Source organism: Phyllopteryx taeniolatus, chromosome 2, assembly GCF_024500385.1.
Source record: "Phyllopteryx taeniolatus isolate TA_2022b chromosome 2, UOR_Ptae_1.2, whole genome shotgun sequence".
NCBI lineage: Eukaryota > Metazoa > Chordata > Actinopteri > Syngnathiformes > Syngnathidae > Phyllopteryx > Phyllopteryx taeniolatus.
The window spans coordinates 8,494,850-8,550,268 of record NC_084503.1 but is presented as its reverse complement, the minus strand read 5'-3'; the positions used below and the strand labels follow the sequence as shown (position 1 = coordinate 8,550,268).

Genomic DNA, 55,419 nt, shown 5'->3' with positions numbered 1-55,419 from the left:
TATACCTTGCATAATGCTCAAAGTAAAGGGAATGCTGGACCTAGATCCTGGTGAATATTTGTTGAACATTGTTACACATTTAGTGTCATTGAAATCAACCTTTTGTGGTCAAGACTGCATCAAATGAAAGCATAAAATTCATCACAGTCTAATCTGATTTATGGAAAAACCACTCATTAGTGAAGAGCATAAAGCACCAATGAAGTTACCAATCCTTGTTTTCTGGCAAATGCATACAGGCAGGGGCCTGAAACTCAAGGAGGCCCCCCCTCCAAATGGTCAGTCAAGACCCACAACCACCCACCCGCCTCCCGTTGAGCACCCATGCGTACAGGTATCGGACTGCACTGTTTTGTGGATGTCAGTCCCTTCATAGGTTCAATTTCTGACTGTGAGCAGAAACGTGCACATGTAGGTGGTTATTTTGTAGTGCTCATGGTCCTCCTTGCACAAAGAAGATAGTAGTCCTGCTGGGTGGTTGACTTCCTACGGTCCCTTCCGTGTGTACTGGCCTTTCTCTTGGAATCTCCTACATCACAGGTGCCAAAGCCTGAGGGCCAGATCCGGCCCGCCACATGATTTTATGTGGCCCGCGAAGGCAAATCATGAGTGTCAACTTCTATGATTCTTGATCAAATCTGTAACCAAGATTTCAAATTGTCATATTTTGTAAATAACTGAGATATTGCAAGCATTTTTGTGTTACCAAATATGAACAATAGTTGAAAAACCCATTACCCTTGATTTCTGATTCCAAAACTAGTTTATAAATTTCAGGTATAATAATATGTGATTCGGCTGTTACAGCCGAACAGGACACACACAAAAAAAAAAAAAGGGATTCAAGATTTTTATGGTTTCACAGTCATAACGGCCCTCTGAGGGAAACCGTAACTACAATGTGGCCTGTGCCAAAAATGAGTTTTGACACCCCTGTCCTACATGCTCTTGAAAATTTGCACCACAAATCTTGCCACAACACACTTGGTGTTCCATCCTGGCTGAGTTGCACTACCTGAGCAACTTCTTTTGGTTGCAGACACTGCCTGATGCTACCTCGTGTTTAGGGCACTGGTGACCAAAAATCAACCAGAAAGGACGATGACGGAAATCGTCGATGGCCACCACCTGCAGAACCATTCAGAGGCATTTGTTAAAAGGGATCGTCTTTCTGATTGCCTTTCATTTTTCTTTTCCATTTTATTCCTTACTCACTATAGAGTATAGGGATTGTATAGTGGACTACGATATACAGTTGATACAGAAAGTCTACACACCCCTGTTCAAATGCCAGACTTTTCAAAAAAATGTTCCACCATTAATGTGACCTATAACCCGTACAACTCAAATTTTAAAAACATTTTGAGAAGAAAAAAACAATTAACTGAGATCATGTGGTTGCAGAAGTTTGCTCACCCTCCTATACGTGGGATGGGGCTGTGTTCAGAATGAACCAATCACAAATTTATTTTAAATTGGAGTCAGCACACAGCGGCCACCATATAAAGTACCTCTAATTTAAAATATTCTAATCCAGCATGATGTTCCTGTCGTTTTTGTTGTCGCTTTCTGTCAGAAACCTGAAGGTTTTGTGCCAACACTGAATGTGTTAAGCTCCTCCCAGTATCGCACAAAGCATTATGGGATATGTTTACTGCGAGCGATTATTTGTTTTGTTTTTCTAGCAGTGGCTTTGAGGTGTGTGTGCCTCCCTCTAGTGGTGAGTAGTATACACAACACAGCCTAAGCGTTTTACATGCTACAAAACAGGAACTTCTTCAAAAATAGTCTTTACAATAATAATAATGCTCAGTTTCGATTAACAGTCAGGCTGGTAATCATTTATCAGTTTAAGTTTACTATTGTGTTGCCGTCACAGCACTGCATCATTCCTGAGGTTTTGTTGACATCATTGAGCTACACAAGTCTAAATAATACAAGACCCACAAGGTTTGGCCAGTTAATGTGTATTCCAATCATAAAATCATTTTATGCAGTAATGTATTTTTACACTTGTTCATAAGCCAATATTACATGCACACAAAATAAATACCAGAGACAGGCACACACACAATCCTGAATATCAAGCTACTTCCTATATAAGGCCGTCATCATTTATACGCAAAGGGACGTTAATTCAACACAACTTTATAGAAAGTGTCAAAACAAACCACAGTGAAATTTCATGGCCATTGCAAGGTCAACTCAGTTGAATCTCTCTGGAATTAAAGGATCGGCATATCAAGTGTTTGATCTGCTTCACGCTTCCTCGAGCTCCACTAGTACGCCATCACAGTCTTTGGGATGAAGAAACATCACTGGTTTCCCATGCGCTCCGATTCTCGGCTCTGCTGAAAGAGTTCTGATATTCTTTACTTTCAGGTCTTTGATCGCAGCGTTGATGTCATCAACCTGCAACAGAATATTCCACTAGTGTAAGTGACAATCTCTGGTTGATAAGGGGTTTTCCTAATATTTAATATCTGTAAAAAAGTATTTTATAATGCGCAAAAATAAACAGTGAGTGACGCACATCCTTGCAAGCCTCAAGAACACAAACAATCATATACCATTGCTTTGCACTCTGACATGAAAACAGCTATAACACCCGAAATAATTTTTGGGTGTTCAATAGCTAATATGCTGAAAAATTGCTACTTTATTAGGGTGTCACTAATTAAACTGGTAAACACGGTGGCCGCCGCGGGGTCAGTCTAAATCGCTTAATGGAAGCGTAAAAAAGCTCATCGCTTAATGTAAGAAAATTACGTCTATGGAGAGGAAAACAAAGTCCAAAATATAAAAATATAATATCGGGTCAATTATTCTGATTAGGTGTAAGTGGGCATAAATAGAGATGTCCACATAACTACTGGTGATGATTGACGATAGTTTTCTCATATTTAAGCGACGTTGAGCTATTGGCCGGGACCTCCTCATCAGGTGTCCGCCGTTATGAAAGGCACGTGTGCCCATCAAAGTCCGCCGTCAGCTGAGCCCTGTGACCACACAAAAAAACCTTTAATGTGGCAAAATCAAACGCCTGTTTAACGTCAACGTCCAAAACGATTTTATTCAACTTTTAAGCCTGATGAAATCGTACAAATATGGTGCCGTGATGGCAGTTGCCCGCCGTGACAGCCAGCAGTGCACATCTAAATCTGCCTGTGTCATACAATCCCATCATGCAACCTACAGAAACGCCGGTCAGCCATCAGAACCCTTTTCAGACATCTTCGACACATTTGTGATGCACTCAATACAAAATTGAGCTGATATAGATGCAGAAATGAATCTGCAAGCACTTACCTCATGTGGAATGAATGACATGGCTGTCTTCTTTCCTCAAGGAGGCATTTCAACGATCAATGTTGACAAAAAACAAGCCTATTAAAATGTTTCACCTTCACTATTTTCACTGATTGTCTTAAAAAAATAATAATAATAATAATGAAATAAAAAAAATAAAAAAAAACTTTCATGATAGGCAAACATTACACGGCAAAATATGTGGTAGCTCAATGAGAAGGAGGAAGTGGGCAGGCCATAATCTGGCTGAAAATGAAACATTTAATCAGAAAACAAGCCTAAAATTAATACGGAGTGTATATTTTGGAGGGTGGCGTGGGGTTTCTGCAGATATCATTTCTAAATCCACAACTATGGAATAAGTGCCAATGTTCACAGAATCAGACATGGCTTTAATTTGGCCTTTTCTAAACATTTGTACAACGGTTTAAATTTTCAGTACTTTTTGAACAACTTGCTGTTCTATACCAAGGAGGTCAATGGCAAAATTCACAACAGGTGTTTGAACCATGAATTGACCAATAACTTTCCTGGCTCAGTGAGAATAAAATGTTATACTGCATTTTAGGATCATCCTAAAATTTCACCCAAAAGCCGAATATCCCTGACTTGTTCTGAGTAGTGTATATTGTGAACATCATCATAGCACATCTAACTTGAGTAATAAATACAACAGTGTCCTGCTGTGATCACATGCTTTAAGTCTCAAAGAAAGTATGACAAAATACCCTCGTTCTTGTGCTCACCTCAATACAAATATGGTGCATTCCGCCAGCCTTGTTCTTCTGCAAGAATCCAGAAATGGGGCTCTTCTCCCCAAGAGGATGGAGAAGCTCCAGCTTTGTGTTGGCCAGCTCCACAAACACCGTGTAGACACCGTGCTCTGGTAGAGGTAATTTTTCACTCACTGTGGCCCCAAGGACATCTCGATACAGGGCTGTGGCCTTGTCCATGTCTGGGACAGCAATGGCAATATGGTTCAGCTTGCCTAGGTTCCACAGTGACCCAGGGATGCCCCGATGAAGGGATGCTGTTGTCGAATGGGCTCTCAGGAGTGTGAGACGACAACATCTTGAAAGACCGGAAACTTAAAGAACACCAGAATAGAAAGGCTGAGGTTAATACAATATTGGTTTGTCTATTGAAGTTAAAATATGGTCTGGGATATCAGTAAACATTTAGTCATGGGGGGGGAAATATATTATATATAATATACACACACACGACAATTGTTTCTTCATTTTTTTTCATTTTAATGACTGGTACCACTAAAGGTATATTACCTAAAGAAAACAATGAACATGACAAAAATGGAGCGGATTCCTTTGTCGTACTTGACATGGTAAAGCTTCACTGCAGGAACCTTGTTGACGTCCCTTTGCAACAGCTTCATTAGTTAGCAAGTTAGCAGCAAGCAAATTACGATTATTGATTGACTGATTATTGATTTGCTGAAAACGTTGAATAGCAAGGTGGAAACTAGTTAAATGTTTCTTTTTTGTGTGTCTGACAGTGAAAAACTTAATATTTATAATATTCCCAATATGCGTCATTGTTTAGCTCGCAAACTAGGTTATTCGATTTTGTTCAAACCAATTTGAGGCATACCATATAGCGCAGACATCCGTTCAATTGTGATATAAGAAAACATTGCTTATAGGTTTAATGTTAGCTGTAAATACCAACCTGCAACCTTGAGAAAAGTGGAGGCCATGTTTGAACGCCAATGCCGGAAAGAAAATAAACCGAAATGTTTCTCACAGAGCCTATTTATGTGCAACACAGAGATTCTGAGATTCTCCATGTGTCAGAAACGATGGATAAAACAGACGAAAGGATCACATTGGAAGAATGTTTAATCAAACTTACCGTCAACACTCAGCATCCAGATAATTTTCTGAGGCAAGTGTTATTTTTTTACGCGTTGTGCTTTCATTGGAAAACGTTTATCAACGTTGCATGGTTGTGGTCTAGCGACCTGGCTAACTCTGTTCGACTAAGCTAACTATCATGCAAATAGCTTTACAGTGACTCTTGTGCTGTATTGATTCAACAATACATTAATATTGTCGAATAAATAATACTGATACGTGTATTTATATTGTCACAAAATATAAATGTAATCATGCAATACCAATCAGATATCATGTAACGTAATAAATACCTTTCACGTATTGCTAAGCTAATAAGGTGTGTTCTTGAATCACTGAGATCACTAATAAGACGTGGTCTCTACTGGGTAACGTGATAATTTGCATGGAAGTATAAGGTTAATTATTTAAGAAATTCAAAACCTGTAACTGTAGAGTGAAAATCACCAGCTTTAGCCACAGCAAAAAAAAAAAAAAAGGCTTTTTGTGTTCTGGTGCAGTGCAAAAGTAATTGGTTATTTGTGTGAATTTGAATTTCAGTTAGTGTGACGATTAACAAAACAACATCCGACGCTAGTAACATGCTCTGTGTTTTTATTGTTGCAGCCTTCAAGATGCCGTGGCAACAGATTTTACATCTCTCACCAAAAACCTTTATGACCTCCACAAAGCTCAGGAGCCAACAGAATATAATGGCAGCCCGTTGGTTCAGCTGATTGTGGAAAACTTTGATGAAGAGCAAATCTGGCAGGAGCTGGAGCTGCAGAACTCTGCTGTACTAAAACACTTTGCAAATGCAGTTGATGAGGCTTTGTCTGATGAGACGTTAGCAGTACTAGAGGAGGAAGAAGAGATGGTTGAAGGTACTGGGGATGAGGAAGAAGGAGAGCCCGATGAAAAGAAAGAGGAAGATGCCGAAGAGAAGCCACGAGGTAGGTTTAAGAAAATGGCTGACCATGGAGCAGAAGATTACACAGAAGAGGACTCTGATTTCGATTTTGATGTGGATGCTCTGGAGAAGCGAGAGAAACAGAAGAGGAAGCCCACAGAGAAACTTTCCAAAATGAAGGGCCTTCCCTCGGAGGTTGATGATAAGTTCTTTAAGTTGTCAGAAATGGAGTCATTTCTTGATGACATGGACAAGCAAGACGGGAAGGAGGATGAGGATGAATCCGATGTCGATTACTTTCAGGACCTGCCCTCTGATGAGGATGCCAATTTTGACCTTGAAATGATTTCAAGGAAAAAGCCAAAGAAAAACACCGTAGGTGTTGTCGCATGTGTGCATTACGATTTGGGTCTCATGAAATATTATTTTCTGAAATGATCATTTATCTTAACAGGAGAAGAGCTCCAGAGATCTTAAGTACAACGACTACTTTAGTGCTGTGGAAGGGGCTGATGCAGACGAGCAGTTGGATAGTGAGGATGACTGCGTGGATGAGGAGGAAGATGGAGAGGAAGAAGTAGATAATGATGATGATTTTGGAGAGGACTTTGACAATGAGTAAGAGTGATGTGTTTTTTTTCCTTCTGGACATTTAAAATTTAAAGTGTCAAAACAGTCACAATATATTTGTTATGTTCCGTATACAAGGAGCAGAGATGTGAGCCAGGCAAAAGCCTCTCAAAAAAAGGTGACATTTAACCTTTCTGGAGATGAAGACAGTGAAGGGGAGGACCTTGAGGACATTTTTGGAGGAAAAACCCCAAGCTCAAAAAAATCTCAAACCAAGTCATCATATGAAAAAAATCAAGAAAAGGTAAAGTAGTTTTAAAAAAATATCTTAATTTTGCGCGGCAAAAAGTTAAAAACACTCTGCAAGTGTCCCAATTGTGGGACAAGATCAAGAATTAAGTGTTTGAATAAACAGAACAGAATATATTTATTTGGTAATTGGTATTACATAAGGGCGGCACGGTGGACGACTGGTTAGAGCGGCTGCCTCACAGTTCTGAGGAACGGGGGTTCAATCCCCGGCCCCGCCTGTGTGGAGTTTGCATGTTCTCCCCGTGCCTGCGTGGGTTTTCTCCGGGCACTCCGGTTACCACGCGCCTCCCAAAAACATGGATGGTAGGTTAATTGACAACTCTAAATTGCCCGTAGGTGTGAATGTGAGTGCAAATGGTTGTTTGTTTATATGTGCTCTGCGATTGGCTGGCAACCAGTTCAGGGTGTACCCCGCCTCCTGCCCGATAGCTGGGATAGGCTCCAGCACGCCCACAACCCTAGCGAGGAGAATGAATGCTTGTCAAAATTATTATACATATTACTATCCTTGTCTGATTGGGTGGGTTTAAATCAGGGGATGTCGTCAATCTTTGGAAACTGTGGGCCTCCGAATCCCTTTGAGACTCTTTTGTGATTAAGGGCTATCCAAATAAGCATGATTATACAATTTAGCAACATTTTTCAAATTTCTAAATCAGTAGATAGCAGCTTGGAATCTGTAAGTATTTGGTGGCCCCGGCCCAAATTGCTTTATCATCATCCAGCCATCATCAATTCCAGTGTTTACCAACCTCAGTTGAACCAAGGCACATACTGTATTTTTCATTATAAAAATGTAAAGGCACACCACCCAACACAAAGTATTTAAACAGAAATAAAGTGATCTTCTCTTAATTTACAATTTATTCATTGTGAAATCTGGGGCCATTTAGTTGAACACAACTATTAACCTGTTGCATGATGCGCAAATGGTGGACACAGGTTAATTGTACCTTCTGCCATCTGGTGCAATAGCATTTAATTGCTCTGCCTGTCACTATGTTCCAGCATATATAGATGAGCAACGATACATTATTTGTAGTAAATAAATAAAAATGTTTTGACCACTTAAGTGAAAGTGGGTAATTTCTCTGGGCACGATGGTTGGGAATCACTAATCTATTACACACGATCCATCACCTTACAGTGGTCAACAGACAGAGTCAGGCAATATCGCTAACCACTCATCACAGTGCTGCCTTTAGTTTGTATCAATTGATATAATTTTCCACTTGTTGTGTGCAGATGTCAGAGAAGATCATGGAATTGGAGAAAGCCTCCCTTGCTTCAAAGTCATGGCAGCTGTCTGGAGAGGTGACAGCGCAAACCCGCCCAGAAAACAGCATGCTTGAAGAAGATTTGGACTTTGAGCAGGCGTCTAGGAAGGGTAGGTAGCTCCCCAGGACATTGGTGTGTAGGTGGAACAGTGATAACTGCATCAACTATGTTAATAGGGATATGATATCAACATAACGCAGAGTAACCTGCTAATGAAAGCAACAAAAAAGGAGGAAAACGGCACTGTAAACATATGGGCATCTTAAAGGTCCCATATTTTAGCTATTTAGACCTCCATAGAGTGACTCTCTAGCATGGACTTCGTATTAAAGTCAGTCATTTAAAAAAAACACCTTGATTTTGTCATACGTGTCTCCAGAAAAGGCCCCCCTGACAGCTACTTCTGTTTGACCCAGTTTTGTATCTGCTTTGTCCATATTTGGCCTTTCCTCTGATTGGTTGCCTCCGTGTAGGAGACCCACTTGTGAGAGCACACGTGTTTGTTATGTTGATAGCGCTGGCTTGGGAGAGGAGAGGTAGGCTGAAATCTTCACTAGTGACGCAGATAAGCCAGAGAAATTCGAATGACGTGATTTCAGGCCTCTCAGCAGAAAAACGCCTGGAACTCAGGAATGCGTGGATGATTTTAATTCATATTTAATGTTTACTGAGTCAACATAGAGCCAATATATATATATATACGCTATCGATGTCTTGGCATAATGCTGGAGGATCTCCAATGCCTTGTTACAGACAAACCTTCAAAATATATTTGCAAAATCTGCACAGCAACTCTAGACTAAACTAATCATGAAATTTCTTGTGATTCCACTTACAAGAAGGTTTTCTGTTATGAAGCAGCACCAGAACAAAGTTCTCCTGTTGATTCGGGCTCCGTCTCCCCATTTTGACACTTCGGACGCAACCCTAAAGAGGGTTGTGATTGCGGCTACAAAGGCAGCTACAAATACTGTAATGGATTTTCTTCACAAACATCTGGAGAAATAAAAACGGACAGACAACTTGGTCATTATTGGCTTACCGGACCGTGAACCAACGGATGACCCAGCGTAAAAAGGACAGAAAAAAAATTTGATATTGCCAGAAGTTGGACATTCCGATGGATGCTATCCTGTCCACATTTCATGAAGGCAGAAGTGCTAAATCCGTCGTCAAGGTCTGCTTCAAGACAAAGTTTGTAACGGAACAGTATCTATTCCTGTTGAAGGGCTCCCATCTTTTGAGGGGTGATCTTGACTGCTCAAATGTACCATTTAAGCCTTTCTTCAGACCAAATCTTACAGCTAAGGAACACGAGTGGGCTAGAGTTCTATGTCAGAAGCTGAAGAAGCGGCGTGGTGAAGGTGAGACGGATTTGGTTAGTCGCAAGGGGAAGATCATTTCCTGTCGCTCAATGGCCCCTGTCACTGGAAACAGACCTTAGCCAGGCAACGCTTGATGATCCCATTCCTTCTATTCAATGGCCGGAGCGTCAGAACCAAGGAATTAATTGCTGAACTAACATTTCTGTGTTCACATAACTGATTAATTGTTTTGTATAACCAAAACATTTTTGTCTGTGGAAAAGAATGATAGTATTTTGGGGGTTATTCTAAAATCGCACAAGCCTATTAGGTCTGATCGGGATAGTTGGACACCGCAATTCTGCCTTCCTCCCTTTCCACCTTGCCGTTTACAGTACAAGTCCGCCAAAACAGGACTCAGAAATCACTCCGCCAGCCACTCCAATTAGAGGAGCTTTCTGCTGTCGCTGCTACGCACACAGCAAACACAGAAACTCATTGTTCGCTTTGTGAGTCTCGGTCTTTTGAAATCACAACATCGTCTACTTACGCAATCGTTTTGATTATGCCTCTGAAAAAGAGAGAGCGTGATAGAAATCAACATACAGTCGAACACTTTTTTTGGGGAACGCATAGTAAGAAAGTGAGATAAGTCATGATGAAGAGGAAACGGGAAGTAACACTGCATCGGAAAATAAGCTGCCACGGAAAATACGCACATTTCAGACGCAGTGGCTGCAACTGCACGTGGTTACGATACGAAGCTCGAGGAATTGGTGACAATTTTATGTACTGTTTACCGTACACGACGAACAATATGAAAACTGGAATGAACAGAAATGAGCATAATAGGAATTTCCAGCATACCACGCTCAAACGTCATGCTAAGTTGCCTGCACACCAACATGCTCTTCAAATACCAAAACTTTGAAGAAGTGTGATAGTTCAGTCCAGGGAAAAATAGATATGGCCATAACAGCTCTCTTGAAAATAATACACTGGATGGCGATAGAGGAAGTCCCACTGAACAAATTAAAAACCTGCCTTGGACTTGTGGGTGTTACTGGTCGGGATTTTTTTTTACAAAAGTTAGATAGCGTTTCATACGATTCCTACTTCTCAGCCCAAGAACTACAAGAAAGTCTCTGAATATTCCGAACAACAGGTTCAACAGAGAGTGCAAGAATCTCCTGTAGTGACTAGGGTTGGGCATCAAGAATCGATTGGAACCGGGACAAACATTCCGGTTCTCCCGGAATCGTTCAAATAAAAGAAAATTCGGTTACCAAATTCGATGCTTAGATTGCGCCAACCCCGAAGAAGAAGTGGCGAAAACCAACGAAGAAGAACGCGCACAAAGACGTACTTGTGCCCAACAGTAGCGGCGAATAAAAGTGTGTCTTAATTATGTTAAAATAAATGACCAGTCACCTCAGTGCAACACTTGGATTAAGATTATATTTTGCAAAGGAGGCTTTCAGGATGTGTAGAAGTCTGACGCGCTCCCTCCCGCTCCGAGCCTCAGCCTACACCGCGCGGAACTTCAGTCAAGTAAATTGTGTGAGTGAAACAAAATACGTCTATGCCAACATTGAGGCACTTAACAAGTTGAACAGTGGGTTGCACTCTTGGCCTAATTGTTTTTAGCGTTTATTTTAGTCATCAAACTAGACTTTACACCGATCTGATCGGTATCGGACGATAATTATCATTTTATGCTGATCGACTTTGTCGTCATTCGCCGATCAATGACGTCAATGATAGGCTCCGCAAAAGACATTTACTCCGCGTCTTAAGTATATTTGAATCCAAAAGCTAGTTTATTTTTGGCCATGTCTTGTGTCTTTTGACGTCATTTACGATCACTGGGGTTTGTCAAATCAAACGCGACTGGATACACTCATTACCATAGCTACGGCAACAATAATGGATCGTGCGTGTATTGTGTTGGTAAAAAAAGAACGAAATGGGGAGAAACGTGTGGTGGTGGTGGTGGTCACCGGTGCTCGGGAAAAGACATTCGTTCAAGGATTGCTTGAGGTATGTTCACGTGCTTTTAATGCGATACGGGTTGCAAGCAGGCAATAAAATGTTACGTAGCCTAGCAAGCTAGTGCTAGCACCAACGGTTGTACCGTATTTTCACGACCACAAGGCGCACCGTATTAAAAGGCGCAGTCTCAGTTACGGGGTCGATTTCTGTATTTAACACATACATAGGGCGCACCGTATTATTGGGCGCAGGCATGGTAAAACATACGCTAGCTTAAAACATACGGTAGCATGCATGCACGGTAAAACAATGTTTTTAAAAAGGTAGCAGGAGCTACTTTAAGTATTTAACAATGTACTCGCGTTATTTTTTTGGTCAATCCTCAGCCACAAATCCATCAAAGTCCTCATCTTCTGTATCCGAAATGAACAGCTGGGCAAGTTCTCAATCAAACACGGCAGGTTCGACTCAGTCTCGTTGCCGTGCGGCTCCTCAGAAATGATGCCGGCTTTTACGAAAGCTCGAACAACAGTGCAAGCAGACACGTTAGCCCAAGCATCCACAATCCATTCACATATGGTGGCGTAACTCGCCCGGCGCTGCCTCCTAGTCTTAGTAAAGCTATGTTCACCATCTGTCATCCATTGCTTCCACGCCGCTCGCAACTTCACTTTGAACGCCCTGTTTACACCGATGTCCAGCGGTTGGAGTTCCTTTCTTCAAGCCTCCCGGAATGATGGCAAGCTCCGAGTTATTGCACTCAGTCGAATGGTGACTGTAGAGACGCTTCTCCTGCCTATTCTTTGATCATTAATCCATTGCTTGAGTTGGTCTTCCAACTCGGGCCACCTCGCCTTGTTTCCGCGGAAACTCAGCTTAGTATTCTTGACCTGGCAAAGTTTGTTTTCCTGCTTCCTCCACTTGCGAACCATGGATTCGTTGATCTTGAATTCTCTCGCGGCTGCTCGATTCCCATGTTCCTCCGCGTAACTGATAACTTGCAGTTTAAACTGTGCTTCGTAAGCGTGTCTCTTCGTAGGTGCCATTTTCGGGGGTCCTTAGCCAAGCCGAAGTTGTTTTGCACAATGCACATCGCGGCGCTATATACCTACCGGGGGCGTGCCTTTAGCGTCCTCTGTCACGCGCACCCTTCCCCCTTTAACGTCCGCATGCTGTCCTCAGTAATGTCCGCCTTTCCTCTAGATAAGCAGCGTGTCGGCAGGAAATGCTCATCAAAGTCACACAACAAGATTTACAGATTTTGGAACTCGGTGCACACATAAGGCGCGCTGCATTATAAGGCCATTTTGGAGAAAATTTAAGACTTTTAAGTGCGCCGTGAAAATACGGTAGGTAAACATGCCGGCATTCTGTTGAATTCTGCGCTAAAGTTTCGGTATCCATCCATCCATTTTCTGAGCCGCTTCTCCTCACTAGGGTCGCGGGCGTGCTGGAGCCTATCCCAGCTGTCATCGGGCAGGAGGCGGGGTACACCCTGAACCGGTTGCCAGCCAATCGCAGGGCACATTGAAACAAACAACCATTCGCACTCACAGTCATGCCTACGGGCAATTTAGAGTCTCCAATTAATGCATGTTTTTGGGATGTGGGAGGAAACCGGAGTGCCCGGAGAAAACCCACGCAGGCACGGGGAGAACATGCAAACTCCACACAGGCGGGGCCGGGGATTGAACCCGGGTCCTCAGAACTGTGAGGCTGACGCTCTAACCAGTCGGCCACCGTGCCACCCAAGTTTCGGTATGTGTGAAATAATTTAATTACAGTAAGTTAGCACCCAGCGGCACAGTGGTCGACTGGTTAGAGCGCCAGCCTCACAGTTCTGAGGAGCGGGGTTCAATCTCCGGTCCCGCCTGTGTGGAGTTTGCATGTTCTCCCCGTGCCTGCGTGGGTTTTCTCCGGGCACTCCGGTTTCCTCCCACATCCCAAAAAACATGCATTAATTGGAGACTCTAAATTGCCCGTAGGTGTGAATGTGAATGTGAATTTCTATGTGCCCTGCGATTGGCTGGCGACCGGCGACCCCGCCTGCCGCCCGAAGATTGCTGGGATAGGCTCCAGCAGCCCGTGACCCTAGAGAGGATAAGCAGTAAAGAAGATGGATGGATGGATGAATACTTTCCACACCCACTGTATGTTAAGAATCAATAACATACACCGTCACAATGATCGACATGACGCTCGCTACTTTCATTTATCCGTTATAGCGTGTGTGATCTATTTTTAGACTTCATCTTCGACTTCCGCAGAGGGCGCCGTTGCGCCAATCCAATGCGATCACTCGTGTCATCAAATAACTCTATTCACCAAACAGTGTCTTCATTCAGGCATTTCAGTGACTAAAGCAAATAATCTTTCTGTAGGGCCCAGGCCCAATGCATGTGTTGTTGGATTCAGGACACTTCAAAATTTAAATGGTGGCAAATATTTTTTATTTGTATTTTATTTGATGGTCATGCTCTGATTAAAAAAATAAATAAAAATAAATAAAATAATAATAATAATAAAAATAATCAGAAGTTACAATTTACTCTTGCACTGAGTACTTTCTTACTCAAGTAAACATTTGAAAGACTACTTGTTACTTGAGTCATTATTATTCTAAAGTAACAGTACTCTTTAGCTACTCCACCCACCTCTCACACATCACTTGAACGTGGCACGATTAGAAGTATATTGTTATTATTATAAACAGTTGTAATATAAGATAACCTTTATTACTCCCACAATGGGGTAATTCATATTGTTTCAGCAGCAATTGTGGATATAGGAAATATAAATATGTAATATAAATAGCATGCAAGAGAAGATGTACAAGAAGTACATCACACAAAATGGAAACCAAAGCTATTGTCCATACATAAACTATGCAATCCAATCTATCAGCAATTTTGTTTGTTTGCAAAATAGAGTGCTGAATTTAAATTTTCATGTTTGTTATCTGATTAATGTGATTTAATAGACTTATTTTTTTATTATTATTATTTTTCCCTAGGGTTGAATACAGAATTGGCAAAGGCGAATTAATCCAAAGAGACAGATATTTTTGATGATGGCATGTCGAAATCTCATATACCGATACTTTGATTCAGGCTACAACTGTGTCTGCCATTACAAGGTTGCTGTAATAAAAAAATAAAATGACAAATATTGAAGCCATAATTTATTAATGATTGTGACTGTCTCACAGTAATGTTCTTGACAAAATTTTGATATGAAAATTCTGACAAATTTGGACAAATTGTTCCGGAAGTGAATTTTTATAAGTTTGCAGCTCTGCGAAAGTAGTACCTGTTCACAAAAAAAGGTCTACAAGTGAAAATTTTAAATGATCATCCTGTGAGTTTACTTTGTGCAGCAAGTTTTGGAATCTATTTTTGCTAATGCCCTTGAAACTTTGAGAATAATCAGTTATTAGCAAATAGTCAGCACAGATTCTGCAAATGTAGATCAGTTGTTTCTCAGCTTTTAGACACACTGAATGACTGGAGCAATGCTATTGATGGTGGTGCATGTGTTGATGCATTCCACTTGGATATTCGTAAAGCATTTGACAGTGTGTCTCTTGTTAAACTTCTGCATATGCTTTAATCATAAGGTATTGGTGGTAAACTCCTTGAATGTTTCAGGCATATTTGTTTGGGCGGAAACAGTTTGTGACAATTAGAAAATGGTAAATGGACTGCACTTATATAGCGGTTTATCTACACCATCACCGTGCCCAAAGCGCTTTACAAAGCCTCACATTCACCCATTCACACACCAATGAGCAGCTGCAGCCACGCAAGGCGCTGCCAGGCCCACTGGGAGCAAATTAGGGTTCAGTGTCTGCCCAAAGGACGCTTCGACATGCACACAGTTGGAGCCGGGATTCAAACTAGCGACCCTTCGGTCACTGGACAACCTGCTCTACCAACTGAGGCAAAATTCTGAACTTAAGGTCACATCTGTAGTACCTCAGGGGTCCGTACTTGGCCCTAAACTCTCACCTATATCAATGATTTAAGAGTCAGTACTACTGTTTATTTGTGTTAAGATCTTTGCAGATGATGGCAAAATTTGGTTATTTTAGTTGTTTCTGATGTCTGGGGTTTGATTTAGTCTGATTTTAAATAGTTTACCAGGGGTCTAGAAATAAGCAGTTGGAAATAGCAGCCAAATTTTTGTTTTGTTTTGCATTACTGTTATGCAACACCAAAGAGGGATTTTCTAGTAGGCGGCATTATAGTCACTTGTAGTGATATAGTTTGTGACTTTGGAATAGATTTTTCCGAAAATGTAAAATTTTCCCATCACAGTTCGACAGTTTGCAAAGTTTTTTTTTTTATTTATTTATTTTTTAAATTTTTTTTTTATAAAGGTTCTTATTTTTGCCATTTTTTGTAAAGTTATATAAAGTTTTTGTCAGATCTCGATTGGAATACACGAGTGAGGTATGGTCTCCTTTTGTAAAATGTGGTATAGAATTAATAGAGTGCGCAACATTTATTTAGAAGTAGATTGCTAGGCTTTTCTAGTTACTCGTATAATGAACGTTTAGTAAAACTTAGCCTTCTTTCCCTAACTCATCGTCGGAATGTATTTGATCTTATGGTGTACAAAATTATTAATGGCCTAGTGGATATGAACTTTCAGTTATTCTTTGAATGTGCATTGTTGGATTGAACGAGCGGTCACAATTTAAAACTCCAGATTCAACGTACTAATTTGGACAACAGTACATAATTAGGATTATTATTATTTTTTTTGGTAACATGTTAGTGCCATTATGGAATACTTTTAGTTGTGATATTGTTAACTCTCCCACACTAGCAATTTTACAAAGAGGATGTGGCTCAAATATCTTTTGATTAATTGTGGAATTGGGGGTAAGAGACCAGATAACGGCCCACCTCAGTCCCTGTTGGTCAATTCACTTTGCCTGGGTTAGTCCGTCTAAATGCGTTTTTATTTAAATGTACTGTGTGAATGTGTTGTTCGTTTGTTATTGTGTCATTGTATGCAATGTTTACTGTTGTTGACTGGCTAACAATAAACTCAAACCTCAGTGGTATGGTATGTAGTCTCTTCTGATAAAGTACCTCACACCCTGATGCAAAAAAAAAAAAAAAAAAAAAAGTGAAATAATTTTAATGCCTCTGATCATAAAATGTATCTGTTATCTGTCAGCTCCTGCTATCACAGAGGAAACCACACTACATCTTGAGGACATAATTAAACAAAGAATTAAAGACCAGGTTTGTGTGCACATCACAATAATTTTTTTTACCATTTTAAATTACTTGCCTGCTTATATATAACGCAGTACTTTTTGACTTCGGTCTCGCAAGGCATTTGATGACGTGGTACGCAAGGAGAAGCCCAAAGAGGAGGTGTTTGAGTACAAGAAGAGATTAACGTTAGACCACGAGAAGAGCAAGCAGAGTCTAGCAGAAATTTATGAGCAGGAATACGTCAAGCAGACACAGGTTCAATTTTTGTCTCGTTTTCACACTTTTGTAAATACATGTTTGTCATTTTTTATATTTTTGATGTCTTCATAATAATTTCAGCAAAAGACAGAAGAGAAGGAGAACCCAGCCCATGTAGAAATACAAAAACTGATGGACGCACTCTTCTTAAAGCTGGATGCCCTCTCCAACTTCCACTTTACACCTAAACCAGTAAGTTTTTTTTTTTTAAAGACCATATACAAAATTGAAGGCATTTTGTGATGCCTTACCAATTAGTTAAGGCATGGGTTTTAGAATGTGATGTCCGAAACCAGTTAGCGATGTAAAAATATTAAAATGGGAAGATTTTGAAAAGGATTCAAATATCCACAATTGTAGTTTCAATTTAGAACATAAAACAACAGAAATGGGCATATAGCTCTTAGGCCCGCTGCACACATAGTGCCGCAGCAAAACGTGACTCAAGTGGGCCATCATGAAAAAATTACAGTTTGTGATTCTTCGCTGCTCACCAAGGCCCGGCATTTCAAAACCTTTACCCTAATCTCAAAATTGAGTATTACAAACGAGGGTACGTGATCATACCTGACCATGGTAAAATTGGGATGTGGATTAGGTAATCCGACCCTACCTAGAATCCCGATCAAATGCTGTTCTTGGGTATTTCACAATTCCAAATTGGAGATTAGGATAGTTTTGATGCTAAAGTTCAGGATTACTTTGTCCTGCTGAAAGGGTGGTTTCAGCAAGGATTCAAGGTGGCTATTGAGAGGTGATGCGACACATTAATACATTGTATGGTCGGTCCACTAACAGTGACCGTCAGGCTAGAAGGAAGGATATTTAACTCAAAATCATCTCACAAAATATTATTGTTAAGGTAACCTTAAACATCCCCATCCTTGACAATAGGCTATGTAAGTCATTATTTTCTTTAATATTTGGATAAACCCAAGTCAGTCAGAGTGTAAACATTTTCACCAGAAATTTTAATTGAAGCGAATGTCAAGCTCCTCAAAATTTACCATGCAATATCCCGACTTGAAAGGGATGGAATCTTCTACCCAGAGGTTCTCCTTGGAATTCACTCCAATGACCAGGCAGCTTTCCTTTTCTTCCTTTTATTTGTGTGCAGTTTTAGAACATCTCAACAAGCCATTAATTAGCCTTTTTATTGGTAAGAATTTAATGAAGTGAAATGTGTACACAAATTATGACTTGTGAATATTCAAAAATACTACATTTGCATTGTTATGAAATGTTATGTTATATATTTTTACATTGGTTAATTTACCCTGTGATTACACAATAAATATTAATTTCATAATTTCTAAAAAGACAACGCAAACTAAAAACGTCACAGATGTGCTCAACATACAAGGACAATCTAATCACATATTTTACATATAATAATTTCACCACATTTCAATAAATCAGGAACGTTAACAAACAATTAGCACACATGGGAACTCAATGGTTAACAACCCACGCATAACTAGGCAACTATCTCGTTGCTACGGTAGCGCTCACACAAGTAACAATTTAACTGATAGTCTCTGATCACAGTTTCTTACCGGCTGCCTCTCTGGCATTAGTTTTGCATGGGTTTCAGTATTCAGACTTCTTTCTGCCCGTCACTGTCTTTACCTTTACATATGAAATGATAAAGTATTGTTGTAAATACAATATATACACTGTATACTGTATTTGAGTGATGATGCACTGGCTGCAGGATGGCTTGTTCTCACTTAAACTTAAAACTTTTTTTTTTTTTTGGGTGAAATCTCGTGCATTTTTGATTGGCTTTTATATCTGTGACGGGGCGAAGCCGTTAACCAGCAATTGGTATTTTGATTCACAGCAAAACCAGTGGCAGACCGTCGGCCACTCTTGAAAACTAGCTGCTGAATGCTGCGCGAGAGTTCAGTCGGTTTCAGTCACGTCGCTCAGTGTGTGGTGGTCCTTAAATTTTGCTGCTTGACCACTTGCTCATCGTTCCTTTGTGTTTCTAGTCTGCGCCTGAGGTGCAGGTGGTTTCTAACCTGCCGTCTATCACAATGGAAGAAGTGGCTCCAGTCACTGCCAGTGATGCTACACTGCTTGCTCCAGAGGAAATCAAGGTTTGAAATAGATTTTTTTGCGTAAACTATGGAACAAAATGTCTAAAATTTCTTCCCTCCATTCAAAGGAGAAAACCAAAGCCGGTGATATTGTGGGTGACGGGGAAAAGACATCAACAGACAAGAAGCGGGAGCGACGACATAAGAAGAAGGTGAAACATTTCAAAATCAAGGAGAAAGAAAAGAAACAGAAGCTCAGAGAAGCAAGTAAAGCTGGAGAGAACAAAAGGCCGTCAAAGGCTCAAGCCACAGAAGACCTGAGGAAACTCGCTAAAGGAGGCAAAACTACTATACTCAAGGTGAGTGCCCTTTGGACTACTTGTCAGTAATGCAATTAAAAAGTGCCACAAAGGGACATAATCTGATACAAAAAAATGACAATTCTCAGGGCATTGAATCGATTGCAACTGGACTGTTCTGTTTGTCTTAGAAGACGTTTGGCCTCTCATCTGAGCAGGCTTCATCAGTTCATGCAACAAGGCTTAGTTAAAATGCACTAGCCAGTCTTTGTGTGGAAGACTCAACTATTTATGCTCCAACTTAGCGGCATGCCCCACACCACGTATGGAATGGTTCTTTTGGAATGCGAAAAAGGGGAGAGCCATTAAGCTGCCTGGCCAACAGGCCATTGTCAGTCCACCAGAGTCGGGTGAAAACTCCCTCACTGATATTCCATTCAGTTTTAAAGTGGTTGTGGAGTTACCTAACGTTCAAGGAGGCCATGCTGTTTGTTGGAGGCAGAATTATTGTTTCTTTGGAATGGACGAAAGGACGGCATTGTAAGTAGGAGATAGGTGATGTCGTAAGCCCACTCCTTTGTCAAGTGATGGTTTTTCCACCTTTGTGTATATGGCCTCTCTCACCGCTCTTTTAAACCATCTATCTTCCATGTCCAGAATATACACATTTTTGTCTTCAAAAAAGTGCTGTTTCTCTTGAAGGCGCAGGTAGACAGGTGAGTCTTGAGCTGAAAAATCTGCCCCCCTGTGTCGTGCCGTCCGTCTGCTCAGTGGTTGCTTGGTTTCCCCAATGTACAATGAACAAAAATATAAACACTTTTGTTTTTGCTCTCATTTTTCATGAGCTGGAATCCAAGATCGAAAACTTTTTCTACATACAAAAAAAGGCCATTTCCTTCAAATATTATTCACAAATCTGTCTAAATCTGTGTTAGTGAGCATTATTGCACAGGTGTGCTATAGGCCGGCCACAAATGCCACTCTGAAATGTGCAGTTTTATCAGACAGCTCAATGCCACAGATGTCGCAAGTTCTGAGGGAGCGTGCAATTGGCATGCTGACTGCAAGAATGTCTACCAGAGCTGTTGCCCGTGAATTGAATGTTCATTTCTCTGCCATAAGCCGTCTCCAAAGGCGTTTCAGACAGTTTGGCAGTAATCCAACCGGCCTCACAACCGCAGACCACATGTAACCACACCAGCCCAGGACCTCCACGTCCAGGATGTTCACCTCCAAGATCGTCTGAGACCAGCCACCCGGACAGCTGCTGCAACAATCGGTTTGCATAACCAAAGAAATTCTGCACAAACTGTCAGAAACCGTCTCAGAGAAGCTCATCTGCATGCTTGTCGTCCTTATTGGGGTCTCGACCTGACTGCAGTTCGTCGTCGTAACTGACTTGAGTGGGCGAATGCTCACATTCGATGGCGTCTGGCACATTGGAGAGGTGTTCTCTTCACCAGATGCCAGACAGCGTGTGTGACGTCATGTGGGTGAGCGGTTTGCTGATGTCAACGTGGATCAAGTGGCCCATGGTGGCGGTGGGGTTATGGTTTGGGCAGGCGTATGTTATGGGCAACGAACGGAGTGCATTTTATTGATGGCATTTTGAATGCACAGAGATACCGTGGTGGGATCCTGATGCCCATTGTTGTGCCATTCATCCACAACGATCACCTCATGTTGCAGCATAATAATGCTCGGCTCGGCGTTGCAAGGATCTGTGCACAATTCCTGGAAGCTGAAAACATCCCAGTTCTTGCATGGCCAGCATACTCCCCGGACACGTCATCCATTGAGCATGTTTGGGATGCTCTGGATCGGTGTAGACGTCAGCGTGTTCCAGTTCCTGCCAATATCCAGGAACTTCGCACAGCCATTGAAGAGGAGTGGACCAACATTCCACAGGCCACAATCAACAACCTGATCAACTCTATGCTATGCGAAGGACATGTTGTTGCACTGTGCGAGGCAAATGGTGGTCACACCAGATACTGACTGGTTTTCTGACCCCCCCCCCCCACGAGATCCCCACAATAAAGCAAAACTGCACATTTCAGAGTGGCCTTTTATTGTGGCCAGCCTAAGGCACACCTGTGCAATAATCATGCTGTCTAATCAGCATCTTGATATGCCACACCTGTGAGGTGGGATGGATTATCTCGACAAAGGAGAAATGCTAACTAACACAGATTTAGACAGATTTGCGAACAATATTTGAGGGAAATGGCCTTTTGTGTATGTACAAAAAGTTTGAGATCTTTGAGTCCAGCTCATGGAAAATGGGAGCAAAAACAAAAGTGCCCGACGGGGCAGATACAAAGTGGAAAAGTGTTCTGTGGTCTGACGAGTCCACATTTAAAATTGTTTTTGAAAATTGTGGACGTTGTGTCCGGGCCAAAGAGGAAAAGAACCATCCGAACTGTTCTGGACGCAAAGTTCAAAAGCCAGCATCTGTGATGGTATGGGGCTGTGTTAGTGCCAATGCCATGGGTAACTTACACATCTGTGAAGGCACCATTAATGATGAAAGGTACATCCAGGTTTGGATGTACCTTTGGCATGGCTTCGTAGTAAAAGAGTGCGGGTACTAGACTGGCCTGCCTGCAGTCCAGACCTGTCTCCCATTGAAAATGTGTGGCGCATAATGAAGCGTAAAATATGACAACGGAGACCCCGGACTGTTGAACACCTGAAGCTGTACATCAAGCAAGAATGGGAAAGAATTCCACCTACAAAGCTTCAACAATTAGTGTCCTCAGTTCCCAAACGTTTATTGAATGTTGTTAAAAGAAAAGGTGATGGAACACTGTGGTAAACATGACCCTGTCCCAGCTTTTTTGGAATGTGTTGCAGCCATAAAATTCTAAGTTCATGAATATTTGCTAAAAACAATAAAGTCTATCAGTTTGAACATTAAATATCTTGTCTTTATAGTATATTCAATTAAATATAGGTTGAACAAGAGTTGCAAATCATTGTATTCTGTTTTTGTTTAACACAACGTCCCAACTTCATTGGAATTGGGGTTGTACGTTTCATAGGTAAAGTATGATGTCACCATTTATTCATTCATGAGTAACATTTTTTATTTATATATTTTTTAAAGAATGTTCTTGTCGTGCATACAATTAGAAGACTTCCTTGAATATTTGGTAAATGAAGAGTTATCTGAACTTGACTGACTCTTTTAATTCAGAAATGAGTAGCATGATGACAAAAGCGGTTGATTTTTACTCAGATGTTTTTACTCAGTATGTGCCTTTCGTCAATATGAATATCATCATTATCAGCCATTTTCTATCCACTGCAGGATGAAGGCCTCTTCTTCACATCTACTACGGCAGTTTGAAATTTGTTGCCAGTGTATTCCAGTGTGTTTAATAATTTCATCTATCCATCTACTTTTAGGTCTGCGCTGTGGCCGCTTTGTGCCCAGTGGTATGCAGTTGATAGTTTCTGTGGTCCACCTTTTGTCAGCTCTTCGGGCAAGGTGGCCAGCCCATTTCCATTTAAGGCTTTTTATTTTTTGAATGACGTTGGTAACTCGCGTCTGCTGTCTTATCCAAGTGCATCTTTTCTTGTCGCGAATGCTTATTTTCAACATTTGTATAACTTTGGCATTCGTACTCCAAGTTTCACTACCGTGAGGGAGGACTGGTAAATCACATTGATCGAAAAATTTTCTTTTCAAGAAAATGGAAAGATTGTTCTTGAATATAACACTAAGCCTTCCCTAAGCCTGCCAGGCAAGCTTTATGCGCCGTTCAACTTCAGTGCTTGAATTTCCATCCATTGTTTTAAGTTGGCCTAAATAGATGTAGTTGTCGACGGCGTCTAGGACATAGTTGTCCACTTTGACATCTTTTTGTGGATAGGAACAATTGAACATGACGTTCGTTATTTTTTTTTCCATTTTGAAACCTGAGCGACAGCTTTCGAAGTCTAATTCCTGACTACGATGATGTAGTTCAGCATCATAGGAGAATAAAATTATGTTGTCTGCAAAACGAAGATGGCTCAAATAAGCGCCATTAATTTTTAGTCCTTTTTCCCAATTGAGGTTTTTAAATATTTATTCAAGTTAAGCTGTAAATAGCTTTGGAGACGGTGTGTCGCCTTACTTGATGCCTTTTCCTAGACTTATTTGCACTCTTTCATCATCAAGTCATATTGAACCAGAAGGATCGTTGTATATTGAGTGTAGAATGTTGATATAGGTCGGCTCTATCCCTCGATTTACCAGCGCTTGCAGCATCGAAGTGGTCAGACACCTTTTCATCGTTGATGAAGGCTACACACAGAGGCATTTCGTACTCGTGTCATTCGATTATTTGTTGAAATGTCTGTATGTGGTCCAAAGTATTAAAACCGCTACAAAAACCCGTTTGTTCGATCGGGTGTGCTTCCTTGAGTTTGATTCCAATTTGTTTGTCCAATATCTTTGCAAAGACTTCATAAATTGTTGAGAGGAGGCTTCTTGGGCGATCATTTCGTCAGTCCATTTTATCAGAATCAGAATCATCTTTATTTGCCAAGTATCTCCAAAGAACACACAAGGAATTTGTCTCCAGTAGTTGGAGCTTCTCTTGTACGACAACAGACAGTCAAATGACAGAGAACACTTTTGAGACATAAAGACATTGACAAAAAACAGTCACTGAGCAATAAAGGGTTGCTAGTTATCTGGTAATGCAGGTACATGTTTTTATTTCATTTTATTTATTTATTTATTTTTACAATTGTGCAAAAAGATGCAGAGTCCTCTAGCACTTAGAGCAGTTCGAAAGACTAATAGAGCAATCGTCCGGTGCAATGACCATTGTGCAAAGGGCGCCGAAACTTCAAGCGAGTAGTGCGATAATCTGGGACAATGTTGATTGTGCAAATGTTGCAGATACTCCTCAATCAGTGTGCAAATAGAGCAGTTTGCTACTCTGGCATGAGTGGCCAGTGTATGCAAATAGTGCAGCATGGAGAGACAACTACAGTGAGTGCACGAGTAATGTATAATTGGCCCCACAGAAATGTGACGACAAACTCAAGTCAAAAAATTGCCAACTTGTTGTAATGGAATTGTAGGTTAGGTGTTTAAGAAGTTGATTGCAAGAGGGAAGAAGCTGTTGGAATGTCTGCTTGTTCTAGGTTGCATTGATCGGTAGCGCCTACCTGATTGAAGGAGCTGGAAGCTGGTGACCGGGATGTGGAGGGTCCGAGAGGATTTTGCACACACTTGTCTTAGTGCTGGCAGCGTGCAAGTCCTCAAGGGTGGGTAGGGGGGTACCGACAATCCTTTCAGCAGTTTTGATTGTCCGTTGCAGTCGGAGTTTGTCCTTTTATCGCCTGATTTATATAGCAAAAGGATTTCTGCTTCTCTCCATGTTGCCGGTACTTCTTGCAAGTCCAAGCATCATTTAAATAGTTTTACAAGGATCTTAAGTTTGTTGCTTCCTGCTTTAAGCATTTCAACAGAAATTGTATCCAGGCCACAAGCATTCCCGGCTTACCACCTCATCGTCAATGTGGCTGTTGGTCAGCACATAAATTTGTATCAATTGAAGCGAGTAACGCTTTCTAAGCTAAGAAAATTTATTTGTACAGCGCATTTCATACAAAAGGTAACGCAATGTGCTTTACATGATTACAAGTATATAAAAACAAAGAAAAACTTCATGTAAACATTTAAAACAAAGAGGAAAAAAAATCAAAGTACAATTTTAAAAAAGCGTACAGTGAAAGAAATATCATTTAAAAGTGGAAATGCTCTAAAAAGCAAATATAATAATAATAAATAAAAGGAAAATATATTTTTTTTTAACCTGGACTTAAAAACATTCACACTTGGGGCTGACGTCACTTCTGTTGGCAACTTATTCCATTTGTGTGCAGCAAAATAGCTAAATGCTGCCTCACCATGTTTGCTTTGGATTCTGTGCTCCAATATTTGACCTGAGTCTGTCGATCTCAGAGCCCTACTGGTTTTATATTCCATTCGCATTTCTTTTATGTATTAAGGGCCTAAACCTTTAAGTGATTTATAGACCAGTGGCAGAACTTTAAAATCTATTCTAAAGCTGACTGGGAGCCAGTGTAAAGACTTTAGAATTGGAGTAATATGCTCTGACCTCTTTGTTCTGGTCAGAACCAGAGCTGCAGACTTCTGAGTGAGCTGAAGCTGTTTAATGCTCCTTTGAGGGAGTCCAGTCAGAAGACCATCACAATAGTCAAGTCTACTTGAGATAAAAGCATGGATGAGCTTCTCCTGGTCTCCTTGGCACATGCAAGCCTTCACTCTGGATATGTTCTTTAGATGGTAGAAGGCAGTTTTAGGAATTGAGTTGATATGACTGTTGAAAGTCAGGTTGGAATCTATCAGTTCACCAAGGTTTCAGACTTGGGCTTTGCTTTTTAAAGAGAGTGACTCCAGGTATTTACTAACAGCAATCCTCTTTTCTTTATTGCCAAAAACAATTATCTCAGTTTTGTTGTGGTTTAATTGAAGAAAATTTTGGCTCATCTAGTTATAGATGCAAATCAGTCGCCTTTCAGTGAAATTCACCTTTTTTAACTAAAAATATTTACGTGAATCGTGTCGATCCAATGAGTTTTTCCTGGGGTGGGGGTCGCCGTCGCTGACTGAATATTTTAAAGCAATATACATTTGTATGTTTTTCTGCGGGTGGTAAATGGCCAATTTTAAAGCAATTTGACCTCAACATTTAGTATATTTATTTTATTTTATTTTTTTTAAATAATACATCAATTAAAAAAAATACTCAGTAGTTGCAGCCCTATATGAGAGAAACATGACTAAGAGCTGGATGAAGTGGGCTGGGGAGAGGGAAGTCTGGTCATCCCTGCTAAAGCTACTGCCCCCGTGACCCGACCTCGGATAAGCGGTAGAAAATGGATGGATGACTAATGTTTTGGCTTCTTTGTTTCAGGATGACGGAAAGGACAAAGCACTGCGATCTTCTCAATCCTTCTTCTCTCAGCTGCAGGATCAAGTGAAAAGTCAGATCAAAAGTGCCAAAGGGCAGCCTGCAAAAAAGAAGCACAAAGAAGTTTCTGCCAGCAAACTCAAGTTGTAGCGACTGATACAAAGTTGTGGCGGATTATTTTATTGTACAGTCCATTTTATTACCATAACTGATATCTTTGAATTGATGATCTGTTTGATTTTATTAAAACAAAACAATATTCAATTGCTTTATTTTTCATTGGCAAATAATATAGTCTCTACATCTTATATTTATGGAGGGATACAAAAACACAAAGCTTGATATCTGAACTCTGTACAATTGAGTCAGTTAATCTTTGTTAAATTTGAAATACAGTAAGTACATGTAGCACCGCCAAGAGGATTGCGACTTAACAAAGTATGGCATGTGACCTCATTTGTAAATTTCAGTGTCAGGTACAGAAACTAAATTTGGCAGTGTACTTGAAATGCTTGATGGGCTAGTTGAAACCCCCCAAAATGAAGAAAGACCAGTTATTATCGAAGGTCATCTTTTGTTCGCGGTTGAAGAAACGGGGGTAGTGTAAAGGAAACAACGGCATGCTTGTTACTCTGCCATCCTGCTTGAGACTACAATATGCCTACAAATAAAGCAATGGGGGCAAAAGTACTCAAGTCGAAGTACAGATATCCATCCATCCATTTTCTGTACCGCTTATCCTCACGAGGGTCGGGTATTAGTGTTTAAAAAAAAAAAAAAAAAAGAAAGACTGCTAAAAGTTTTGTACTTTTTAAGTACAAAAGTTAAAAAAAATTACTGTGTCCCTCTTTTATTAACTAACATCGACTACATAGTGCTCTTACTGAAAATAAAACAATCCCTGTTCAAATTGTGTTCGCTTTGTTAACATTATTATGAAGTGACCCCCCCCAAAAAATGCCCAACTGAAGAAAACATAGTTACTTATGTATGTGTTATACGGAGCATATATGCCACCGCCTGAGTTTGCGTTCCACGGCCTACACCGCAGAGCCCTCCCCCTAAATCGAAAACCCCCGTGACGTCACATAAGATCATCACGGAAGTGAACGAGGCGACGGAACAGATACACCATTAAGTTGTCGTGTACGTGACTGCTACAGACAGGTACGTTACTGACACCGAATTCTGCGTGGCTAAATGGTCTATGTGTATCTTTTGGACTTATTCCTGTTGTGTAAACCACTATAATGTGTCTCAAACAGTTTGTTGGGTCGTCTTTAGCACGGAGCGAGAGCTTGGCAGCTTGGCTAGCCAAATGTCAGCGAGGAAGACCGCTAACAAACCAATATTTGCTCGTAGCCAGCTTTGGTAGCACGCACAAGTGTTAATAAAAGTAGGGCGTACTTTCAAAATGTGAGCATTATGGTATCGGTTTGGAGACGCACGCCGTTTAGACACCGTGTCGGGCTAATGGTAACGCTGCTAACTGTTTTGTGTACTACCCGACTCGGCTTTTCCTCTCAGTGAGTGTGTGTTTTGCGGTTGTATCTGGAGTTGCCATCGTGCTGCGATGCCTTGGTCACGCTCACATGATTGCGTGGCTCACGTAAGCGGGGGGGGAGGTGGGTAAGGTGGACGGTCAGTTCCGGAGGAAGAGGAGGTCACTCGTCCTTTTAACCACAGATCAGAGATGCTGGGAGGAGGCTTCAAAGCAGAGAGGTTAAGAGTCAACCTCCGGCTTGTCATCAACCGACTCAAACTCCTCGAGAAAAAGAAAAGTGAGTTCTGATATCAACACAAATGTTGATTTTGGTCTTAAGCCTTATGTCACGTCATGCTTGTATTTCCTTCAACGATTTCAAATGAAGCCGAGCTTGCTCAAAAGGCTCGGAAGGAGATCTCAGATTACCTGTCCTCGGGAAAAGATGAGCGGGCGCGCATCCGTGTGGAGCATATCATCAGAGAGGACTACATGGTTGAAGCCATGGAGATCTTGGAGCTTTACTGTGATTTGCTCCTGACACGCTTCGGCCTAATTCAGTCTATGAAGTAAGTCACAACTTTGGCCTTACACATCAAAATCAGTCATGCTTTAACTCATTCACTGCCAGCCTTCCCAGTTAATTTGGATATTTGACTTCTAAAGCCGTCAATGGCAGTGACTGTTGGTGAACTTTTCTGGTAAACGGGTATCTATCGTTTCATGATTTCAGGGAGTTGGATCCAGGATTACAAGAGGCGGTCTCCACTCTTATCTGGGCAGCTCCTCGTCTCCAGTCAGAGGTGACGGAATTAAAACTTGTAAGTACACTTTTAAAAGAACATACAGTTGAAATCAGAAGTTTACATACACTAAGACATTTCTCCTCCTGATATCTTGGAAGATTTTATTTTTTACTTTCCCATGATGTTACACAAAGAAGCAGTGTGTATTTCAGGTGTGCCTTCAAATACATCCACAGATGCGTCACTAATTAACTTAATGTTGTCATTAAACCAATCAAAAACTTGTAAAGACATGGCATCATCGTCTGGATTTTCCTAAATTGTTTAAAGGCAGAGTAATTTCACTGCATGTAAACTTCTGACTTTGAAAGTAATGAAAAATAGGCTGAAAAAAGTCCTCATTATGCTGGGATTTAACAAAAATAATTTTGGTTGTCCTAATTTACCTAAAACAGGAAAAATTTAGTCATGATTTCATGTCATACAGTGAGGGGAAAAAAGAGCATTTCTTTTTATGTTTGTAAACATCTGGTTTCAACTGTGCTGTTTATCAATGTTCTCTAGTTTTATCTACTCATGACATATATACCTCCTAATTCTTACAGGTGTCAGACCAGCTGTGTGCAAAATATAGCAAGGAGTATGGCAAACTATGCAGGACAAACCAGATTGGAACGGTCAATGAAAGGGTTCGCATTTTTCATTATTCTGTGTGACTCTGTTCAACCAAGAAATATTCCAGCAGTTCATCTTCTAAAACGTGTGATATTTTTGCAGCTTATGCACAAACTGAGTGTGGAGGCTCCCCCCAAGATCTTGGTGGAGCGCTACTTGATTGAGATAGCCAAGAACTATAACGTGCCGTATGAACCTGATGCAATGGTCCGGGTAAGCAGAGAAAAATGTGCTAATCAGGATGCTGTCGTGTTGTGTAGTTACTGTCAAAACTTTTTTTTTTTTAAATTTATTTATTTATTTATTTTTATTTTTTTTACCCCTGGCAGCCTGAGGTGAGTCACGGAGAAGCAGACCTGATTGACGTAAACAATGACAAGAAGTCAGGAGGAGGTGGAGGAGGCGGAGGTTTCACTGCTCCTGTCATGCCCATGCCGATGCCGATGCCAATGCCGATGCATATGCCTACACCATTCAACTATCCAGCTCCCAAAGGAGTAAGCTGATTATTTTCAAAACTTTCTTTAGATGCAAGTCATATGCATGAGAGTTGTTAGTTTTGTGAAAAAAATAAATCATTAAATTGACTAAATCAATGGTCACATAAAATATCTACGCAGTCGAATATTCCTTTTTGCTATTTTTTTTGTGCTCCTTTAAACTGCTGCTGTTTGTGTTTGTCTAGCAGGCGAAGCACAACATTAATATTGTTATTTCTCAAGGGACAGTATCAGTACACTAGCAACAAATAATGATACTGTTGCTGGCCAATATCCAAGTATGGCCAGTTACGCACTAAACGACCATTTTGACTTTTTATAATTTAACACTCTCTGTATGCCATGGACTGTCGACATGGTGTATTTAAGCAACTAGTAAGAATATATTTTACTACGTCACACTTAACATTTGGTTGCTCTACTACTCGGAAAGAGTCCTGACACCTCAACAAATTGAGCTGATCAGCGTTAGTTTCATGAACCAAGTGCTGACAACCTTGGATAATGAATGTAATTAGGTTTTTGTCAAGGTGTAATTTCTTATTTTTTTCCAAACTTAGCCTGATTAATGCTCATAAAGTGAAAATCGGGTCGGTAAATGCGCCATTTATCTATGAATTATTTTGGTTTGACTGTAAAAGAATATAGGCAATGCAGTTTTGTTAAAAAAAATCTTTGCTAGCTATTGTCTATTTTTATACATTAAATGCACACATACAAGATGGTGAAGGTTGTACAAATATAGTTCCACGAATGATACTAAATTGTCAATATGTAATCATTACGAATCTAAAAGGTTAAAAAAAATATTGTAAATGTGTCATGATATTGTTATATTTTGGGAAAATCTGCCGGTTACAGGCCACTTTGTGATTCCTACCCCCACTTTGGTGTGCCATGGTTGGAGAGCAAGCATGTTTGATCAGTGCACTCGTGTTCATGTTGTTTCCCTCCAGGAACCGTTCAATCCAGCTATTGGATCTTACAACAGCTTCCCGCACAGCGTAGGCGGAGGGCAGCCCCCTCAGCTGCCCACTTCTCCCCCCACATACGAGTCTGTAAGTGAGCAAACTCCTCCCATCCATGACCCCTCCCTGTTCTCACAGATGGACAGACGGACAGGGCAGGGCATCACTCAGGGAAGAGTTGTTCACTTAGCTTCTGCTATTACCTCTGCATTTCTGCCCTTTTGCCTGAGTAGGCTAAATTTTTTTCTTTCTGTGCACTGTGCTCCAAAGTAGGCAGCACAAATGGCTTGTACATATTGTGAGCACTAACAACTCAGTGGTCCCACTAACAGACCTGGGATTAGATTGGACTGAGAAGAGTGCTGCAGTGCAGAGTCGAGATAAGAAATGATAACCTTTATTAGTCCCACAAATGGGAAATTGAAAGTGAGCCTCAAGTCTGATGCACACTAAAGGTGATGGTTTTCTCATTGAGCCCCACAAGCATTTTGCCTTTCTTTTCTTACTTTAAGCACTAACACAACATAACCTATACTGTACTCTAATATAAGTAGATGCTGTCAAAATCACCCTTTTTCTGTTTCAGATTGATGACCTAAAAAATTCTCTTCCTTCCCAGGCCACAGGTAAGCCCTACCAACTGTTATACACAGTTTAAGTATGGGCTTTGACACTACAGGTGCATCTCTTTTCATTTGAATTTAATGGAAAGCGCAACACCCAAAGTCCGTATCTCATAAAATTTGAATATTGCGAAAAAAATGGTCGAAATTTTAAACTTCTGGTGGCGCATTCTGTCTGATTACTAGAAATACCCGCAAAGGCTTCTTGAGCTAGTCACTGATGGTGTAGTGGTGCATTCACCTGACTTGGGTGCTTGCAGCGTGGTTTCAGTTCCCACTCCGTGACTGTGTGAATGTGAGCGCGAGTGGTTGCCCGATATGTGCCCTGTGACTGACTGCCGACCAGTTCAGGGTGTAGTCCACCTTTCGCCCGAAGTCAGCTGGGATACGTGACCCTGAACAGGATGAGCGGGATTGAGAATGGATGGATGGACTTCTTGAGCCTTTTACTTGTTCTCTAAGTCCTCTTCAGTAGCCTCCACAATTATGAGAAAGACTACTGACTTGATATTGCCCAGAAGACGGTCATTGACATTCTCCACAAGGAAGACAAGCCACAAAAGCTTCAACAAGCAGGCTGGAGTTAGAGTTCTGTATCCAAGCACATTAATGCAAGCTTGAGTGGAAGAAAAAAGTGTGGTAAGAAATTCACAAACAACACGGATAACCGCAGCTTTGAAAGATTTGTGAATAAAAAGCTAATTAAAAAATGTTGTGCGTAAAGTCTAATAATCAAAATCAACAAGTCAAATAATGAAATCTTGCACTCTTGTTTTATGGGTTTTACTTTTTGAGTTGAACTACCAAACTGAAATATGTTTGCCGCGATATTCAAATTTATTAAGATGTACCTGTATATGAAGTCGGCCCTCTGAGGTCGAACAAAGTACAACTTGAAAGGTATTAGCGTCCTTTTACACATTTCTATAGACATAATTTTACAGACCAAAATCAGCAATACCATGGCCATCTGTATTTTGTATTCACAGTGGGTACGGAAAGTATTCAGACCCCCTTAATTTTTTACTCATTATATTGCAGCCATTTGGAGTTGTTTTTTTTTTACCCCCTCATTAATGTACACACAGCACCCCATATTGACAGAAAAAAACCGAATTGTTGATTTTTTTTTTTCCAGATTAAAAAAAAAAAAATCACACACCCATAAGCATTCAGACCCTTTAGTAGAAGCACCCTTTTGAGGTAATACAGCCATGAGTCTTTTTGAGAATGATGCAACAAGTTTTTCACACCTGGAATTGGGGATCCTCTGCCATTCCTCCTGGCAGATCCTCCTCAATTGGGTTTAAGTCAGAGCTCTGGCTAGGCCATTGAAGAACAGTCACGGAGTTGTTCTGAAGCCACTCCTTTGTGATTTTAGGTGTGTGCTTAGAGTCATTGTCTTGTTGGAAGGTGAACCTTCGGCCCAGTCTGAGGTCCTGAACATTCTGGAGAAGGCTTTCGTCCAGGATATCCCTGTACTTGGCCGCATTCATCTTTCCTTCGATTGCAAACAGTTGTCCTGTCCATGCAGCTGAAAAACACCCCACAGCATGATGCTGCTGGAGCTCAGCCACAGTGATCTTTGGGTTCTTCTTTACCTCTCTCACCAATGCTCTTCTCCCCCGATTACTCAGTTTGGCCAGACGGCCAGCTTTAGGAAGGGTTCTGGTCGTCCCAAATGTCTTCCATTAAAGGATTATAGAGGCCACTGTGCTCTTAGGAACCTTAAGTGCAGCAGACATTTTTTTGTAACCTTTGCCAGATCTGTGCTTTGCCACAATTCTGTCTCTGAGCTCTTCAGGCAGTTCCTTTGACCTCATTATTCTCATTTGCTCTGACATGCACTGTGAGCTGTAAGGTCTTATATAGACAGGTGTGTGGCTTTCCTAATCAAGTCCAATCAGTATAATCAAACACAGCTGGACAATAATGAAGGTGTAGAACATCTCAAGGATGATCAGAAGAAATGGACAGCACCCGAGTTAAATGAGCGTCACAGCAAAGGGTCTGAATACTTATGGATGTGTGATATTTCAGTTTTTCTTTTCTAATAAATCTGCAAAAATTTCAACAATTCTGTTTTTTTTCTGTCAATATGGGGTGCCGTGTGTACATTAATGAGGGGAGAAAAATGGCTGCAACATAACAGAGTGAAAAATCTAAGGGGTCTGAATACTTTCCATACCCAATGTAGTCAAGCTGTGCCCCGCCTCGTCCAATGTCAGCGGGGATAGGCTCCAGCACACCCACGAGTCCCAACACAAACAGTATAAAAAATGAACGGATGAGTAATGTTAAACTTGCTGGACCAGTGAAAAAGTGTTGGGCAATGTTGCGACATTTGACTTTTCATGTGTCCCAGATTTAACACCCTAGTGACATGTTTTGTCAGTTTGTTCAAAAATAATATGGAAACATTTTATTCTGCTAATTCTGCTGCAGGCCCCTCATCACAAATATATGACAACAACTCTCTCCCAGAACTTCCTTCGGTTCCAGACACACTCCCGGCAACCTCCTTCGGCGGGAATACCACCACTTCGGAAGACATCGACTTTGACGACTTAACACGTCGCTTTGAGGAGCTGAAGAAGAAGACTTAAGTCTTTGAACAAAGACAGGCTGGCATTGTAGCCTGGGTACAGATGACTACAGAAAATAGAACATCCTCTAGGCTCTGAATTTATATACATATATAAAAGAAAACATTTATTCTTACCTCATATAGTTTGAATATGGGTATCAGTGAGGTTGGGATTGCTCACTCACACTTGAAATCTTGGGTTTTTTTTTTCCCCCTCCCCCTCAAACAGGAAGAGTGTCGGCTAGGGTTTTATAAATGTGATATTCTGAAGCTATATACATAGACATTCTGACTTAATCTTGCTTGGGTTCACTATTTTAACATTTCCATTTTATTGGTATGATATGTTAAAATTGAATATTGTTTTTCTGGAGTATGCCAACTGTTCATGGCATTGTTGGCACATACTGTAATGCTGTAATCTTTGCCACCGACTCGCTTAGTCTCATCTCAGACCAGTCGAACAAGTCAGACTGCCCAGCCCGGCCTGTGTAAAGGATTGTTAGTGTGATGAGGTTTCTTTTCCTGTAATTGTTTTCAAAAAGGTTGCAGGACACTTGGAAGCGTTCTCTCTAGTCTCTGCTTTGTTCTGTTACCCACATTGTGAGTGTGGCAGTTCACATCATACATTCATCATTTGAATGCATGTTTTATACAGTGATGGAGTGTGGTAGATGGCGGCAGTTTGGTTTTTGACAATTCTCTCTATATATCTCCAAATAAAGTACTCCAGGTTTACCAAATATCTCCTGTGTATCAAAGGACAGGGCCACGCAACTTGATTTTACATGTAAATCTTACACCTGTAGGTTGCGTCTTTTACACTGTGTGCGCACTGCTGCATTTGCCTTATTGTCCATGTCTTACACTGTATGTGCACTGCCGCATTTGCCTTATTGTCCATCTCTCACCAGAGGCCTTGCCAGTCTGTACAAGGATCACACATCATGCACTTGCTATCCATTAAGACTGGATATGTCATCTGCATTTCTTTTTGTAGAGGTGTCACGTTACCCATGAAGTATTTGGTTAAAGTTGACGTGTCGATCGCATCATGAGCGTTGTTGTGCGCATACCGTGTGTCCTCCAACCTAATCACACCCACATTTGCTAGCATGGCTAATGGACAACATTCTTAAATGAATGAGTCATTAGTTTCTGGAAAAGATATGTAAAAGCCAAGAAGGCCGTTGAGCTTAATGACCCTACATAACACTTATGATTTCTATGTTGGATGCTTGTGTGTTTTCCCATCGGTATAATAAAATTACAATTTAATGAAAACGAACTGCTAAGGACTTAAATATATTGTTATTTTGCCACTGCATACAACATCCAAAAGGTTCCTCAGTTGGAGGTGGGCTTACTAAGTACGTTCCAACTTTGGCCAGGAATATATGGAACGAATGTTGCAGAGGTGTCAAGTAACTGCGTTACTGAGGTAGATTTCTCAGGTATATTGAGTATTTTTCTTCACTTTAACTGCTTGCTTTCTAGCACAAATATCTGTACTTTCTACTCCTTACACTTTAAAATTTACCTTGCGATTTTTAAAACCCAAGGTTAGCGACAACACGGCGTAAAACACACGGGGTGGTAAAATGCCTGACTTGTTCCAGAGTTTAAAATTATTATTTTTTTAATATACCTTAATTCCAATAAAACACCGTTATATACCATCATCACGACCAATGATCTAGACTTTTTTACTACTAAATAAAAACATTAACAGTAATACCTTTCTAAATAAGGCAACACCAGTAAATTTAGATTTTATGAAAAAGTGTTAGGGAAAAAAAGACGGAGCAATTTCTGAATCATTATTTCACAGTGAAGAATTTTTGCTGGTTGATTTTGTTTTTTTTAGTAAAAGGTGATCCAAAGCTTATTGTTTTAGTAATTTATAGACCTCTAAGGTACAATGGAAACTTTATAGCGGAATTTTAAGAACTGCCGTGAGTGATCTGTACGGATTATTTTGTCATAATGGGAGACTTTAACATTCATGTTGACAATCGCATGGGGGGAAAAAATCCGAAGAACTCTCTGCTCTACTGGGCAGATTTGACCTCTCTCAACATATAAAGAGTCCAACCCACACTCAAGGCAGCAGCTCGTGTCACAAACTCACAGTTGATGAAAATTAACTTCATTCAACAACACTTCAGCCTGGTCAAAGACACCCGTGAGTTCGTCCTAGCCTGCTCCGTCTGTGCCCGAGGAAAAGCCTCACATTAACCCCCAGCTGGTCTGCTGCGCCCTTTACCCATTCCGAGCCGCCCTTGGTCCCACATTTCCCTGGACCGGCCTACCCCCCTCTGAAGGTAACACTGTCATCCTCATCATCATAGATCGTTTCTCCAAGTGTGTCCATTATGTACCCCTTCCCAAGTTGGAAACTGCCAACCTCTTAGTCCTCCAAGTATTCAGACTTCATGGCATTCCAATAGACATCGTCTCAGACCGAGGTCCTCAGTTCTCCTCCCAGGTCTGGAAGGAGTTTTGCAAGGCGGTGGGCGCAGCAGCCAGTCTGTCTTCCAGCTACCACCCCCAATCGAACAGCCGGATGGAGCGGACGAACCAGAGCCTGCTCTTTGCGTGTTGCCGCTCGCAATCCTGCCTCCTGGAGCACCTTCCTTCCATGGGTGGAATATGCCCATAACTCCCTCACCAGCTCCTCCACAGGTATGTCTCCATTTATGGCCCGTTACGGTTTCCAACCTCCATTATTTAAGGAACAGGATCATACGGTGGCTGTTCCCGCGGTGAGGGAACACCTAACCGTATGGAAGGACGTCAGGGCTGCTCATACTCGTTCTGCTGAGAGGAACAAGCGGCTGGCAGATGTCCATCGCTCTCCCACGCCAGAATACAAGGTGGGTCAGATGGTTTGGTTCCCCTCCCGTGACCTCCCTCTTCACACTGAATCCCGTAAGCTCACTGCACGTTTCATTGGTCCCTTCGCTATCACCAAAATCATCAACGCCACCTCTGACAGTTAAAACTTCCCCTATCTCTTAAGATCCACCCGACCTTTCATGTTTCCCTGCTTCAGCCTGTCCCCACCAGTGCCCTTAGCCCTCCGTCTGTACCCCCTCCACTCCTCCGTGTCATCGACGATCACCCTGCCTTTACGGTGTCGCCCATCCGGGGCAGGGGCTTCCAGTTTTTGGTTGCTTGGGAGGGGTATGGCTCAGAATAACATTCCTGGATCTCGTGCAAGCTTATTTTGGATGACTCTCTTATTAGAGACTTTTATGAGACGCAACCTGACAAGCCTGGGACGACGCCGGGAGGCATCCGTTGAGGGCGGTTGTCTCCTGCAGTCCCGGGTGCTCCTTCTGTGCCCCCCGCCTCGTTGTCCGCTCCAGCCACGCCGCCAAGCTATCCAACCTGCTCACGTCCCCGCTTGCTGCTCACTCCTTGTCCCGACGGTCCACTATCTCGCCTTGGATATCCTAACATTGAGCCAACCTTCAATAAACCATTCTAATCAAACTCCCTCCGCTTCATTCTGCTTATGGGCCCAATCTTAAAATGATAAGATTAGTATCATGGCATCTTGTATTTTATCACATTCCTTAGACCATAAAAAGATGGATTAATAGTTAAGGAAGAAGCAGGTCGCTAAAGAGAGAAGGTGTTGGTGAGAATAAAAGCGAAGAGTATGGATATTTGAAAGGAGGCTTGCTGGTTCCATTTACTTGAACACACCCAGTGTGTACGTGCGTTTACATTTTACATTATAAATATAAGAAAACTATTGATATAAAACACAATATGTGATGATTTAAATACTATACTAGTTATATGGCTTGATGCGGCGTGGCTCGCGAAACCTCGTGAGGTGAATTTCCGGGTCAGAGAAAGCGTTCACGTCGAGTGGAAGCAAAGAATACTCCGAGACATAGGCGGTTGGGCTAAATCAGGTTCATCGAACACGCCTTTGTGTCTTAACAGCTGTTTTCATGGTCAGATTCGCTATGAGCCCCCCCCGAAAATCTCAGTCACAAGCTTATCAATTCTCGCATCTGTGGGCGTACTCTTGAGTGCCGCCCTCAAGCCTGATTTGTTCACTGAGGTTTGAATTAAAAGACTACTTCCTCTTACCTATAGTTTGTGACACTTTCGTCCACCAGGTAGCTCTTGTCATTGAATCAACTGTACGCCCTGCAAATTCCATTTGGTGCCTCAACGTTGCCTTTCCAGTATTACATGCCAATTGTTCTCTTTGATAGTACAACGGCGGTCCTTGTTACCCAGAGGCTATATTGCCCTGTAAACCACAGGAGAGATCTGCTCGATGGAGCATTTGGCCCTCTTTGAAATCGATAGTTGAAAGACAAATAGTTGAAGCAGTCACTCTTTTTGCAGGCATTCTACTATACTGTGAAAATGTCTCTCTTCAGGCGCTTTTTAAAAATACACTACATAACCCCCTTTAATGAGCTCTTTATGAGTTAATTACAAAACATTGAGGCGTTAAGTGACAATGGGCAATAAACCTTCGATATCCCAAAGAAAATCTGTAACAACAGCATGTTGTCGCCACAGATTAGCCTAAACTGCCCATTCGCCAACACTGCCAGCATCCACTTTGCACGGATGTTGTTGACGATATTTGTCCAGGAAGTCGATACCCATTGGGCCAAATTCCATCTGGTGTTATTTTTTTGTTTTTTGTATTTTGCTAAAGTGAGCATGGGTGGGATGATGTATCACTTTATCAAAAGGGGGGTGGGGGGTAATATCCGGAGTCGTTTGTTTTTGTTTTCGTCTCTTCTTTTTGTTTTGTTGGTTTTGGCTTGGTCCGGAGTTGTTTGTTTTTATTTTCTTTTTGTTTTGTTGGTTTTGTTTTTAGTTTTGTCTTGTTTTGTGCTCTGGAGTACAAAGGCAGTAGAATGTTTTATTTTTGTGTTGAGCAGCACAAGTCTCATCACACTTTGCATTATTATGTTTGACACATAATTGATTCAGCAGGCTGCAAACAGCACCAATATTGGCATTATCATCATGATACATATGATGATTATTCTACAAACATTTAATGTCGATTATTTTGAACTCATATGGAACATTCACCTATTTGGGTTGACATGTCAAGCGATATAGACTAAATTGTGCACATTTGTCATTAGGTCAACATGGTATGATATAGTGGCTTTCCACATGCGGTATACATATGACAAATTAAACAAATTATAAGACTTGTAGACTATAGGTTGAAAAAGGAACAAAGGGGCCTGACTGAAATTCTTAGCTGATACAGTCAGCAAAGATACATTTTAACAGTCGTCTGAAAAACTACATTTCTAAATTTCAAACCCCCAACCTTCAGACGAAAAATCTAATAATGATACAGATACGTTTTGGGCATGACAAATTATTGTAGGTCGTGGATCAGTAATTATAGATAATTGACTGTGTCATTGGCATCCCTTGGACAAAAAATGCTGAGGCAGATCACAAGGTTTGGAGAACAGTTACCAAGGTAACAGTTACCAAGGTATTATATTCACTATTTCCTCAAATTGGAGTGGGCAAATTGATGTTACGATATGAAACTCTAAGTTATCGCTCTTCTAGCTCGATTAGCCGGTCGATCTACATTGCTACCCTCACCTGTTGTCACGAGCTGTGGGTCGTGACCGAAAGAACAAGATCCCGGATACAAGCGGCCGAAACGAGTTTCCTCCGTAGGGTGTCCGGGCTCTCCCTTAGAGATAGGGTCATCCAGGAGGATCTCTGAGTAGAGCCGCTGCTCCTCCACATGGAGAGGAGCCAGATGAGGTGGCTGGGGCATCTGATTCGGATGCCTCCCGGACGCCTCCCTGGTGAGGTGTTCCGGGCACGTCCCACCGGGAGGAGACCTCGGGGACGACCCAGGACACGCTGGAGAGACTACATCCTTCGGCTGGCCTCGGAACGCCTCGGGATCCCCCCGGAAGAGCTGGATGAAGTGGCTGGGGAGAGGGAAGTCTGGTCATCCCTGCTAAAGCTACTGCCCCCGCGACCCGACCTCGGATAAGCGGTAGAAAATGGATGGATAGTTTTGTTAACACTACCCTGACCATTATTGAGGCTTCACGTGTGTAAATTGATGCAATTCGTGAAATAGCCCTCCAAAACCGCATGACACTTGATCTACTATTGGCTTCTCAGGATGGTGTTTGTACTATCTTGAACCAAACCTGTTGCACATACATTCCTGACAACGCTGGTGATACAGATGTCATAGCCAGTATTCACAATTTCACAATTCAGTCTCTAATGAACGTTTTACTGACCATTTCCCTCAATTTGACTGCTTGGATGACAATGACGACTTAAATGATGACCGTGATTCATATTCCTCATAACACGAATAGAGAGATCCAAGAGCAGTCGGAGGCAGATGTGAAAGGATGAATAGTTTATTGATGAAAGGTAATGGCGGTGGTCCTAGGTGGGTTGGCAGGCGGCGGTGTGGACAGTTGGCAGGCAGTGGTGAGGACAGGCGACTGGCTTGGCGGAAGGAATTACGTGGATCAGGCACACGGGGTGAAAACACACTGGAACAAGGAGACAGGGGTCAAAAAGGGAACGAGGAATTGGGTGACTTACGGGAGGTAAACGGGCTGTGGTACCACTGAAAGTAACTGCAATACTTCAGCGAGGATTTCCTGGAACAGGCAGGTTTATATACCGGTGGTGATAAGGCTGATTGGAGACAGGTGCTGAAAACAGAGAGGGCAGGGGAGAGAGAGAGAGAACGCAAAGCCCCCTCCCGGCTACAATAATGGAACTGCAGGCAGTATATGACAGTACCCCCCTCTCAACGGACGCCTCCAGGCGTCCTGCCAGGCTTCCCCGGGTGAGCCGCGTAGAAGTCGTCTAAAAGGGGATGATCGAGTATTAGTTTCCAGGAAATCCACGACCGCTCCTCCGGCCCATACCCGTTCCAGTCGACTAGGTACTGGAACCCCCTCCCCCTAGGCCTCACGTTGAGGATGCTCGACACCATGAACGCCGGATGGTCGTCAATAATCCGGGGGGGTTGATGGGGTTCGGCCGGAGGGCTCAGGGTGAAGGTGGAGACAGGCTTAAGCAACGAGACGTGGAAGGTTGGGTGAATTTTCAAGGACAGTGGAAGCTTCAACCGGACGGAAGTGGGATTGATGATTTTGGTAATCGGGAAAGGACCAATGAAACGGGGATTGAGTTTACGGGATTCAGTCTGAAGTGGGAGGTCGTAAGAAAGCCATACAGATTGGCCCACCTTGTCAATGCCGCACGGACGTCATTCCATAGAGCCTGGATCCGCTGGAGATGATCCTTGACTGTGGGGACTGCCACTGACCGCTCCTGCTCCTTGAACAATGGTGGTTGGTAATCATAGCAAGCCATGAATGGGGACATACTGGTAGCGGAACTGGTGAGGGAGTTGTGGGCGTACTCAATCCACGGGAGGAATAAGCTCCAGGAGGAAGGGTTGCGTGCGGCAACACAACGGAGGGCGTCCCCGGGGTCTCCTCCCGGTGGGACGTGGCTGGAACACCTCACAAGGGAGGCGTCAGGGAGACATCCGAATCAGATGCCCCAGCCACCTCATCTGGCTCCTCTCGATGTGGAGGAGGAGCGACTCTACTGAGATCCTCCCGGATGGCCGAGCTTCTCACCCTATCTCGAAGGGAGAGCCCGGACACTCTGCGGAGGAAACTCATGTCGGCCGCTTGTATCCGGGATCTTGTTCTTTCGGTCACGAGATGTGGTCACATCTCGTGACCATAGATGAGGGTAGGAACGTAGATCGACCGGTAAATTGAGAGCGTCGCCTTTCAGTTTAGCTCCTTATTTACCACAACGGACCGATACAAAGTCCGCATCACTGCAGACGCTGCACCGATCTCCCGTTCCATTCTTCCCTCACTCGTGAACAAGACCCCAAGATACTTGAACTCTTCCACTTGGGGAAGGATCTCATCCCAGACCCGGAGAGGGCACGCCACCCTTTTCCGACTGAGGACCATGGTCTCAGATTTGGACGTGCTGATTCTCAACCAGCCGCTTCACACTCGGCTGCGAACTGCTCCAGTGAGAGTTGAAGGTCACGGCTTGATGAAGCCAACAGAACCACACCATCTGCAAAAAGCAGAGATGCAATACTGAGGCCAAAAATACCAAACCGGACCCCCTCTACGGCTCGGCTGCGCCTTGAAATTCTGTCCATAAAAGTTATGAACAGAATCGGTGACAAAGGGCAGCCTTGGCGGAATCCAACCCTCACCAGGAACGAGTCAGACTTACTGCCGGATATCCAGACCAAACTCTGACTCCGGTCGTATCAGGGGGTTCGGTACCCCATACTCCCGAAGCACCCTCCACAGGACTCCCTGAAGGACACGGTCGAATGCCTTCTCCAAGTCCACAAAACACATGTAGACTGGTTGGGCGAACTCCCATGCACCCTCGAGGACCCTGCCGAGGGTGGAGCTAGATCACTCACCGCGCCCAAACACTCACATTGACATTTCCTGATTCTCACTCGGAACGCATTAGTTTTCATGTTTTTGACGCCATGAATCATGACCTTATTTTAGGAAACCCATGGTTGAAATTACATAACCCCCACATTGACTGGTCCTCTGGGCACGAAATCGAACCCAGCACTCGCGGAACATGGGCGAATCCAACACCAATACACGCCAGAAGGCCCGCCAGGTAATCCGCCCACCCCTCAGAGGTTGGGAAGGAGTAAAGAAAGTCCCGGCCCCACAGACACTGGGACCACAAGCGCAGGGTCAAGAAGAGAAGATCCCCAATCCATGCATTTGTCCGTTCGTCATGCAAATCAGTCTAAAGTGTAAGAAAAAGAAAATAAATAAATAAGAAAAAAATCATAAATGAAAATAAAGCAACAACAACAACAAAGAATACAGAAGGCAATAGTTTACTTTTCCATTTACAATATAGTATTGTTATTGTCAGATGGCATTCTACCCAGGCAGAGGAATCAAAGATCTAGATTCAGCATGTTGAAGAAAGGTGACCAGCTATCCATATATTTAACCAGTGAATAATATTAATAGTTTGTTTATTTTTCCAGTTTAATGCAATTGTTTTCTCAGCGGCAGCTAATGCAAAAAGTATCGATTGTGAATATTTATTTTGGATTTCGATTATGCTTAAGTCACTAAGTATGCACAATCTTGGGCAATTGGGCACCTGCAGTTCAAAATACACAAGAGTTTCTGCGTTACCAAAGTCCAAAAGCATTGAATTGGTGAGCATTCCCATATGGCATGAAAATAGGTGTCTGGGGTATTTTTTAGTGCATTGCGTGCAAATATTAGATGAAGAGAACCCCATTTTATGCATAGTGTGTTGAGTAAAGTGTGTTATATGGAGCACTTTAAGAAAATGATCAAGAGGTTTTACAGAGAAACGTCTTACCCAGTGTAAGAAAGCTTGGTTTGAGGTGAAGATCCTGGGTCCTCCAGCAAGACAAAGACCCAACGTACACATCCAAAAGTGTGCAGGAATGGTTGAAAACGAAAAAGAGACCGTTTTAAAAAGGCCAGCGATGAGTCATGATCTCAATCCAATTTTCAATCTTTGAAATCTGCCATTGGGGAAAATAACCCTGCAAATTTTCCAGAGCTTGAACAAATTGCAAAGGAAGGGTGGGAGAAAATACCACCTGAGAAGTGAAAAAAGGTGAGCGATGGATACGTTTGGAGGCTGTCATCGCTGCCAAACCGTGTGCAACCAAATATTAAGAAGGGCTGCCAATATTGCTGCGTATGCTGTTTTTTGTTTTTTTTTCCCTGTAAAATTAGACTATGTAAATTGAATAAAAACAATTTTATTTGGTAAATTACTTTGGACATCCAATTAAAAGATCCTGATGTTATAAGTTTGGTACATTTCCAATTATTTCTGAAGATGTCATACAGGTTATGCAAAAAATGCAGGGGTCCCAATAATGATGAACACGTATATATGCACCACAAAAAGAGTGAGACATTTAATTTTTTAACTCTAATTTTTGTGACCATAGTTTACAGATAACCCCAATTCACGATCTCAAGAAATGTTTGTATTAAATACTTGATATATATTTTTTTTAAATCAACACTTAGACAACAATTTAGATTAGGTCGGAATATTGGCCTTCTTAAAAAGATTCCATTATTATTTTATAAATATTACATTTAATAGATGTTTAATATTTGACATAATAAATGTGACAGCGCAAGCGCCGTCAGTCTTTATGTCTTCCGACACGTGTTTTTTTTTTTTTTTTGCGATTGTTTTACGCGTTGTCGGTTAGAACGCACGATGATGACGCCATTCGCCGAAAAAGCCTTTCTGACGTGTGTCTCTTTTATGGCATCTTTTCGTTAGTGCTTGTATACGCTTCCGAAGTTCAACAGACGAGTGCGCGTGGAACTTCTTTGTTTAAAGTCAGCGTGTGTTCATAAGAGGGTTTCCGGCTCTTGTACAAAGTAAGTCAAATCATATCACGTATTTAGAGTCACGGTGTGATTGCTCAGGAGTTGCTTATCGGTAAAATGAATTATTAGTCCAATGTAGAAATGATGCTGGACAATATTTGGCATCGTTGGCTTTTTTTCAAACGGTGTTGTTAAATGAAACGGTTTTGTAAAAAAAAAAGAAGTAAATAAATAAAATCAATAATCCAAATAAAACAATCCCATCGCTAATCGAATATTCAACATGCTGTGTCCAATATGACTCATGTGGTAGCTAAACGGCAACCAAAATATTAGTAAAGTAGATCCAGTAGATTTTCTAAAACAAATGCTCATAATTTTGTTTGGTGGTGTGTTTAAAAACGATATGCACAGTCAAAACGAGACACATGGATGGATGGATCATCAATTGGAAGTTTTTTTTTAAAAGTTTTTGATATTGAATAGACGTAATTTTTTCAAAGACGATATCACGATAAACGATAGTTTTTTTAATGCCTCTGACATCATGAAAAATATGATTTTTTTAAATCTTTATTTTATTATTTGGATTTAAAATCAGTATTGTTGTTATTATTCTAACTGGCTTTCTTGTTTATCTAGTAAATAGTTTTTCTTTACCCCGTTATGTGGATCTTCCTGGGTCTGACAATAAGAATAAAGAGCTCCAAGACTAGCCTAGTTTGCATGGAGCCTCCTATTCCAATTATAATCAGTTTAGAAGCCCAAACCGAATGCAAATGCTCCATATAAACTCCTCAGGCGGAATTTCAATCGGTTTCACAGGGGTGGAATACTTTTGTTTTGCCAAACCGATCAGAAGTACATTTTCGCCATGTATACCACAATCTCGATGTAAATGCACGGTGACGCCATTGTTTACGCAGGGGGTAAATATGGCGGCTCCCGACGGAGCTCGTATGCAACGGAAGTCTTGTTTTTAAACTACGTATAAATTGTTCGGATCAATTTACCAATCATTTTATTTATCAAATGGTCAATTGAAAAAAGTCATTATCGTGACAGGGCTAATATTAACAATAAAAACGAAGCACACGCTAACAGACGAATTGGAAAACCCGTTTTTGTCCATTTCCATCCATCTGTTTTCTCGACCACTCATCCCCAAGTTAAATTAATACATAATGTAACCTCTTTGATGATTGCCCAACTGTTGATTACATCCAAGATTTGTTTTTAGAAGAATTCCAACAGTGAGATTTCGGGCACTTTATGAATAAATGAATTTAATCATGTGATTCTCACTGTCAACTGCCGTTTACTCTTTCAGAGACCTCTCACCTTCAGGAAATATGGTGAGTGTGCATGGAATTCCCCCCCCCCCCCCTTGAGCTTTGTTCTTTGAAACTCAAACGTTGAAACTGACCTGGCATATGGCAGGACTTTGTCACAGTTTTTTCATCTGCTTAAAAACATCCATTTCTTCTGAAAAGAAGTTGAAAAGGTGCTGGAGCAGCAACTTTCTGGAAACTTTCCATTGGAAGTTCAGCTCAATAACTTTGGAAATATTCAGTTGGACAAGTTAAGACATTGGACATGGATATTGAAAAAGGATGAGTAAAAAGAAGCGTTTTTAACTTGGACTTAAAAACATTCACACTTGGGGCTGATGTCACTTCTGTTGACAACTTTTGTGTGCAGCATAACAGCTAAATGCTGCTTCATCATGTTTTTTGGGACTCGTGCTCCACTATCTGACCTGAGTCTGTAGATCTCAGAGCCGCACTGGTTTTACAGTCCCCTCCAAAAGTACTGGAACTGCAACGTCAATTCCTTTGTTTTTGTTGTATACTAGAGACATTTTGGTTTCAGAACAAAAGAGGAATATGAGACAAAGGTTCAGAATTCCAGCTTTTATTTCATGGTATTTACTTCCAGGACATCCATAAACATCTCAGGACAGAGCAGCTTTTGTTTGAAGCTAGCCACTTTTCAAGTGAGCAAAAGTATTGGAACAGACATTATTAAATTAATCACATTTAATATTGGGTCGCATAACCCTTACTCGCAATAACTGCATCAAGCCTGCGACCCATTGACTTCATCAGACTATTGCATTCTTCATTTGAAATGTTATTCCGGGCCTTTACTGCAGCCTCGTTCAGTTCTTGTTTGTTTCTGGGGGTTTCTCCCTTCAGTCTCCTCTTCAGGAGGTAAAATGCATGCTTTCCTGGGTTAAGGTCCAGTGATTGACTTGGCCAGTCTAAGACCTTCCATTTCCCCCCCCTGATAAGTCCTTTGTTGTGTTCGCAGTGTGTTTTGGGTCATTTTCTTGTTGCATGATGAACCTTCTCTCGATTAGTTTGGATGCACTTTTCTGTAAATTGCCAGACAAAATAGTGTTGTAGGCTTCAGAATTCATTCTGATGCTACCATCATGAGTTACATCATCAACAAAGACTAGTGAGCCCGTTCCATTTCTTACATGTATTCAGGGCCTAAACCATTTAATGATTTATAGACCAGTGGCAGAACTTTAAAATCTATTCTAAAGCTGACTGGGAGCCAGTTTAAAGACTTTAGAATTGGAGTAATATGCTCTGACCTCTTTGTTCTGGTCAGAACCCGAGCTGCGGACTTCTGAATGAGCTGAAACTGTTTAATGCTCTTTTGAGGGAGTCCAGTCAGAAGACCATCACAATAGTCAAGTCTACTTGAGATAAAGCATGGATGAGCTTCTCCTGGTCTGCTTGGCACATGCAAGCCTTCACTCTGGATATGTTCTTCAGATGGTAGAAGGCAGTTTTAGTAATTGATTTGATATGACTTTTGAAAGTCAGGTCGGAATCTATCAGAACACCAAGGTTTCAGACTTGCTCTTTGGTTTTTAAAGAGAGTGACGCCAGGTATTTACTAACAGCAATCTTTTTTTTCTTTGCCAAAAACAATTATCTCAGTTTTGTTGTGGTTTAATTGAAGAACATTTTTTATCTGTTTTAGACAGTGACACAACACCTCAATTGAACTGTAGTCATCTGGAGACATGTGCATAGGTATGATAGTCAAAATGAAAGTTCTGAAGAATTTGACACAAGGGTAGCATATACAGGCTGAACAGGAGGGGTCCAAGAACTGACCCTTGAGGGACCCCATAGGTCATTGCCATTCGATGAGATTAAACACTTCCAATGGTTACAAAATAACTCCTTTCCTCCAGGTAGGACCTGAACCATTTAAGGACTGTTCCATTTAGTCATACCCACGTTTCCAACCTGTTTAGCAGTATATTATGAGCTACCGTATCAAAAGCCCCACTGAGATCCAACAAGACCAGAATTGACACCTTTCCCCAGTCAGTATTCAACCTTATATCATTTAGCACTTTAATAAGAACAGATTCTATACTGTGATGGGTTGTAAACCTGATTGACATTTCCCAAAAAGTCAATTTAATTTGATGATATTGCTGAGTTGATTTAAAAATAAGTTTCTTGACAATCTTAACTATGAAGGGGAGATTTGAGATGGGCCTATAGTTTGCTAACATTCTATTATTTCAAAGAGGTTTAATTGCAGCTGCTTTGAAGTGAGCATTTGATTATTTGCTGCAAATCAAATAGCACAGACCCGTTCATGGTTTCAGCTGCTGAAGTGTTTTCTCTTCGGTTTTTTGGTCAACTATCAAATTCTGACCTGGTAATAGTTTTTTACAACTGGAGACTCCTCCGCCCGTTTGTCCTTCGGCTGTGTCAACAAAGCCAATGTTTTCCTTTCGTGCCGCTGAATGGCGTACACAGTAAAAAAATTTGGCAGCCAGTATAAAGATCAATTAAACAAGATAATTCTTTTACCATATTTTTGTTGTTGCAAAAAATATCCTGGGAGTTCTAGTCCGGAGTGGAGTTCCCTTGGAAACTTAGCGTTGTTTTGACTTTTGGCTACTCCCATCAAGGGTTGTCACAGCAAATTACTTGCATTGTTGTTAGTCAGCAGAACACATTAATAAAATCAAAACTTTTGATTCTTTTGATTTTATTAATGTTTTTTTAAGTTTTTGAAAAATGATAAATATTAATGCTATGCTAATCTACGAGGGGCAGTCAAAAAGTAATGAGCCCATTTGAATTTCACCTATCATTTTTTTCCCTGAAATTTTCACAGTTTGGAGTTGAAATACTTTTATTTATTTAAAAAAAAAAAACAGTTTTGTTTAAGATTGTCCTTTTCCTGTCAGCTCTTTTGGAAATAAAGTAATTGTTTGATGCCCGTCAGAAGGAGAGGTGTGATTAAACCATCTTCAGTGGTTAATCCTGGGAATAGTGCTTGGGTCAAGGCACTGATCATAGGTCAGAGATCCTACAATCAACATTGATGACATTACCATCATGTGTCATCATTGATGACAAAACTCTTCAGTGGTCGATCCCTTACAAAGCAAGCAATTTAATCACAGCTCTCTGGCATCCAATAATGATGTCATTTCCAAGATGACGGGGGAAGGACAAGCTTAAACAAAACCTTTTTCAAATGAACCAACAAGTATTTAAACTAGAGTGAAAATTTCTGAAAAAAAATATATCTTTAGGTTAAATTCAATTGGATTCATTACTTTTTGACAGACCCACAAATTACCTTCAAATTATTTTCCCTCCCGCAGCGTGAGTGTATCTCGGTGCACGTTGGACAGGCTGGCGTTCAGATTGGCAATGCCTGCTGGGAGCTTTACTGCCTGGAACATGGAATCCAGCCGGATGGACAGATGCCCAGTGACAAGACGATTGGAGGTGGAGATGACTCCTTCAACACTTTCTTTAGTGAGACTGGAGCAGGAAAGCACGTTCCCAGAGCTGTCTTTGTTGACCTGGAGCCCACAGTCATCGGTAAACTTGCTCATATCTGAGCTACTGTACATCAATTAACCAAACATTAATCTGCACTTAAAATTAAGTCGATGCATTGATCTGATCTCTTTAGACGAGGTGCGGACTGGAACCTATCGACAGCTCTTTCACCCTGAACAGTTGATCACCGGCAAGGAGGACGCTGCCAACAACTATGCCCGTGGTCACTACACCATTGGCAAAGAAATAATTGACCTGGTGCTGGACAGAATACGGAAACTGGTAAGCATTGAAGGGAACAATGACTTGTGATTACAAAAAAATAAAATCTTCAATACATTTCCCTCTGTGTCATCAGGCTGACCAATGCACTGGCCTTCAGGGGTTCCTGGTGTTCCATAGCTTCGGTGGGGGCACCGGCTCCGGTTTCACCTCCCTGTTGATGGAGCGTCTGTCTGTGGACTACGGCAAGAAATCCAAGCTGGAGTTCTCCATCTATCCAGCACCACAGGTGTCCACGGCTGTAGTAGAGCCCTACAACTCCATCCTGACGACACACACCACCCTTGAGCACTCTGACTGTGCCTTCATGGTGGATAATGAGGCCATTTATGATATCTGCCGCAGAAACCTAGACATGGAGCGTCCTACGTACACCAATCTTAACAGACTGATCAGTCAGATCACTTCCTCTATCACAGCTTCCCTTCGTTTCGACGGTGCCCTCAATGTCGATTTAGCAGAGTTTCAGACCAACTTGGTACCGTATCCTCGTATCCACTTCCCTCTGGCGACCTACGCCCCCATCATCTCTGCTGAGAAGGCTTACCATGAGCAATTAACTGTAGCTGATATCACCAACGCCTGCTTTGAGCCAGCCAACCAGATGGTGAAATGTGACCCTCGTCATGGCAAGTACATGGCATGCTGCCTTTTGTACCGTGGTGATGTGGTACCCAAAGATGTAAATGCTGCCATTGCGACAATCAAAACCAAGCGCACCATCCAGTTTGTGGACTGGTGCCCCACTGGTTTCAAGGTGGGCATCAACTACCAGCCACCCACTGTGGTTCCTGGTGGAGACCTGGCCAAAGTACAAAGAGCTGTGTGCATGCTGAGTAACACAACAGCCGTTGCAGAGGCCTGGGCTCGCCTCGACCACAAGTTTGATCTAATGTATGCCAAACGAGCTTTTGTTCACTGGTATGTGGGCGAAGGGATGGAGGAGGGTGAGTTCTCTGAGGCCAGAGAGGACATGGCGGCTCTCGAGAAGGACTACGAAGAGGTCGGGGCTGACTCAGTTGATGATCAGGGAGAGGAAGGGGAGGAATATTAAAAGGTGCAAAGGAAAATGATCGCAGGAAATGATGCTTGATTATTTATGATCCTGAATGTGTTTGCCGACCAGTTTGCTCAGAACAGAAAATGAGTTAGATCACTCGAAAAGCTAATGACCTTTTTTTTTTTTTTTTTTTTCAAAAATCCGTTATTCGTGTTTGACAAATATTGCCTATTAAAGTATCATAGCAACCTTTTGATCTGTAAATATTCTCATCATTCTCAACAGGTCATTTTATTCTCAGGGCATTCTCTCTGACAGGAAAAACCTCTTCTAAGACAAAAGTTCCTGTGTGATTGATTCAAAGCCCCGACCTAGTTGTTTATAAAATATACTGTAAAACTGTTAAAAGTCAGATACAGTAGCCTTAGGTTTATCAACATGAACACCTATGTAGAGGTGTGACGCAATTATGAATCTAGGCAGGATCATCTTAGAGGACAGTAAAATATTCAATATGTTACAAAAAGATTGTCATTTAATATATTCAGTCCTTTTCACATTTTCAAATTTCACTGAGGTACACATTACAAACAAATTGTCCAATGACCGATTGCAGTGTATTGTAGATTAATTCTGATTTAATTACAAATACAATACCTGTTTTAGTGTTAGTAGCCAACTTAGTAATGCAGTGATTTCCAACCAGGGTGCTGCTCACAGTTCTGAGGACCGGGGTTCAAATCCCCGGCCCCGCCTGTGTGGAGTTTGCATGTTCTCCCCGTGCCTGCGTGGGTTTTCTCCCGGTACTCCGGTTTCCTCCCACATCCCAAAAACATGCGTGGTAGGTTGATTGAAGACTCTTAAATTGCCCCTAGGTGTGAATGTGAGTGCGAATGGTTGTTTGTTTATATGTGCCCTGCGATCGGCTGGCGACCAGTTCAGGGTGTACCCCGCCTCTTGCGCGGAAATAGCTGGGATAGGCTCCAGTACGCCCGCGACCCTAGCGAGGATAAGCGGTACAGAAATGGATTGATGAATATATCTTTGTTCATCGATCTATCCTAGTGACAAATAATGACAGAACAATTAAATGGTGTTCCATTTGACGGCAAAAGTTACGATAAACCTGTTTACCTACCTGTTGCCATTCATACAAGAAAATTCAGGACATCTGTTGTATTCAAATAAAAAGGCCCAGATTTCACACAAATTCTAGGAGCGAGTAAACTGAGATGAGATCATCATTTCGGAGTTTATACAAACATCTGGTGATGTGGCGTCAGAATCTTTTTCATGTAATGGGTGCCTTGGCTCAATAAAGGTTGGGAGACACTTCAAATGTATCTAATGCCAAACCGCCCCACCTTAACGGGAAAACAAATGCCTTACGTTCAAATGTTATTCAATTATTAGCGAAGTCATTTTTATAGAATATACTCATTATAATCCCTCCAGAGGAAATGACTCAAAACTCTGCTGTATATTTTTGAGTCGCACACCACACAGAGAACCAGACAACACACATGCAATTATGCTAGGAGTCATGTTAGAGGGGCGCCCACAGTCTCTTGAGCTGTGGTGTGTGTGGAGACGGTGCCATGCTGAAGGGCACCCTGACAGTAACCAGTAAAAAGACTAGCCTCTCCCTCACTAGTTGCCACTTTTTATTTTTGTCCTCACTCAGCTGGACAGCTCCAAAGCCCAAGTTCTTACAGATGAGTGCCTGCCATCAAAACTAAATGTTCCATCCATCCACCGACGTTGACTCCAGTTCCCGCCTATTTGTACCTCATTAGTTTTGTTGTGCATTTTCTATTTTCAAGATATGTTGCTTGAAGTTTTCTCTCTCTACTCTTTGACGTCTTCCTTGGTCGACCAAGACACTTCCCTTTTACAACGCTCCCATTTTGTTGGACTTGGTCCAGATTTTAGCCACTGCTGATTGGGGAAAAAGCAACATGTTTTGCAACATTCCAAAGCTTTTGCAAGTTTTATAATTCTCTCCGTTGTTCCAACTGACATCTCTCGTGTTGGAGCCATGATTCATGTCAATCCACTTGGCGCAACAGCTCTCCATGGTGTGAGCACTCTTATTTAATTGCTGACTAGCAGATAAAAAAAATATTTTCCTCAGAATTGAGCGAGTCCATATTTTCCTCTCTACTTGCTCTAAAAAAAAAAAAAAAAAAATTGTGACTGACTACAACAATGTTCTTTCATGTTTTTTTCTTCATAATAAAAAAAAAAAATGAAGCTGCTAGAATGGCCCAGCCATTCACCTGACTTGAATTCAATCAAAAATCTAACTGAAACTTAAGGTCCATAAAAGAAGCCCACGAAACCAAGATTTGAAGACTGCTTGTATGGAGGAATGGGCCAAAATCACACCAGAGCAATAGGGCTGTATTAGATGAAGTTATTGCTGACACAATTAATTTTGAAGTTACTGGGACAGTACCATGCTGACATTCAGCTAAACGCCTGTAAACAAATAGGGCAGTGCCTCACAGTTAAGATGACTAATGACCCGAAACAAATCATGAAAAGACTTTGTGAAGGAATTTTTTCTTCAATGCCTCAGGTAGCATAAAACCACCACACCCACTACCCACTTTGCTGGGTTGTATTCCGATTGGGGGAAAAGAAATGAAAATTCATACCCTTACCCATGCTGAAATTCACCGGCATTTGGCGAGTTGGCCGGTGTTAATGTCAAGCCCTGTGTGACCATTCTTTTTGTTTTTCGACAGATTCCAGTCAGATTTTACATTTTCTAATCTAATCTACATCATCCTTTGAGGTGCTGAAAAGGGAGCTGAGACAATGTAACTTGCAGCATTTCATCCAGCAGTCCCGTGGCGCTCCACTTGTAGACCAGACAAACTCCTTGCATGTCACTGAAGCGTTCCTCAGCAATCCTGGCATAATGGAATGGGACTAACCTGGTGATGTGATTTTACAGTCAATAAAGTGTTTTGGTCATCAACAATTATACATGTGTAACTCATTGGATAGATTCACTACACACAGAGTGAACTATGCCATCATTCTTTTTTTAAATATATAATTTGGATTATAAATTGACAAAAACCCAAAATTCACCATTGTTAAATATATTCTAGAAGTTATCATTTATTTGCTTAGCTTGCATTAGTATTATGGACGATTTTAGATGTCTCGCCTTCAAAAAGATGACTCCGCATCATCCGATGGAAGGGCGCCTGGACCAAGGACGTGATCGGATGTGGTCGGGGACGTGACAGGTGTTGGTCCAATGTTTTGTGTTGTGTCTTATTGTTTAGAACATTATGTCTGGGAAAAACCCTCCTATTTTCAAATAAATGCAGGAGCGACGGGAGAGATTGTTTAGAGCGTGTTGAGACGCTGTGATCTGAACAATCTCCCATACGCCCTCCTCATGAGAAAAAGAAACCAGTGTCTTCGTTCCTTTTGTGTCTATTTTTTATAATGTTGGGTAAGATAAATCCAACATTAAATTGGTCCTTCGAGCCGGATGTCAACACACCCGAGGATTCCAGTTGTGGAGCCGACTTCCAGTTAAGAGACCGTGGCCACGGCAAGTAAGACCCTTTACGGGACTGGTTTTCGTTCTCCTCAACTGGGATCTGAAGGTTGACGACAATCCACAGGATTGAAGACGACTGGTGAGTTAAATTTCAAATTTTTTTTTAGGAAAAAGGACGCCGGAGTCCACAAATTCCGCGAGGACGGCGGAGTCCTGTACGTACTTAAATTCCGTGTTTAATAAACCTTGTGTAATACTAGTCACTGGCAAGTAATGAGGGACGGCGGAGTCCGATATATTCTGCGAGGATGGCGGAGTCCTGTACGTACTTAAATTCCGTGTTTAATGAATAAAGAAACTAGGAAAGTTTCGTGGCGTCGTAGTTAAATTCCGTATAGGACGGCGGAGTCCTCTAATGAGCTGTTGACAGACGTAGTTAAATTCCGTATAGGACGGCGGAGTCCTCTGGCGAGCCAGTGTGAATGAAAACTGTTTGAATGAGAGTGTAAATGGGAAATGGGAATTTCATTCCATACCAAAAGTGGGAAAGTAAACGGTGGACTTTTGTGGATGCAAAGGCAAGAATTCTCCACTCGAAAGAGTTGAAGTGAGAATTACCACAGAAAGTAAATTTGAATCACCGTCCTACTGAAAAAAAAAAAAGAGTGTTCTAGACTACCCTAGGTAGTATTACACTGAACCAAATTCTTTCAAATGGGGAAAGGAAGTAGTAAAATAAAAAACAGGAATACACTGCAGTGTAAAGGTTGGAGGTTCATTAAATTAAATTTAAAAAAAAAAAAAAAACAGGATCCTGATAAAATTTAATATTTAGAGACAGGGATAACCGAACACTGCTTTAATGGTTGGTTAAATACACAAAAAATAGCCGCGTTGCAGGAATCAAATTATATAAAAAATAAAAGACAAACCACCGTTAAACATGGGAAAGGCCCTGTTGTCTGCAGCCTTGCAGCTTATCACAAAAATAGAAGATAAAAAAAGAATGTGATGAGCTGCAGTAATACAGAGAGGAGCATTCACATTTGAGAAAAAAAAAATATATATATACATTTACTAGATTACCGCAAGGTTACTGTGAAAGTCCAACTATTTATTCACAAGTTATGACAACACGCATGTCTTCTGGCATCTCCAGATGGAGAGACATGCAAAGATTCATTGACCTTACTGCATCATCTAACAGAAGAGGGACATAAAGTTAACAAAAATAAATTGCAATGATGTAAAACACAAGTTAAATATCTAGGCCATAATTTAAGTATTGGAGGAAAGACTATATTAGAAGACAGGAGAGCTATAGTCTTAAAAAAATCCTAAACCACAGACGAAGAAACATATAATAATCATTTTTAGGTCTGACAAATTATTGTAGAGCATGGATTCCAAACTATGCAGAAATTGTTGCACCATTGTCAAAATGAATGTATGAAAA

At 41.5% G+C, this 55,419-nt stretch overlaps 4 protein-coding genes across 5 annotated transcripts; 3 read left to right on the top strand and 1 right to left on the bottom strand.

Annotated features, from left to right (window-relative positions):
* Positions 1-2,259: 2,259 nt before the first annotated feature.
* mcee (methylmalonyl CoA epimerase) lies at positions 2,260-4,702 on the bottom strand. Its single transcript, XM_061766293.1, has 3 exons — positions 4,644-4,702; positions 4,056-4,380; positions 2,260-2,412 (listed from the first exon to the last, which is right to left on the bottom strand). The coding sequence occupies exons 1-3, from the start codon at positions 4,700-4,702 to the stop codon at positions 2,260-2,262; spliced, it is 537 nt and encodes a 178-aa protein (XP_061622277.1).
* A 353-nt stretch (positions 4,703-5,055) lies between these two features.
* mphosph10 (M-phase phosphoprotein 10 (U3 small nucleolar ribonucleoprotein)) lies at positions 5,056-26,560 on the top strand. Its single transcript, XM_061758631.1, has 11 exons — positions 5,056-5,211; positions 5,787-6,444; positions 6,524-6,687; positions 6,778-6,943; positions 8,197-8,338; positions 16,713-16,780; positions 16,874-17,011; positions 17,096-17,206; positions 19,009-19,116; positions 19,185-19,415; positions 26,300-26,560. Exons 1-11 carry the CDS (start codon positions 5,060-5,062, stop codon positions 26,444-26,446), a joined length of 2,085 nt encoding a protein of 694 aa, XP_061614615.1. The 5' UTR covers positions 5,056-5,059; the 3' UTR covers positions 26,447-26,560.
* A 763-nt stretch (positions 26,561-27,323) lies between these two features.
* Positions 27,324-35,166, top strand: ist1 (IST1 factor associated with ESCRT-III). 2 transcript variants are annotated; one of them, XM_061758723.1, is made up of 10 exons: positions 27,325-27,463; positions 27,983-28,077; positions 28,168-28,348; positions 28,513-28,600; positions 29,131-29,214; positions 29,303-29,413; positions 29,530-29,697; positions 30,657-30,758; positions 31,255-31,294; positions 33,737-35,166. In XM_061758723.1, exons 2-10 carry the CDS (start codon positions 27,990-27,992, stop codon positions 33,895-33,897), a joined length of 1,023 nt encoding a protein of 340 aa, XP_061614707.1. In that variant the 5' UTR covers positions 27,325-27,463; positions 27,983-27,989; the 3' UTR covers positions 33,898-35,166. The 2 variants fall into 2 exon arrangements, with proteins under 2 accessions (XP_061614716.1, XP_061614707.1); XM_061758732.1 differs by lacking the exon at positions 30,657-30,758 and having other exon boundaries at positions 27,324-27,463.
* Positions 35,167-44,171: 9,005 nt separating this feature from the next.
* On the top strand, positions 44,172-50,689 carry LOC133470350 (tubulin alpha-1C chain-like). The gene is made up of 5 exons (XM_061758644.1): positions 44,172-44,365; positions 45,645-45,669; positions 48,972-49,194; positions 49,289-49,437; positions 49,514-50,689. The coding sequence occupies exons 2-5, from the start codon at positions 45,667-45,669 to the stop codon at positions 50,489-50,491; spliced, it is 1,353 nt and encodes a 450-aa protein (XP_061614628.1). The 5' UTR covers positions 44,172-44,365; positions 45,645-45,666; the 3' UTR covers positions 50,492-50,689.
* Positions 50,690-55,419: the final 4,730 nt, after the last annotated feature.

Bases quoted from the DNA above. Each gene is read 5' to 3' on its own strand.
- mcee (XM_061766293.1), bottom strand. From the start codon at position 4,702: ATGAAGCTGTTGCAAAGGGACGTCAACAAGGTTCCTGCAGTGAAGCTT. The intron at 4,381-4,643 runs GTACGACAAAGG...CGGTCTTTCAAG, and splicing joins GTGAAGCTTTACCATGTCAA to ATGTTGTCGTCTCACACTCC. The intron at 2,413-4,055 runs GTGAGCACAAGA...ATTCTGTTGCAG, and splicing joins TGCACCATATTTGTATTGAG to GTTGATGACATCAACGCTGC.
- ist1 (XM_061758723.1), top strand. From the start codon at position 27,990: ATGCTGGGAGGAGGCTTCAAAGCAGAGAGGTTAAGAGTCAACCTCCGG. The intron at 28,078-28,167 runs GTGAGTTCTGAT...TTTCAAATGAAG, and splicing joins ACTCCTCGAGAAAAAGAAAA to CCGAGCTTGCTCAAAAGGCT. The intron at 30,759-31,254 runs GTAAGTGAGCAA...TTTCTGTTTCAG, and splicing joins CTCCCCCCACATACGAGTCT to ATTGATGACCTAAAAAATTC.
- mphosph10 (XM_061758631.1), top strand. From the start codon at position 5,060: ATGTTTCTCACAGAGCCTATTTATGTGCAACACAGAGATTCTGAGATT. The intron at 5,212-5,786 runs GCAAGTGTTATT...TTATTGTTGCAG, and splicing joins CATCCAGATAATTTTCTGAG to CCTTCAAGATGCCGTGGCAA. The intron at 19,117-19,184 runs GTTTGAAATAGA...CTCCATTCAAAG, and splicing joins TTGCTCCAGAGGAAATCAAG to GAGAAAACCAAAGCCGGTGA.
- LOC133470350 (XM_061758644.1), top strand. The intron at 49,195-49,288 runs GTAAACTTGCTC...TGATCTCTTTAG, and splicing joins CCTGGAGCCCACAGTCATCG to ACGAGGTGCGGACTGGAACC. The intron at 49,438-49,513 runs GTAAGCATTGAA...CTGTGTCATCAG, and splicing joins TGGACAGAATACGGAAACTG to GCTGACCAATGCACTGGCCT.